The sequence below is a fragment of the Schistocerca cancellata genome, unplaced genomic scaffold (genome assembly GCF_023864275.1).
Source record: "Schistocerca cancellata isolate TAMUIC-IGC-003103 unplaced genomic scaffold, iqSchCanc2.1 HiC_scaffold_426, whole genome shotgun sequence".
Classification (NCBI taxonomy): Eukaryota; Metazoa; Arthropoda; class Insecta; order Orthoptera; family Acrididae; genus Schistocerca; species Schistocerca cancellata.
Genome location: NW_026046443.1, coordinates 2,504,724 through 2,576,812, shown reverse-complemented (window position 1 = coordinate 2,576,812; position 72,089 = coordinate 2,504,724).

Genomic DNA, 72,089 nt, shown 5'->3' with positions numbered 1-72,089 from the left:
CTATTGCTGTCTCGGGCACCTGATGGTCGTTCTCCTGTGAGTTTAGATTTTCGAATCCGACGCAAAACTGACATTTAATTCTAATTTTCCGTCCCTGCAAACGACAATAGAACACACAAATTGCGTCGCGATTCAATACATCGGTCATCAGTCGATTTGTCTCCAAAGGTCTATTGCTGCCTCGGGCATCTTATGGTCGTTCTCCTGTGAGTCTAGATTATCGAATCCGACGCAAAACTGATAGTTAATCGTAACGTTCAGGTCCTCCTAATGACGATGGAACACTAAAATTGCGTCGAGATTCAATTCATCGTCCTCCAGCCGACTTGTCTCCATGGGTCTATTGCTGCCTCGGGCACCTTATGGTCGTTCTCCTGTGAGTCTAGATTATCGAATCCGACGCAAACTGACTTTTAATTATAATTTTCCGACCCTGCTAAAGACGAAGGAACACACAAATTGCGCCGCGTTTCATTACATCCTCCTCCAGCCGACTTGTCTCTATGGGTCTATTGCTGCCTCGGTCACCTTATGTTCGTTCTCCTGTGAGTTGAGATTTTCGAATCCGACGCAAAACTGACTGTTAATTGTATCGTTCAGAGTCTCCTAATGACGATGGAACACTCAAATTGCGTCGAGATTCATAACATCGTCCTCCGGTCGACTTGTCTCCAAGAGGAAATTGATGCCTCTGTCACATTATTGTCCGTCTCCTGTGAGTCTAGATTTTCGAATCCGACGCTAAACTGATAATTAATTGTAACGTTCAGGGCCTCCTAATGACGATGGAACACTCAGCTTGCGTCGAGATTCAATACATCGTCCTCCAGCCGACTTGTCTCCAAAGGTCTATTGCTGCCTCAGGCATCTTATGGTCGTTCTCTTGTGAGTCTAGATTATCGAATCCGTCGCAAAACTGACATTTAATTGTAACGTTCCGATCCTGCTAACGACGAGGGAACACACAAATTGCGTCCCGATTCAATACATTGTCCTGCAGCCGACTTGTCCCCATGGGTCTATTGCTGCCTCGGTCACCTTATGTTCGTACTCCTGTGAGTCCAGATTTTCGAATCCGCCGCAAAATTGACTGTTAATTGTAACGTTCAGAGTCTCCTAATGACGGTGGAACATTCAAATTGTGTCGAGATTCATTACATCGTCCTCCGGCCGACTTGTCTCAAAAAGGAAATTGCTGCCTCGGGCACATTATTGTCCGTTCCTGTGAGTCTAGATTTTCGAATCCGACGCAAAACTGAAAGTTAATTGTAACGTTCAGGGCCTCCTAATCACGATGGAACACTCAAATTGCGTCGAGATTCAATACACCGTCCTCCAGATGAGTTGTCGCCAAGGGTCAATTGCTGCCTCGAGCACGATTAACTATCAGTTATGCGTCGGATTCGATAATCTAGACTCACAGGAGAACGACCATAAGGTGCCCGAGGCAGCAATAGACCCTTGGAGACAAGTCGACTGAAGACCGATGTATTGAATCGCGACGAAATTTGTGTGTTCCATCGTCTTTGGCAGGGTCGGAAAAATAGATTTAAATGTCAGTTTTGCGTCCGATTTGAAAATCTAGACTCACAGGAGATGGACCATAATTTGCCCGAGGCAGCAATTTCCTCTTGGAGTCAAGTCGGCCGTAGGACGATGTAACGAATCTCGTCGCAATTAGAGTGTTCCATCGTCATTAGGGGGCCCTGCACGTTACATTTAACTATTCGTTTTGCGTCGGATTCGATAATCTAGACTCAAAGGAGAACGACCATAAGGTGCCCGAGGCAGCAATAGACCCATGTACACAAGTCGGCTGGAGGACGATGTATTGAATCTCGACGCAATTTTAGTGTTCCATCGTCATTAGGAGGATCTGAACGTTACGATTAACTATCAGTTTTGCGTCGGATTCGATAATCTAGACTCACAGGAGAACGACCATAAGGTGCCGGAGGCAGCAATAGACCTTTGGAGACAAATCGACTGAAGAACGATGTATTGAATCGCGACGCAATTTCTGTATTCTATTGTCGTTAGCAGGGTCGGAAAATTAGCATTAAATGTCAGTTTTGCGTCGGATTCGAAAACCTAGACTCACAGGAGAACGACCATCAGGTGCCCGAGACAGCAATAGACCCTTGGTGACAAATCGGCTGGAGGAAGATGTATTGAATCTCGACGCAAATTGAGTGTTCCATCATTAGGAGGCCCTAAACGTTACAATTACCTATCAGTTTTGCGTCGGAGTCGGAAATCTAGACTCACAGGAAAACTACTACAAGGTGCCCGAGGCAACAATAGATCCTTGGAGACAAGTCGGCTGGAGGACGATGTTTTGAACCTCGACGCAATTTGAGTGTTCCAACGTCATTAGGCGGCCCTGAACGTTACAATTAACTATCAGTTATGCGTCGGATTCGAAAATCTAGACCCACAGGAGAACGACCATAAAAAGCTCGAGGCAGCAATAGACACTTGGAGACAAGTCGGCTGGAGGACGACGTATTCAATCTCGACGCAATTTGAGTGTTCCACCGTCATTACGACGCTCTGAACGTTACAATTAACAGTCAGTTTTGAGTCGGATTCGAAAATCTAGACTCAATGAAGAACGACCATAAGGTGCCCGAGGCAGGATTAAACCATTGGAGACAAGCCGGCTGGAGGACGATGTACTGAATCTCGACGCAATTTGAGTGTTCCACCGTCGTTAGGAGGCTCTGAACTATACAATTAACTGTCAGTTTTGCGTCGGATTCGAAAATCTGGACTCACAGGACAACGCACATAAGGTGACCGAGGCATCAATAGACCCACCGAGACAAGTCAGCTGGAGGAAGATGTATTGAATCGGGACGCAATTTGTGTGTTCCATCGTCGTTTGCAGGGTCGGAACGATAGAATTAAATGTCAGTTTTGCGTCGCATTCGAAAATCTACTCTCAGAGGAGAACGAACATAAGGTGCCTGAGGCAGCAATAGACCCTTGGAAACAAGTCGGCTGGAGGACGATGTATTGAATCTCGACGCAATTTGAGTGTTCCATCGTCATTAGGAGGCGCAGAACGTTACAATTAACTATCAGTTTTGCGTCGGATTCGATAATCTAGACTCACAGGAGATCGACCATAAGGTGCCCGAGGCAGCAAATGACCCTTGGAGACAAGTCGGCTGGAGGACGATGTATTGAATCTCGACGCAATTTGAGTGTTCCAGCGTCATTAGGAGGCCCAGAACGTTACAATTAACTATCAGTTTTGCGTCAGATTCGATAATCTAGACTCACAGGAGAACAACCATAAGGTGCCCGAGGCAGCAAATAACCCTTGGAGACAAGTCGGCAGGAGGACGATGTATTGAATGTCGACGGAATTTGAGTGTTCCATCGTCATTAGGAGGCCCTGAACGTTACAATTAACCATCAGTTTTGCGTCGGATTCGATAATGTAGACTCACTGGAGAACGACCATACGGTGCCTGAGGCAGCAATAGACCCTTGGAGACAAGTCGGCTGGAGGACGATGTATTGAATGTCGACGCAATTTGAGTGTCCCATCGTCATTAGGAGGCCCTGCACGTTACATTTAACTATTCGTTTTGCGTCGGATTCAATAATCTAGACTCAAAGGAGAACGATCATAAGGTGCCCGAGGCAGCAATAGACCCATGGAGACAAGTCGGCTGGAGGACGATGTATTGAATCTCGACGCAATTTTCGTCTTCCATCGTCATTAGGAGGACCAGAACGTTACGATTAACTATCAGTTTTGCGTCGGATTCGATAATCTAGACTCACTGGAGAACGACCATAAGGTGCCCGAGGCAGCAATAGACCCTTGGAGACAAGTCGGCTGGAGGACGATGTATTGAATGTCGACGCAATTTGAGTGTTCCATCGTCATTAGGAGGCCCTGAACGTTACAATTAACTATCAGTTTTGCGTCGGATTCGATAGCCTAGACTCACAGGAGAACGACCATAAGGTGCCTTAGGCAGCAATAGACCCTTGGAGACAAGTCGGCTGGAGGACGATGTATTGAATCTCGAGAAATTTGAGTGTTCCATCGTCATTAGGAGGCCCTGAACGTTACAATTAACCATCAGTTTTGCGTAGGATTCGATAATGTAGACTCACAGAAGAACGACCATAAGGTGCCCGAGGCAGCAATAGACCCATCAAGACAAGTCAGCTGGAGGAAGATGTATTGAATCGGGACGCAATTTGTGTGGTCCATCGTCGTTAACATTGTCGGAACGTTAGAATTAAATGTCAGTTTTGCGTCACATTCGAAAATCTAGTCTCACAGGAGAACGAACATAAGGTGACCGAGGCAGCAATAGACCCATGGAGACAAGACGGCTGGAGGACGATATATTGAATCGGGACGCAATTTGTGTGTTCCATCGTCGTTAGCTGCGTCGGAACGTTAGAATTACTTGTCAGTTTTGCGTCGCATTCAAAAATCTAGACTCACATGAGAACGACCATAAGGTGCCCGAGGCAGCAATAGACCCTTGGAGACAAGTCGGCTGGAGGAAGATGTATTAAATCTCGACGCAAATTGAGTGTTCCGTCATCAGGAGGCCCTGAACGATACAATTAACTATCAGTTTTGCGTCGGATTCGAAAATCTAGACTTACAAGAGAACGACTATAAGGTGCTCGAGGCAGCAATAGACGCTTGGCGACAAGTAGGCTGGAGGACGATGTATGGAATCTCGACGCAATATGAGTGTTCCATCGTGATTAAGAGGCCCTGAACGTAGCAATTAACTAACAGTTTTGCTTCGGATTCGAAAATCTAGACTCACAGGAGACGGACAATAATGTGCCCGAGACAGCAATTTTCTCTTGGAGACAAGGCGCCCGGAGGACGATGTAATGAATCTAGACACAATTTGAGTGTTCTATCGCCATTAGGAGGCCCTGAACGTTACAATTAACTATCAGTTTTGCGTCGGAGTCGAAAATCTAGACTCACAGGAGAACCAACATAAGGTGACCGTGGCAGTAATAGACCCATGGAGACAAGTCGGCTGGAGGACGATGTATTGAATCTCGACGCAAACTGAATGTTCCATCGTCGTTAGCAGGGTCGTAATGTTAGAATCAATTGTCAGTTTTGCGTCGCATTCGAAAAAGTAGTCTCACAGGAGAACGATCATTAGGTGCCTGAGGCAGCAATAGACCCATGGAGACAAGTCGGATGGAGGACGGTGTATTGAATGTCGACGCAATTTCAGTGTTCCATCGTCATTAGGAGGCCCTGAACGTTACAATTAACTATCAGTTTTGCGTCGGATTCGATAATCTAGACTCTCAGGAGACGGACAATTATGTGCCGAGGCAGCAATTTCCTCTTGGAGACAAGTCGGCCGGAGGACGATGTAATGAATCTCGACGTAATTTGAGTGTTCCACCGTCATTAGGAGGCCCTGGACGTTACAATTAACTATCAGCTTTGCGTCGGATTCGAAAATCTAGACTCACAGGAGAACGACCATGGGGTGCTCGAGGCAGCAATAGACCCTTGGAGACAAGTCGGTTGGAGGACGATGAATTGAATCTCGACGCAATTTGAGTGTTCCATCGTCATTAGGAGGCCCTGAACGTTACAATTAACTATCAGTTTTGCGTCGGATTCGATAATCTAGACTCACAGGAGAACGACCATAAGTTGCCTGAGACAGCAATAGACCCTTGGAGACTAGTCGGCTGGAGGACGATGTATTGAATCTCGACGCAAATTGAGTGTTCCATCGTCATTAGGGGGCCCTGAACGTTACAATTAACAGTCAGTTTTGCGTCGGATTCGAAGCTCTGAACTCACAGGAGAAAGAACATAAGGTGACCAAGGCAGCAATAGACCCATGGAAACAAGTCGACTGAAGGACGATGTATTGAATCGCGACGCAATTTGTGTGTTCCCTCGTCGTTAGCAGGGTCGGAAAATTAGAATTAAATGTCAGTTTTGCGTCGGATTCGATAATCTAGACTCACAGGAGAACGACCATAAGGTGCCCGAGGCACCAATATACCCTTGGAGACAAGTCGCCATGAGGATGATGTATTGAATCTCGACGCAAATTGAGTGTTCCATCGTCATAGGAGGCCCTGGACGTTACAATTAACTATCAGTTTTGGGTCGGTTTCGAAAATCTAGACTCACAGGAGAACGACCATGGGGTGCTCGAGGCAGCAATAGACCCTTGGAGACAAGTCGGCTGAAGGACGATGAATTGAACCTCGACGCAATTTGAGTGTTCCATCGTCATTAGGAGGCCCTGAACGTTACAATTAACTATCCGTTTTGCGTCGGATTCGATAATCTAGACTCACAGGAGATCAAACATAAGGTGTCCGAGGCAGCAAATGACCCTTGAAGACAAGTCGGCTGGAGGACGATGTATTGAATCTCGAAGCAATTTGAGTGTTCCGTCGTCATTAGGAAGCCCAAAACGTTACAATTAATTATCCGTTTTGCGTCAGATTCGATAATCTAGACTCACAGGAAAACGACAATAAGGTGCTTAACGAAGCAAATGACCCTTGGAGACAAGTCGGCTGGAGGACGATGTATTGAATCTCGACGCAATTTGAGTGTTCCATCGTCATTAGGATGCCCAGAACGTTACAATTAACTATCAGTTTTCCGTCAGATTCGATAATCTAGACTCACAGGAGAACGACAATAAGGTGCCCGAGGCAGCAATAGACCCTAGGAGACAAGTCGACTGGAGGACGACGTATTGAATCGCGACGCAATTTGTGTGTTCTATTGTCGTCAGCAGGGTCGGAAAATTAGAATTAAATGTAGGTTTGCGTCGGATTCGAAAATCTAGACTCACAGGAGAACGACCATAAAGTGCCCGAGGCAGCAATAGACCCTTGGAGACAAGTCGGCTGGAGGACGATGTATTGAATCTCGCCGCAAATTGAGTGTTCCTTCATTAGGAGGCCCTGAACGGTACAATTAACTATCAGTTTTGCGTCAGATTCGAAAACCTAGTATTACAGGAGAACGACCATAAGGTGCTCGAGGCAGCAATAGACCCTTGGCGACAAATCGACTGGTGGATGATATATTGAATCTCGACGCAATTTGAGTGTTCCACCGTCATTAGGAGGCCCTGTACGTTACAATTAACTATCAGTTTTGCGTCAGATTCGAAAATCTAGACTCACAGGAGAACGACCATAAGGTGCTCGAGGCAGCAATAGACCCTTGGAGACAAATCGGCTGGAGGACTATGTATAGAATCTCGACGCAATTTGAGTGTTCCATCGTCGTTAGCAGGGTCGGAAAATTAGAATTTAATGTGTGTTTTGTGTCGGATTCGAAAATCTAGACTCACAGGAGAACGACCATAAGGTGCCCGAGGCAGCAATAGACCCATGGAGACAAGTCAGCTGGAGGAAGAAGTATTGAATCAGGACGCAATTTGTGTGTTCCATCATCGTTAGCAGGGTCGGAACGTTAGAATTAAATGTCAGTTTTGCGTCGGATTCGAAAATTTAGACTCACAGGAGAACGAACATAAGGTGCCCGAGGCAACAATATGCCCTTGGAGACAAGTCGGCTGGAGGACGATGTATTGAATCTCGACGCAATTTGAATGTTCCACCGTCATTAGGAGACTCTGAACGTTACAATTAACGGTCAGTTCTGCGTCGGGTTCGAAAATCTGGACTCACAGGAGAACGGACATAAGGTGCCCGAGGCAGCAATAGGCCCTTGGAGTCAAGTCGGCTGGAGGACGATGTATTGAATCTCGACGCAAATTGAGTGTTCCATCGTCATTAGGAGGCCCTAACCGCTACAATTAACTATCAGTTTTGCGTAGGATTCGAAAATCTAGACTCACAGGAGAACGACCATAAGGTGCTCGAGGCAGCAATAGACCCATGGGAACAAGCCGACTGGAGGACGATGTATTGAATCTCGACGCAATTTGAGTGTTCCATCGACATTAGGAGGACCTGAACGTTACCATTAACTACCAGTTTTGCGTCGGATTCGAAAATCTAGACTCACAGGAGACGGACAATAATGTGCCCGAGGCAGCAATTTCCTTTTGGATACAAGCCGGCCGGAGGACGATGTAATGAATCTCGACGCAATTTGAGTGTTCCATCCTCATTAGAAGGCCCTAAACGTTACAAATTACTATCAGTTTTGCGTCGGATTCGATAATCTAAAGTCACAGGAGGTCGACCATAATGTGCCCGAGGCAGCATTAGACCCTTGGAGATTAGTCGACTGGAGAACGATGTATTGAATCGCGACGCAAAATGAGTGTTCCATCGTAATTAGGGGGCACTGAACGTTACAATAAACTATCAGTTTTGCGTCGGATTCGAAAATCTGGTCTCACACCAGAACGACCATAAGGTGACCGAGGCAGATATAGACCCTTGGAGGCAAGTCGGCTACAGGACACTGTATTGAGGGTCGACGCAATTTGAGAGTTCCACCGTCAATAGGAGGCCCGGAACGTTACAATTAACAGTAAGTTTTGCGTCGGATTCGAAAATCTGGACTAACAGGAGAACGAACATAAGGTGCCCGCGGCTGCAATAGACCCTTGGAGACAAGTCGGCTGGTTGACGATGAACTGAATCTCGACGCAATTTGAGTGTTCCACCGTCATTAGGCGGCCCTGAACGTTACAATTAACTATCAGTTTTGCGTCGGATTCGAAAATCTAGACCCACAGGAGAACGACCATAAGGTGCTCGAGGCAGCAATAGACCCTTGGAGACAAGTCGGCTGGTTGACGAAGAATTGAATCTCGACGCAATTTGAGTGTTCCACCGTCATTAGGAGGCTCTGAACGTTACAATTAACAGTCAATATTGCGGCGGATTCGAAAATCAGGTCTCACAGGAGAACGAACATAAGGTGACCGAGGCAGCAATAGACCCATCGAGACAAGTCGGTTGCTGTACGATGTTTAGAATTGGGACGCAATTTGTGTGTTCCATCGTCGTAAGCAGGGTCGGAACGTTACAATTAAATGTCAGTTTTGCGTCGCATTCGAAAATCTAGTCTCACAGGAGAACGATCATAAGGAGCCTGAGGAAGCAATAGACACTTGGAGACAAGTCGGCTGGAGGACGATGTGTTGAATGTCGACGCAATTTGAGTGTTCCGTCGTCGTTAGGAGGAGCTGAACGTTACAATTAACTATCACTTTTGCGTCGGATTCGATAATCTAGACTCACAGGAGAACGACCATAAGGTGTCTGAGGCAGCAATAGACCCTTGGAGACAACCGGCTAGAGGACGATGTACTGAATCTCCACGCAAATTGAGTGTTCCATCGTCATTAAGAGGCCCTGAACGTTACAATAAACTATCAGTTTTGCGTCGGATTCGAAAATCAGGACTCACAGCAGAACGACAATAAGGTGCACGAGGCAGCAATGCACCCCAAGAGACAAGTCGGCTGGAGGACGATGTATTGTGTCTCGACGCAAATTGAGTGTTCCATCGTCATTAGGAGGCTCTGATCGTTACAATTAACTATCAGTTATGCGTCGGATTCTAAAACCTGGACTCACAGGAGAACGAACATAGGGTGCCCGAGGCAGCAATAGACCCTTGGAGAGAAGTAGGCAGGAGGACGATGTTTTGAACCTCCACGCAAATTGAGTGTTCCGTCGTCATTAGGAAGCCCTTAACGTTACAATTAACTATCGGTTTTGCGTCGGATTCCAATATTTAGACTCACAGGAGACCGACCATAAGGTGCTAGAGGCAGCAATAGACCCTTGGAGACAAGTCGGCTGGAGGAAGATGTATGGAATCTCGACGCAATTTGAGTGTTCCATCGTCCTTAGGAGGCCCTGAACGTCACAATTAACTATCAGCTTTGCGTCGGATTCGATAACCTAGACTCACAGGAGATTGACCATAATGTGCCCGAGGCAGCAATAGACCCTTGGAGACAAGTCGGCTGGAGGATGATGTATGGAATCTCGACGCAATTTGAGTGTTCCATCGTCTTTAGGAGGCCCTGAACGTTACAATTAACTATCAGCTTTGCGTCGGATTCGATAACCTAGACTCACAGGAGATTGACCATAATGTGCCCGAGGCAGCAGTAGACTTTTGGAGACAAGTCGGCTGGAGGACGATGTATTGAATCTCGACGCAAAATGAGTGTTCCATCGTAATTAGGGGGCACTGAACGTTACAATAAACTATCAGCTTTGCGTCGGATTTGAAAATCTGGTATCACAGCAGAACGACCATAAGGTGACCGAGGCAGAAATAGACCCTTGGAGTCAAGTCGGCTACAGGACACTGTATTGAGGGTCGACGCAATTTGAGAGTTCCACCGTCAATAGGAGGCCCGGAACGTTACAATTAACAGTCAGTTTGGCGTCGGATTCGAAAATCTGGACTCACAGGATAAACAACATTAGGTGCCCGCGGCTGCAATAGACCCTTGGAGACAAGTCGGCTGGTTGACGATGAATTGAATCTCGACGCAATTTCAGTGTTCCACCGTCATTACGTGGCTCTGAACGTTACAATTAACAGTCAATTTTGCGGCGGATTGGAAAATTTGGTCTCACAGGAGAACGAACATAAGGTGACCGAGGCAGCAATAGACCCATCGAGACAAGTCGGTTGCTGGACGATGTATTGAATTGGGACGCAATTTGTGTGTTCCATTGTCGTAAGCAGGGTCGAATCGTTACAATTAAATGTCAGTTTTGCGTCGCATTCGAAAATCTAGTCTCACAGGAGAACGATCATAAGGTGCCTGAGGAAGCAACAGACACTTCGAGAAACGTCGGCTGGAGGACGATGTATTGAATGTTGACGCAATTTGAGTGTTCCGTCGTCGTTAGGAGGAGCTGAACGTTACAATTAACTATCACTTTTGCGTCGGATTCGATAATCTAGACTCACAAGAGAACGACCATAAGGTGTCTGAGGTAGCAATAGACCCTTGGAGACAACCGGCTAGAAGACGATGTACTGAATCTCCACGCTAATTGAGTGTTCCATCGTCATTAAGAGGCCCTGAACGTTACAAATTACTATCAGTTTTGCGTCGGAGTCGAAAACCTAGACTGACAGGAGAACGACCATGAGGTGCCCGAGGCAGCAATAGACCCTTGGAGACAAGTCGGCTGGAGGACGATGTATTGAATCGGGACGCATTTTGTGTGTTCCATCGTCTTTAGCAGGGTTGGAACGTTAGAATTAAATGTCAGTTTGGTGTCGCATTCGAAAATCTAGTCCCACAGGACAACGAACATAAGGTTCCTGTGGCTGCAATAGGCCCTTGGGGTCACGCCGGCTGGTGTACGATGTACTGAATCTCGTCGCATTTTGAGTGTTCCATCGTCATTAGGGGGCACTGAACGTTACAATTAACTATCAGCTTTGCGTCGGATTCGATAATCTAGACTCACAGGAGATCGACCATAATGTGCCCGAGGCAGCATTAGACCCTTGGAGATTAGTCGACTGGAGAACGATGTATTGAATCGCGACGCAAAATGAGTGTTCCATCGTAATTAGGGGGCACTGAACGTTACATATAACTATCAGTTTTGCGTCGGATTCGAAAATCTGGACTCACACGAGAACGAACATAAGGTGCCCGAGGCAGCAATAGACCCTTGGAGACAAGTCGGCAGGAGGAGTATGTATGGAATCTCGACGCAATTTGAGTGTTCCATCGTCTTTAGGAAGCCCTGAACGTCACAATTAACTATCAGCTTTGCGTCGGATTCGATAACCTAGACTCACAGGAGATTGACCATAATGTGCCCGAGGCAGCAGTAGACTTTTGGAGACAAGTCGGCTGGAGGACGATGTATTGAATCTCGACGCAAAATGAGTGTTCCATCGTAATTAGGGGGCACTGAACGTTACAATAAACTATCAGTTTTGCGTCGGATTCGAAAATCTGGTCTCACAGCAGAACGACCATAAGGTGACCGAGGCAGAAATAGACCCTTGGAGTCAAGTCGGCTACAGGACACTGTATTGAGGGTCGACGCAATTTGTGAGTTCCACCGTCAATAGGAGGCCCGGAACGTTACAATTAACAGTCAGTTTTGTGTTGGATTCGAAAATCTGGACTCACAGGAGAACGAACATAAGGTGCCCGCGGCTGCAACAGACCCTTGGAGACAAGTCGGCTGGTTGACGATGAATTGAATCTCGACGCAATTTGAGTGTTCCATCGTCATTAGGAGGCTCTGAACGTTACAATTAACTATCAGTTTTGTGTCGGATTCGAAAATCTGGTCTCTCAGCAGAACGAACATAAGGTGACCGAGGCAGCAATAGACCCATCGAGACAAGTCGATTGCTGGACGATGTATTGAATTGGGACGCAATTTGGGTGTGCCATCGTCGTAAGCAGGGTCGGAACGTTACAATTAAATGTCAGTTTTGCGTAGCATTCGAAAATCTAGTCTCACAGGAGAACGATCATAAGGTGCCTGAGGAAGCAATAGACACTTGGAGAAAAGTCGGCTGGAGGACGATGTATTGAATGTCGACGCAATTTGAGTGTTCCGTCGTCGTTAGGAGGAGCTGAACGTTACAATTAACTATCACTTTTGCGTCGGATTCGATAATCTAGACTCACAGAAGAACGACCATTAGGTGTCTGAGGCAGCAATAGACCCTTGGAGACAACCGGCTAGAGGACGATGTACTGAATCTCCACGCAAATTGAGTGTTCCATCGTCATAAAGAGGCCCTGAACGTTACAATTAACTATCAGTTTTGCGTCGGATTCGAAAATCAGGACTCACAGGAGAACGACCATAAGGTGCTCGAGGCAGCAATACACCCCAAGAGACAAGTCGGCTGGAGGACGATGTACTGAATCTCGACGCAAAATGAGTGTTCCATCGGCATTAGGAGGCTCTGATCGTTACAATTAACTATCAGTTATGCGTCGGATTCTAAAACCTGGACTCACAGGAGAACGAACATAAGGTACCCGAGGCAGCAATAGACCCTTGGAGAGAAGTAGGCTGGAGGACGATGTTTTGAACCTCCTCGCAAATTGAGTGTTCCGTCGTCATTAGGAAGCACTGAACGTTACAATTAACTATCGCTTTTGCGTCGGATTCGAAAATTTAGACTCACAGGAGACCAACCGTAAGGTGATAGAGGCAGCAATAGACCCTTGGGAACAAGTCGACAGGCGGTCTATGATTTGAATCTCGACGCAATTTGAGTGTTCCATCATCATTAGCAGGCTCTGAACGTTACAATTAACTATCAGTTTTCGTCGGATTCGAAAATCTAGACTCACAGGCGACAGACAATAATGTGCCCGAAGCAGCAAATTCCTCTTCGAGACAAGTCGGCCGGAGGACGATGTAATGAATCTCGACGCAATTTGTGTGTTCCATCGTCATTAGGAGGCCCTGAACGTTGCAAATTACTATCAGTTTTGCGTCGGATTCGAATATCTGTACTCACAGGTGAACGAACATAAGGTGACCGATGCAGCAATAGACCCATGGAGACAAGTCGGCTGGAGGACAATGTATTGAATCAGGACGCAATTTGTGTTCTCCATCGTCTCTAGCAGGGTCGGAACGTTAGAATTAAATGTCACTTTTGCGTCGCATTCGAAAATATATCATCACATGAGAACGAACATAAAGTGCCTGAGGCAGCAATAACCATTGGAGACAAGTCGGCTGGAGGAATATGTATTGAATCACGACGCAATTCGAGTGTTCCATCGTCATTATGAGGACCTGAACGTTACAATTAACAATCAGTTTTGCGTCCAATTCGATAATCTAGACTCACAGGAGAACGACAATAAGGTGCCCGAGGAAGCAATAGACCCTTGGAGACAAGTCGGCTGGAGGACGAAATATTGAATCTCGACGGAATTTGAGAGTTCCACCATCATTAGGAGTCTCTGAACGTTACAATTAACTATCGGTTTTTGTCCGAATCGATAATCTAGACTTAAAGGTGTACGACCATAAGGTGCCCGAGGTAGCAATAGACCCTTAGAGGCAAGTCGGCTGGAGGACGCTATATTGATTCTCGACGCATGTTGAGTGTTCCACCGTCATTAAGAGGCTCAGAACGTTACAATTAATGGCCAGTTCTGCGTCGGGATCGAAAATCTGGACTCACAGGAGAACGATCATAAGGTGTCCGAGGCAGCAATAGACCCTTGCAGACCAGTCGGCTGGAGGACGATGTATTGAATCTCGACGCAAATTGAGTATTCAATCGTCATTAGGAGGCTTGAACGTTACAATTATCAGCTTTGCGTCGGATTCGATAATCTAGACTCACAGGAGATCGACCATAATGTGCCCGAGGCAGCATTACACCCTTGGATATTAGTCGACTGGAGGACGATGTAATGAATCGCGACGCAAAATGAGTGTTCCATCGTAATTAGGGGGCACTGAACGTTACAATTAACTATCAGTTTTTCGTCGGATTCGATAATCTGGTCTCACAGCAGAACGACCATAGGGTACCGAGGCAGAAATAGACCCTTGGAGTCAAGTCGGCTAGAGGACACTGTATTGAGTGTCGACGCAATTTGAGAGTTCCGCCGTCAATAGGAGGCGCGGAACGTTACAATTAACAGTCAGTTTTGCGTCGGATTCGAAAATCTGGATTCACAGGAGAACGAACATAAGGTGCCCTCGGCTGCAATAGACCCTTGGAGACAAGTCGGCTGGAGGACGATGTATTGAATCTCGACGCAAATTGAGTGTTCAATCGTGATTAGGAGGCTTGAACGTTACAATTAACTATCAGCTTTGCGTCGGATTCGATAATCTAGACTCACATGAGAACGACCATAAGGTGCCCCAGGCAGCAACAGACCGTTGGAGGCAAGTCGGCTGGAGGACAATGTACTGAATCTCGACGCAATTTGAGTGTTCCATCGTCATTAGGAGGCCTTGAACGTTACAATTAACTATCAGTTTTGCGACCGATTCGATAACCTAGACTCACAGGAGAACGACCATAACGTGCCCGAGGCACCAATAGACCGTTGGAGACAAGTCGGCTGGAGGTCGATGTATTGAATCTCGACGCAATTTGAGTGTCCCACTGTCATTAGGAGGCTCTGAACGTTACAATTTACTATCAGTATTGCGTCGGATTCGAAAATCTAGACTCACAGGTGTATGACCATAAGGTGCCCAAGGCAGCATTAGACCCTTGGAGATTAGTCGCCTGGAGGACGATGTATTGAATCGCGACGCAATTTGTGTGTCCCATCGTCGATAGCAGGATCGGAAAATTAGAATTAAGTGTCAGTTTTGCGTCGGATTCGAAAACCTAGACTCACAGGAGATCGACCATCATGTTCCCGAGGCAGCAATAGGCCCATGGAGACAAGTCGGATGGAGGACGATGTATTGAATCTCGACGCAAAATGAGTGTATCTTCGTAATTAGGTGGCACTGAACGTTACAATTAAATATCAGTTTTGCGTCGGATTCGAAAATCAGGACTCACAGGAGAACGACCATAAGGTGACCTAGGCAGCAATAGACCCTTGGAGTCAAGTCGGCTAGAGGACGCTGTATTGAGTCTCGACGCAGTTTGAGAGTTCCACCGTCAATAGGAGACTCTGAACGTTACCATTAACTGTCAGTTTTGCGTCGGATTCGAAAATCTGTACTCACAATAGAACGAACTTAAGGTGCCCGAGGCAGCAATAGACCCTTATAGACAAGTCGGCTGGAGGACGATGTATTGAATCTCGACGCAATTTGAGTGTTCCATCGTCATGAGGAGGCCCTGAACGTTACAATTGACTATCTGTTTTGCGTCGGATTCGAAAATCTAGACTCACAGGAGATCGACCATAAGCTGCCAGAGGCAGCAATAGACCCTTGGAGACAAGTCGGCTCGAGGACGATGTATTGAATCTCGACGAAATTTGAGTGTTCCATCGTCATTAGGAGGCCATGAACGTTACAATTAAATGTCAGTCTTGTCTCAGATTTGAAAATCTGGACTCACAGGAGAACGAACATAAGGTGCCCGAGGCAGCAATAGACACTTAGAGGCTAGCCGGCTGGAGGACGATGTATTGAATCTCGACGAAATTTGAGTGTTCTATCGTCATTAGGAGGCTCTGAACGTTTCAATTAACAGTCTGTTTTGCGTCGGATTCGAAAATCTGAACTCACAGGAGAACGAACATAAGGTGCCCGAGGCAGCAATAGACCCTTGGAGACAAGTCGGCTGGTGGACGATGTAATGAATCTCGACGAAATTTCAGTGTTCCATCGTCTTTAGGAGGCCCTGAACGTTACAATTAACTATCAGTTTTGCGTCGGATTCTATAATCAAGACCCACAGGCGGTCGACTATAAGGTGCCCGAGGCAGCAATAGACACTTGGAGACAATTCGGCTGGAGGACGTTGTATTGAATCTCGACGCAATTTGAGTGTTCCATCGTCACTAGGAGGCCCTGAACGTTACAATTAACTGTCAGTTTTGCGTCGGATTCGAAAATCTGTACTCACAGGAGAACGAACTTAAGGTCCCCGAGGCAGCAATAGACCCTTATAGACAAGTCGGCTGGAGGACGATGTATTGAATCTCGACGAAATTTGAGTGTTCCATCGTCATTAGGAGGCCATGAACGTTACAATTAAATGTCAGTCTTGTCTCAGATTTGAAAATCTGGACTCACAGGAGAACGAACATAAGGTGCCCGAGGCAGCAATAGACACTTGGAGGCAAGCCGGCTGGAGGACGATGTATTGAATCTCGACGAAATTTGAGTGTTCCACCGTCATTAGGAGGCTCTGAACGTTACAATTAACTATCGGTTTAGGGTCGGATTCGAAAAACTGGACTCACAAGAGAACGAAAATAAGGTGACCTAGGCACCAATATACCCATGGAGACAAGTAGGCTGGAGGACGATGTATTGCATCGGGACGCATTTTGTGTGTTCCATGGTTTTTAACAGGGTTGGAACGTTAGAATTAAATTTCAGTTTTGGGTCGCATTCGAAAATCTAGTCACGCAGGACAACGAACATAAGGTTCCTGTGGCAGCAATAGACCCTTGGAGACACGCCGGCTGGTGTACGATGTACTGAATCTTGACGCATTTTGAGTGTTCCATCGTCATTAGGAGGCCCTGAACGTTACAATAAACTATCAGTTTTTGGTCCGATTAGATAATCTTGACTTACACGAGAACGACTTTTAGGTGCCCGAGGCAGCAATAGACCCTTGGAGACAAGTCGGCTAGAGGACGATGTATTGAATCTCGACGCAATTTGAGTGTTCCATAGTCATTAGGAGGCCCTGAACGTTACAATTAACTATCAGTTTTGCGTCCGACTTGATAATCTAGACTCACAGGAGAACGACCATTAGGTGCCCAAGGCAGCAATAGGCACTTGTAGACAAGTCGGCTGGAGGACGATGTATTGAATCTCGACGCATTTTGAGTGTTACATCGTCATTAGGAGGCCCTGATCGTTACAATTAACTAACAGCTTTGCGTCCAATTCGATAATCTAGAATCACAGGAGAACGACCATAAGGTGCCCGTGGCAGCAATAGCCCCTTGGAGACAAGTCGGCTGCAGGACGATGTATTGAATCTCGACGCAAATTGAGTGTTCCGTCGTCATTAGGAGGTCCTGAGCGTTACAATTAACTATCAGTTTTGCGTCGGATTCGAAAATCTAGACTCACAGGAGAACGACCATAAGGTGCTCGAGGCAGCAATAGACCTTTGGAGACAAGTCGGCTGGAGGATGATGTACGGAATCTCGACGCAATTTGAGTGTTCAAGCGTCATTAGGTGGCCCAGAACGTTACAATTAACTATCAGCTTTGCGTCGGATTCGATAATCAAGACTCAAAGGCGGTCGACCATAAAGTGCCCGAGGCAGCAATAGACACTTGGAGACAAATCGGCTGGAGGACGTTGTATTGAATCTCGACGCAATTTTAGTGTTCCATCGTCATTAGGAGGCCCTGAACGTTGCAATTAACTATCAGCTTTGCGTCCGATTCGATAATGTAGACTCACAGGAGAACAACCATTAGGTGCCCAAGGCAGCAATAGGCACTTGTAGACAAGTCGGCTGGAGGACGATGTATTGAATCTCGACGCATTATGAGTGTTCCATCGTCATTAGGAGGCCCTGAACATTACAATTAACTATCAGTTTTGCGTCGGATTCGAAAATCTAGACTCACAGGAGAACGACCATAAGGTGCTCGAGGCAGCAATAGACCCTTGGAGACAAGTCGGCTGGAGGATGATGTATTGAATCTCGACGCAATTTGAGTGTTCCATCGTCATTAGGTGGCCCTGAACGTTACAATTAACTATCAGCTTTGCGTCGGATTCGATAATCATGACTCACAGGCGGTCGACCATAGGGTGCCCGAGGCAGCAATAGACACTTGGAGACAAGTCGGCTGGAGGACGTTGTATTGAATCTCGACGCAATTTGAGTGTTCCATCGTCAGTAGGAGGCCCTAAACGTTACAATTAACTATCAGATTTGCGTCCGATTCGTAAATCTAGACTCACAGGAGACGGACCATAAGGTGGCCGAGGCAGCAATAGACTCTTCGAGACAGGTCGGCTGGAGGACGATATATTGAATCGGGAGGCAATTTCTGTGTTCCATCGTCGTTAGCAGGGTCGGAACGTTAGAATTAAATGTCGGTTTTCCGTCGCATTCGAATATCTAGTCTCACAGGAGAACGAACATAAGGTGTCTGAGGAGCAATAGACCATTGGAGACAAGTCGGCTGGAGTATAATGTATTGAATCTCGACGATATTTTGGTGTTACATCGTCATTATAAGGCCCTGAACGTTACAATTAACTATCAGTTTTGCGTCGGATTCGAAAATCTAGACTCACAGGAGAACGACCATAAGGTGCCCCAGGCAGCAACAGACCGTTGGAGGCAAGTCGGCTGGAGGACAATGTACTGAATCTCGACGCAATTTGAGTGTTCCATCGTCATTAGGAGGCCTTGAACGTTACAATTAACTATCAGTTTTGCGACCGATTCGATAACCTAGACTCACAGGAGAACGACCATAACGTGCCCGAGGCACCAATAGACCGTTGGAGACAAGTCGGCTGGAGGTCGATGTATTGAATCTCGACGCAATTTGAGTGTCCCACTGTCATTAGGAGGCTCTGAACGTTACAATTTACTATCAGTATTGCGTCGGATTCGAAAATCTAGACTCACAGGTGTATGACCATAAGGTGCCCAAGGCAGCATTAGACCCTTGGAGATTAGTCGCCTGGAGGACGATGTATTGAATCGCGACGCAATTTGTGTGTCCCATCGTCGATAGCAGGATCGGAAAATTAGAATTAAGTGTCAGTTTTGCGTCGGATTCGAAAACCTAGACTCACAGGAGATCGACCATCATGTTCCCGAGGCAGCAATAGGCCCATGGAGACAAGTCGGATGGAGGACGATGTATTGAATCTCGACGCAAAATGAGTGTATCTTCGTAATTAGGTGGCACTGAACGTTACAATTAAATATCAGTTTTGCGTCGGATTCGAAAATCAGGACTCACAGGAGAACGACCATAAGGTGACCTAGGCAGCAATAGACCCTTGGAGTCAAGTCGGCTAGAGGACGCTGTATTGAGTCTCGACGCAGTTTGAGAGTTCCACCGTCAATAGGAGACTCTGAACGTTACCATTAACTGTCAGTTTTGCGTCGGATTCGAAAATCTGTACTCACAATAGAACGAACTTAAGGTGCCCGAGGCAGCAATAGACCCTTATAGACAAGTCGGCTGGAGGACGATGTATTGAATCTCGACGAAATTTGAGTGTTCCATCGTCATGAGGAGGCCCTGAACGTTACAATTGACTATCTGTTTTGCGTCGGATTCGAAAATCTAGACTCACAGGAGATCGACCATAAGCTGCCAGAGGCAGCAATAGACCCTTGGAGACAAGTCGGCTCGAGGACGATGTATTGAATCTCGACGAAATTTGAGTGTTCCATCGTCATTAGGAGGCCATGAACGTTACAATTAAATGTCAGTCTTGTCTCAGATTTGAAAATCTGGACTCACAGGAGAACGAACATAAGGTGCCCGAGGCAGCAATAGACACTTAGAGGCTAGCCGGCTGGAGGACGATGTATTGAATCTCGACGAAATTTGAGTGTTCTATCGTCATTAGGAGGCCATGAACGTTAGAATTAACCATCAGTTTTGCGTCGGATCCGAAAATCTAGTCTCACAGGGGAACGACAATAAGGTGGCCGAGGCAGCAATAGACCCTTGGAGACAAGTCGGCTGGAGGACGATGTGTTGAATCTCGACGCAATTTGAATGTTCCACCGTCATTAGGAGACTCTGAACGTTACAATTAACGGTCAGTTTTACATCGGATTCGAAATTCTGGACTCACAGGAGAACGAACATAAGGTGCCCGAGGCAGCAATAGACACTTGGAGACAAGTCGGCTGGAGGACGATGTGTTGAATCTCGACGCAAATTGACTGTTCCAACGTCATTCGGAGGCCCTGAACGTTACAATTAACTACCAGTTTTACATCGGATTCGAAAATTAGACTCACAGGAGAAAGACCATAAGCTGCTCGAGGCAGCAATAGACACTTGGAGACAAGTCGGCTCGAGGACGATGTATTGAATCTCGACGAAATTTGAGTGTTCCACCGTCATTAGGGGGCCCTGAACGTTACAATTAACAGTCAGTTTTGCGTCGGATACGAAAATCTAGACTCACAGGAGAACGAAAATAAGGTCCCCGAGGCAGCAATTGACCCTTGGAGACAAGTCGGCTGGAGGACGATATATTGAATCTCGACGCAATTTGAGTGTTCCATCGTCATTAGGAGGCGCTGAACATTACAATTAACTATCAGTTTTGCGTCGGATTCGATAATCCAGACTCACAGGAGATCGACCATAAGGTGCCCGAGGCAGCAATAGACCCTTGGAGACAAGTCGGCTGGAGGACGTTGCATTGAATCTCGACGCAATTTGAGTGTTCCATCGTAATTAGGAGGCCCTGAACGTTACAATTAACTATCAGTTTTGCGTCCGATTCGATAATCTAGACTCACAGGAGAACCACCATTAGGTGCCCAAGGCAGCAATAGGACCTTGGAGACAAGTCGGCTGGAGGACGATGTATTGAATCTCGACGCAATTTGAGTGTCCATCGTCAGTAGGAGATCCTGAAGGTTACAATTAACTATCAGTATTGCGTCCGATTCGAAAATCTAGACTCACAGGAGACGGACCATAATGTTCCCGAGGCAGCAATAGACCCTAGGAGACAAGTAGGCTGGAGGACGATATATTGAATCGGGACGCAATTTCTGTATTCCATCGTCGTTAGCAGGGTCGGAACGTTAGAATTAAATGTCAGTTTTGCGTCGCATTCGAATAACTAGACTCACAGGAGAACGAACATAAGGTGTCTGAGGGAGCAATAGAGTATTGGAGACAAGTCGGCTGCAGTACGATGTATTGAATCTCGACGCAAATTGAGTGTTCCACCGTCATTAGTGGGCCCTGAACGTTACAATTAACTATCAGCTTTCCGTCGGATTCGAAAATGTAGACTCACAGGAAACGGACCATAAGGCGCACGAGGCAGCAATAGACCCATGGAGACAAGTTGGCTGGAGGACGATGTTTTGAATCTCGACGCAATTTGACTGTTCCACCGTCATTAGGAGGCTCTGAACGTTACAATTATCAGTTAGTTTTGCGTCGGATTCGAAAATCTGGACTCACATGAGAACGAACATTAGGTGCCCGAGGCAGCAATAGACCCATGGAGACAAGTCGGCTGGATGACGATGTATTGTATCGGGACGCAATTTGCGTGTTCCATCGTCTTTAGCAGGGCGGGAACGTTAGAATTAAATGTCAGTCTTGCGTCGCGTTCGAAAATCTAATCTCACAGGGGAACGAACATAAGATGCCTGATGCAGCAATAGACCATTGGAGACAAGTCTGCTGGAGGACGATGTATTGAATCTCGACGCAAATTGAGTGTTCCATCGTCATTAGGAGGCCCTGAACGTTGCAATTAACTATCAGTTTAGCGTCGGATTCGGATATCTAGACTCGTAGGAGAACGGCCATAAATTGCCGGAGGCAGCAATAGACCCTTGGAGACAAGTCAGATGGAGGACGATGTATTGAATCTCGACGCAATTTGAGTGTTCCACCGTCATTAGGAGGCTCTGAACGTTTCAATTAACAGTCTGTTTTGCGTCGGATTCGAAAATCTGAACTCACAGGAGAACGAACATAAGGTGCCCGAGGCAGCAATAGACCCTTGGAGACAAGTCGGCTGGTGGACGATGTAATGAATCTCGACGAAATTTCAGTGTTCCATCGTCTTTAGGAGGCCCTGAACGTTACAATTAACTATCAGTTTTGCGTCGGATTCGATAATCAAGACCCACAGGCGGTCGACTATAAGGTGCCCGAGGCAGCAATAGACACTTGGAGACAATTCGGCTGGAGGACGTTGTATTGAATCTCGACGCAATTTGAGTGTTCCATCGTCACTAGGAGGCCCTGAACGTTACAATTAACTGTCAGTTTTGCGTCGGATTCGAAAATCTGTACTCACAGGAGAACGAACTTAAGGTCCCCGAGGCAGCAATAGACCCTTATAGACAAGTCGGCTGGAGGACGATGTATTGAATCTCGACGCAATTTGAGTGTTCCATCGTCATAAGGAGGCCCTGAACGTTACAATTGACTATCTGTTTTGCGTCGGATTCGAAAATCTAGACTCACAGGAGATCGACCATAAGCTGCCAGAGGCAGCAATAGACCCTTGGAGACAAGTCGGCTCGAGGACGATGTATTGAATCTCGACGAAATTTGAGTGTTCCATCGTCATTAGGAGGCCATGAACGTTACAATTAAATGTCAGTCTTGTCTCAGATTTGAAAATCTGGACTCACAGGAGAACGAACATAAGGTGCCCGAGGCAGCAATAGACACTTGGAGGCAAGCCGGCTGGAGGACGATGTATTGAATCTCGACGAAATTTGAGTGTTCCACCGTCATTAGGAGGCTCTGAACGTTACAATTAACTATCGGTTTAGGGTCGGATTCGAAAAACTGGACTCACAAGAGAACGAAAATAAGGTGACCTAGGCACCAATATACCCATGGAGACAAGTAGGCTGGAGGACGATGTATTGCATCGGGACGCATTTTGCATGGTTTTTAACAGGGTTGGAACGTTAGAAATAAATTTCAGTTTTGGGTCGCATTCGAAAATCTAGTCACGCAGGACAACGAACATAAGGTTCCTGTGGCAGCAATAGACCCTTGGAGACACGCCGGCTGGTGTACGATGTACTGAATCTTGACGCATTTTGAGTGTTCCATCGTCATTAGGAGGCCCTGAACGTTACAATAAACTATCAGTTTTTGGTCCGATTAGATAATCTTGACTTACACGAGAACGACTTTTAGGTGCCCGAGGCAGCAATAGACCCTTGGAGACAAGTCGGCTAGAGGACGATGTATTGAATCTCGACGCAATTTGAGTGTTCCATAGTCATTAGGAGGCCCTGAACGTTACAATTAACTATCAGTTTTGCGTCCGACTTGATAATCTAGACTCACAGGAGAACGACCATTAGGTGCCCAAGGCAGCAATAGGCACTTGTAGACAAGTCGGCTGGAGGACGATGTATTGAATCTCGACGCATTTTGAGTGTTACATCGTCATTAGGAGGCCCTGATCGTTACAATTAACTAACAGCTTTGCGTCCAATTCGATAATCTAGAATCACAGGAGAACGACCATAAGGTGCCCGTGGCAGCAATAGCCCCTTGGAGACAAGTCGGCTGCAGGACGATGTATTGAATCTCGACGCAAATTGAGTGTTCCGTCGTCATTAGGAGGTCCTGAGCGTTACAATTAACTATCAGTTTTGCGTCGGATTCGAAAATCTAGACTCACAGGAGAACGACCATAAGGTGCTCGAGGCAGCAATAGACCTTTGGAGACAAGTCGGCTGGAGGATGATGTACGGAATCTCGACGCAATTTGAGTGTTCAAGCGTCATTAGGTGGCCCAGAACGTTACAATTAACTATCAGCTTTGCGTCGGATTCGATAATCAAGACTCAAAGGCGGTCGACCATAAAGTGCCCGAGGCAGCAATAGACACTTGGAGACAAATTGGCTGGAGGACGTTGTATTGAATCTCGACGCAATTTTAGTGTTCCATCATCATTAGGAGGCCCTGAACGTTGCAATTAACTATCAGCTTTGCGTCCGATTCGATAATGTAGACTCACAGGAGAACAACCATTAGGTGCCCAAGGCAGCAATAGGCACTTGTAGACAAGTCGGCTGGAGGACGATGTATTGAATCTCGACGCATTATGAGTGTTCCATCGTCATTAGGAGGCCCTGAACATTACAATTAACTATCAGTTTTGCGTCGGATTCGAAAATCTAGACTCACAGGAGAACGACCATAAGGTGCTCGAGGCAGCAATAGACCCTTGGAGACAAGTCGGCTGGAGGATGATGTATTGAATCTCGACGCAATTTGAGTGTTCCATCGTCATTAGGTGGCCCTGAACGTTACAATTAACTATCAGCTTTGCGTCGGATTCGATAATCATGACTCACAGGCGGTCGACCATAGGGTGCCCGAGGCAGCAATAGACACTTGGAGACAAGTCGGCTGGAGGACGTTGTATTGAATCTCGACGCAATTTGAGTGTTCCATCGTCAGTAGGAGGCCCTAAACGTTACAATTAACTATCAGATTTGCGTCCGATTCGTAAATCTAGACTCACAGGAGACGGACCATAAGGTGGCCGAGGCAGCAATAGACTCTTCGAGACAGGTCGGCTGGAGGACGATATATTGAATCGGGAGGCAATTTCTGTGTTCCATCGTCGTTAGCAGGGTCGGAACGTTAGAATTAAATGTCGGTTTTCCGTCGCATTCGAATATCTAGTCTCACAGGAGAACGAACATAAGGTGTCTGAGGAGCAATAGACCATTGGAGACAAGTCGGCTGGAGTATAATGTATTGAATCTCGACGATATTTTAGTGTTACATCGTCATTATAGGGCCCTGAACGTTACAATTAACTATCAGTTTTGCGTCGGATTCGAAAATCTAGACTCACAGGAGAACGACCATAAGGTGCCCGAGGCAGCAATAGACCCTTCGAGACAAATCGGCTGCAGGACGATGTATTGAAACTCGACGCAGATTGAGTGTTCCATCGTCATTAGGAGGCCCTGAACGTTTCAATTAACTATCAGTTTTGCGTCCGATTCGAAAATCTAGACTCACAGGAGACGGACCATAAGGTGACCGAGGCAGCAATAGACCCTTGGAGACAAGTCGGCTGAAGGACGATGAATTGAATCTCGACGCAATTTGAGTGTTCCATCGTCATTAGGAGGGCCTGAACGTTACAATTGACTATCAGTTTTGCGTCCGATTTGAAAATCTAGACTCACAGGAGAACGACCTAAAGCTGCCCGAAGCAGCAATAGACCATTGGAGACGAGTCGGCTGAAGGACGATGTATTGAAACTCGACTCAGATTGAGTATTCCATCGTCATTAGGAGGCCCTGAACGTTACAATTAACTATCAGTTTTGCTTCGGATTCGAAAATCTAGACTCACAGGAGAACGACCATAGGGTGCTCGAGGCAGCAATACACCCTTGGAGACAAGTCGTCCTGATGGACGATGAATTGAATCTCGACGCAATTTGAGTGTTCTATCGTCATTAGGAGGGCCTGAACGTTACAATTAACTATCAGTTTTGCGTCCGATTTGAAAATCTAGACTCACAGGAGAACGACCTAAAGCTGCCCGAAGCAGCATTAGACCATTGGAGACGAGTCGGCTGATGGACGATGTATTGAATCTCGCCGCAATTTGAGTGTTCCATTGTCATTAGGAGGCCCTGAACGTTGTAATTAACTATCAGTTTTGTGGGGGATTCGATAATGTAGACTCACAGGAGAACGACCATAAGGTGCCCGAGGAAGCAATAGACGCTTAAAGACAAGTCGACTGAAAGACGATGTATTGAATCACGACGATATTTGGGTGTTCCATCGTCATTATGAGGCCCTGAACGTTACAATTAACTATCAGTTTTGCGTCGAATTAGAAAATTTAGACTCACAGGAGAACGACTATAAGGTGCCCGAGGCAGCAATAGACCCTTGGAGAAAAGTCGGTGGAAGACGATGTATTGAAACTCGACGCAAATTGAGTGTTCCATCGTCATTAGGAGGCTCTGAACTTTACAATTAATAGTCAGTTTTGCGTCGTATTCGAAAATCTGAACTCACAGGACAACGAATATAGGGTGACCGAGGCACCAATAGCCCAATAGCTGTGTGTTCCATCGTCGTTAGCAGGGTCGGAGGGTTAGAATTAATGTAAGTTTTGCGTCGAATTCGAAAATGTAGTCCCACAGGAGAACGACCATAAGGTGCCATAAGCAACCATAGACCCTTGGAGACAAATCGACTGGAGGCCGATGTATTGAATCGCGACGCAATTTGTGTGTTCCATCGTCGTTAACAGGGTCGAAAAATTAGAATTAAATGTCAGTTTTGCGTCGGATTCGAAAATCTAGACTCACACGACAATGATCATAAGGTGCACGTGGCTGCAATAGACACTTGGAGACAAGTCAGCTGGAGGACGATGTATTGAATCACGACGCAATTTTTGTGTTCCATCGTCGTTAGCAGGGTCGGAAAATTAGAATTAAATGTCAGTTATGCGTCGGATTCGAAACTCTAGACTCACACGAGAACGACCATAAGGTGACCGAGGCAGCATTCGACACTTGGAGACAATCGGCTTGAGGACGATGTATTGAATCTCGACACAATTTGAGTGTTCCATCATCATTAGGATAGCCTGAACGGTACAATTAACTATCAGTTTTGCGTCCGATTGGAAAATCTGGACTCACAGGAGACGGACCACAATGTACCCGATGCAGCAATTTCATCTTGGAGACAAGTCGGCCGGAGGACGATGTATTGAATCTCGAAGCAATTTGAGTGTTCCATCGTCATTACGAGGCCCTGAACGTTACAATTAACTATAAGTTTGCCGTCGGATTCGAAAATCTAGACTCACAGGAGAACGACCATAGGGTGCTCGAGGCAGCAATACACCCTTGGAGACAAGTCGTCCTGATGGACGATGAATTGAATCTCGACGCAATTTGAGTGTTCTATCGTCATTAGGAGGGCCTGAACGTTACAATTAACTATCAGTTTTGCGTCCGATTTGAAAATCTAGACTCACAGGAGAACGACCTAAAGCTGCCCGAAGCAGCATTAGACCATTGGAGACGAGTCGGCTGATGGACGATGTATTGAATCTCGCCGCAATTTGAGTGTTCCATTGTCATTAGGAGGCCCTGAACGTTGTAATTAACTATCAGTTTTGTGGGGGATTCGATAATGTAGACTCACAGGAGAACGACCATAAGGTGCCCGAGGAAGCAATAGACGCTTAAAGACAAGTCGACTGAAAGACGATGTATTGAATCACGACGATATTTGGGTGTTCCATCGTCATTATGAGGCCCTGAACGTTACAATTAACTATCAGTTTTGCGTCGAATTAGAAAATATAGACTCACAGGAGAACGACTATAAGGTGCCCGAGGCAGCAATAGACCCTTGGAGAAAAGTCGGTGGAAGACGATGTATTGAAACTCGACGCAAATTGAGTGTTCCATCGTCATTAGGAGGCTCTGAACTTTACAATTAATAGTCAGTTTTGCGTCGTATTCGAAAATCTGAACTCACAGGACAACGAATATTAGGTGACCGAGGCACCAATAGCCCAATAGCTGTGTGTTCCATCGTCGTTAGCAGGGTCGGAGGGTTAGAATTAATGTAAGTTTTGCGTCGAATTCGAAAATGTAGTCCCACAGGAGAACGACCATAAGGTGCCATAAGCAACCATAGACCCTTGGAGACAAATCGACTGGAGGACGATGTATTGAATCGCGACGCAATTTGTGTGTTCCATCGTCGTTAGCAGGGTCGAAAAATTAGAATTAAATGTCAGTTTTGCGTCGGATTCGAAAATCTAGACTCACACGACAATGATCATAAGGTGCACGTGGCTGCAATAGACACTTGGAGACAAGTCAGCTGGAGGACGATGTATTGAATCACGACGCAATTTTTGTGTTCCATCGTCGTTAGCAGGGTCGGAAAATTAGAATTAAATGTCAGTTATGCGTCGGATTCGAAACTCTAGACTCACACGAGAACGACCATAAGGTGACCGAGGCAGCATTCGACACTTGGAGACAATCGGCTTGAGGACGATGTATTGAATCTCGACACAATTTGAGTGTTCCATCATCATTAGGATGGCCTGAACGGTACAATTAACTATCAGTTTTGCGTCCGATTCGAAAATCTGGACTCACAGGAGACGGACCACAATGTACCCGATGCAGCAATTTCATCTTGGAGACAAGTCGGCCGGAGGACGATGTATTGAATCTCGAAGCAATTTGAGTGTTCCATCGTCATTACGAGGCCCTGAATGTTACAATTAACTATAAGTTTGCCGTCGGATGCGAAAATCTAGACTCACAGGAGAACGACCATAAGGTGCCCGAAGCAGCAATTGACCCTTGGAGACAAGTCGGCTGCAGGACGATGTATTGAATCTCGACGCAATTTGAGTGTTCCACCGTCATTAGGAGGCTCTGAACGTTACAATTAACAGTCAGTTTTGCGTCGGATTCGAAAATCTGGACTCACAGGAGAACGAACATAAGGTGACCGAGGCAACAATAGACCCATGGAGAGAAGTCGGCTGGGGTCGATGTATTGAATCGGGACGCAATTTGTGTGTTCCATCGTCGTTATTGGGGTCGGAACGTTAGAATTAAATGTCAGATTCGCGTCGCATTCGAAAATCTAGTCTCACAGGAGAACGAACATAAGGTGCCTGAGGCAGCAATAGACCACTGGACACAAGTCGGCTGGAGGACGATGTATTGAATCGGGACGCAATTTGAGTGTTCCATCGTCATTAGGAGGCCCTGAAAGTTGCAATTAACTATCAGATTTGCGTCGGATTCGATAACATAGACTCACAGGAGAACGACCATAAGGTGCCCGAGGCAGCAATAGACCCTTCGAGACAAGTCGGCTGGAGGACGGCGTATTGAGTCTCTACGCAATATGAGTGTTCCATCGTCATTAGGAGGCCCTGAACGTTACAATTAACTATCAGTTTTGCGTCGGATTCGAAAATCTAGACTCACAGGAGAACGAGCATAAGGTGCTCGAGGCAGCAATAGACCCTTGGAGACAAGTCGGCTGGGGGACGATGTATTGAATCTCGACGCAATTTGAGTGTTCCATCGTCATTAGGAGGCCCTGAACGTTAGGATTAACTATCAGTTTTGCGTCCGATTCGAAAATCTAGACTCACAGGAGACGGACCATAATGTGCCCGAGGCAGCAATTTCCTCTTGGAGACATGTCGAAAGGAGGACGATGTACTGAATCTCGACGCAATTTGAGTGTTCCATCGTCATTAGGAGGCCCTGACTGTTACAATTAACTATCAGTTTTGCGTCGGATTCGAAAATCTAGACTCACAGGAGAACGACCATAAGGAACCCTAGGCAGCAATAGACCCTTGGAGGCAAGTCGGCAGGAGTACGACGTATTGAATCTCGACGCAATTTTAGTGTTCCACCGTCATTAGGAGGTTCTGAACGTTACAATTAACAGTCGGTTTTGAGTCGGATTCGAAAATATAGACTCAATGAAGAACGACTATAAGGTGCCCGAGGCAGGATTAAACCATTGGAGACAAGCCGGCTGGAGGACGATGTATTGAATCTCGACGCAATTTGAGGGTTCCACCGTCGTTCGGAGGCTCTGAACTTTACAATTAATAGTCAGTTTTGCGTCGTATTCGAAAATCTGAACTCACAGGACAACGAACATAGGGTGACCGAGGCACCAATAGCCCCATGGAGACAAGTCGGCTGGAGGACGAAGTATTGAATCTGGACGCAATCTGTGTGTTCCATCGTCGTTAGCAGGGTCAGAAAGTTAGAATTAATGTAAGTTTTGCGTCGAATTCGAAAATGTAGTCCCACAGGAGAACGACCATAAGGAGCCATAAGCAACCATAGACCCTTGGAGACAAATCGACTGGAGGACGATGTATTGAATCGCGACGCAATTTGTGTGTTCCATCGTCGTTAGCAGGGTCGAAAAATTAGAATTAAATGTCAGTTTTGCGTCGGATTCGAAAATCTAGACTCACACGACAATGATCATAAGGTGCACGTGGCTGCAATAGACACTTGGAGACAAGTCAGCTGGAGGACGATGTATTGAATCACGACGCAATTTTTGTGTTCCATCGTCGTTAGCAGGGTCGGAAAATTAGAATTAAATGTCAGTTATGCGTCGGATTCGAAACTCTAGACTCACACGAGAACGACCATAAGGTGCCCGAGGCAGCAATAGACCCTTCGAGACAAGTCGGCTGGAGGACGGCGTATTGAGTCTCTACGCAATATGAGTGTTCCATCGTCATTAGGAGGCCCTGAACGTTACAATTAACTATCAGTTTTGCGTCGGATTCGAAAATCTAGACTCACAGGAGAACGAGCATAAGGTGCTCGAGGCAGCAATAGACCCTTGGAGACAAGTCGGCTGGGGGACGATGTATTGAATCTCGACGCAATTTGAGTGTTCCATCGTCATTAGGAGGCCCTGAACGTTAGGATTAACTATCAGTTTTGCGTCCGATTCGAAAATCTAGACTCACAGGAGACGGACCATAATGTGCCCGAGGCAGCAATTTCCTCTTGGAGACATGTCGAACGGAGGACGATGTACTGAATCTCGACGCAATTTGAGTGTTCCATCGTCATTAGGAGGCCCTGAGCGTTACAATTAACTATCAGTTTTGCGTCGGATTCGAAAATCTAGACTCACAGGAGAACGACCATAAGGAACCCTAGGCAGCAATAGACCCATGGAGGCAAGTCGGCTGGAGTACGATGTATTGAATCTCGACGCAATTTGACTGTTCCACCGTCATTAGGAGGTTCTGAACGTTACAATTAACAGTCAGTTTTGAGTCGGATTCGAAAATCTAGACTCAATGAAGAACGACCATAAGGTGCCCGAGGCAGGATTAAACCATTGGAGACAAGCCGGCTGGAGGACGATGTATTGAATCTCGACGCAATTTGAGGGTTCTACCGTCGTTAGGAGGCTCTGAACTTTACAATTAATAGTCAGTTTTGCGTCGTATTCGAAAATCTGAACTCACAGGACAACGAACATAGGGTGACCGAGGCACCAATAGCCCCATGGAGACAAGTCGGCTGGAGGACGAAGTATTGAATCTGGACGCAATCTGTGTGTTCCATCGTCGTTAGCAGGGTCAGAATGTTAGAATTAATGTAAGTTTTGCGTCGAATTCGAAAATGTAGTCCCACAGGAGAACGACCATAAGGTGCCATAAGCAACCATAGACCCTTGGAGACAAATCGACTGGAGGACGATGTATTGAATGTCGACGCAATTTGAGTGTTCCATCGTCATTAGGAGCCCCTGAACGTTACAATTAACAATCAGTTTTGCGTCGGATTCGAATATCTAGTCTCACAGGAGAACGATCATAAGGTGCCTGAGGCAGCAATAGACCATTGGAGACAAGTCGGCTGGAGGACGATGTATTGAATCTCGACGCAATTAGAGTGTTGCATCGTCATTAGGAGGCCCTGAAAGTTACAATTAACTATCAGATTTGCGTTGGATTCGATAATCTAGACTCACAGGAGAACGTCCATAAGGTGCCCGAGGCAGCAATAGACCCTTCGAGACAAGTCGGCTGGAGGACGATGTATTGAATCTCGACGCAATTTGAGTGTTCCATCGTCATTAGGATGGCCTGAACGGTACAATTAACTATCAGTTTTGCGTCCGATTCGAAAATCTGGACTCACAGGAGACGGACCACAATGTACCCGATGCAGCAGTTTCATCTTGGAGACAAGTCGGACGGAGGACGATGTATTGAATCTCGAAGCAATTTCAGTGTTCCACCGTCATTAAGAGGCTCTGAACGTAACAATTAACAGTCAGTTTTGCGTCGGATTCGAAAATCTGGACTCACAGGAGAACGAACATAAGGTGACCAAGGCAACAATAGACCCATGGAGAGAAGTCGGCTGGGGTCGATGTATTGAATCGGGACGCAATTAGTGTGTTCCATCGGCGTTATTAGGGTCGGAACGTTAGAATTAAATGTCAGATTTGCGTCGCATTCGAAAATCTAGTCTCACAGGAGAACGAACATAAGGTGCCTGAGGCAGCAATAGACCACTGGACACAAGTCGGCTGGAGGACGATGTATTGAATCGGGACGCAATTTGAGTGTTCCATCGTCATTAGGAGGCCCTGAAAGTTGCAATTAACTATCAGATTTGCGTCGGATTCGATAACCTAGACTCACAGGAGAACGACCATAACGTGCCCGAGGCAGCAATAGACCCTTCGAGACAAGTCGGCTGGAGGACGGCGTATTGAATCTCTACGCAATATGAGTGTTCCATCGTCATTAGGAGGCCCCGAACGTTACAATTAACTATCAGTTTTGCGTCGGATTCGAAAATCTAGACTCACAGGAGAACGAGCATAAGGTGCTCGAGGCAGCAATAGACCCTTGGAGACAAGTCGGCTGGGGGACGATGTATCGAGTCTCGACGCAATTTGAGTGTTCCATCGTCATTAGGAGGCCCTGAACGTTAGGATTAACTATCAGTTTTGCGTCAGATTCGAAAATCTAGACTCACAGGAGACGGACCATAATGTGCCCGAGCCAGCAATTTCCTCTTGGAGACATGTCGAACGGAGGACGATGTACTGAATCTCGACGCAACTTGAGTGTTCCATCGTCATTAGGAGGCCCTGAACGTTACAATTAACTATCAGTTTTGCGTCGGATTCGAAAATCTAGACTCACAGGAGAACGACCATAAGGAACCCTAGGCAGCAATAGACCCTTGGAGGCAAGTCGGCTGGAGTACGATGTATTGAATCTCGACGGAATTTGAGTGTTCCACCGTCATTAGGAGGTTCTGAACGTTACAATTAACAGTCATTTCTGCGTCGTATTCGAAAATCTGGACTCACAGGAGCACGAACATAAGGTGACCGAGGCAGCAATAGGCCCATGGAGACAAGTCGGCTGGAGGACGATGTATTGAATTGGATCGCAATTTGTGTGTTCCATCGTCGTTAGCAGGGTCGGAAAATTTCAATTAAGTGTCAGTTTTGGCAAGTCGGCTGGAGTACGATGTATTGAATCCCGACGGAATTTGAGTGTTCCACCGTCATTAGGAGGCCCTGAACGTTACAACTAACTGTCAGTTTTGCTTCGGATTCGAAAATCTAAACTCACAGGAGAACGAACAAGAGATGACCGAGGCAGCAATATACCCATCGAGACAAGTCGGCTGGAGGACGATGTATTGAATCGGGATGCAATTAGTGTGTTCCATCGTCGTTAGCAGGGTCGGAACGTTAGAATTAAATGTCATTTTTGCGTCGCATTCAAATATCTAGTCTCACAGGAGAACGTACATAAGGTGCCTGAGGCAGCAATAGACCATTGGAGACAAGTCGTCTGGAGGACGATGTATTAAATTTTGACGCAATTAGAGTGTTCCGTCGTCATTAGGAGGCCCTGAAAGTTACAATTAACTATCAGATTTGCGTTGGATTCGATAATCTAGACTTACAGGAGAACGACCATAAGGTGCCCGAGGCAGCAATAGACCCTTCGAGACAAGTCGGCTGGAGAACGATGTATTGAATCTCGACGCAATTTGTGTGTTCCATCGTCATTAGGAGTCCCTGAACAATACAATTGACTATCAGTTTTGCGTCCGATTCGAAAACCTGGACTCACAGGAGACGGACCACAATGTACCCGAGGCAGCAATTTCATCTTGGAGACAAGTCGGCCGGAGGACGATGTATTGAATCTCGACGCAATTTGAGTGCTCCACCGTCATTAGGAGGCTCTGAACGTTACAATTAACAGTTTTGCGTCGGATTCGAAAATCTGGACTCACAGGAGAACGAACATAAGGTGACCGAGGCAACAATAGACCCATGGAGAGAAGTCGGCTGGGGATGATGTAATGAATCGGGACGCAATTAGTGTGTTCCATCGTCGTTAGCAGGGTCGGAACGTTAGAATTAAATGTCATTTTTGCGTCGCATTCGAATATCTAGTCTCACAGGAGAACGATCATAAGGTGCCTGAGGCAGCAATAGACCATTGGAGACAAGTCGGCTGGAGGACGATGTATTGAACCTCGACGCAATTAGAGTGTTGCATCGTCATTAGGAGGCCCTGAAAGTTACAATTAACTATCAGATTTGCGTTGGATTCGATAATCTAGACTCACAGGAGAACGTCCATAAGGTGCCCGAGGCAGCAATAGACCCTTCGAGACAAGTCGGCTGGAGGACGATGTATTAAATCTCGACGCAATTTGAATGTTCCATCGTCAATAGGAGGCCCTGAACGGTACAATTAACTATCAGTTTTGCGTCCGATTCGATAAACTAGACTCACGGGAGAACGACCATAAGGTGTCTGAGGCAGCAATAGACCCTTGCAGACAAATCGGCTGGAGTACGATGTATTGAATCGCGACGCAATTTGTGTGTTCCACCGTCGTAAGCAGGGTCGGAAAATTAGAATTAAATGTCAGTTTTGCGTCGGATTCGAAAATCTAGATTCACAGGAGAACGAACATATGGTGACCGAAGCAAGAACAGACCCAGGGAGACAAGTCGGCTGGCGACGATGTATTGAATCGGGACGCAATTTGTGTGTTACATCGTCGTTAGCAGGGTCGGAACGTTAGAATTAAATGTCAGTTTTGCGTCGGATTTGAAAATCTAGACTCACAGGAGAACGACCATACGGAGCCCGGAGCAGCAATAGACCCTTGAGGACAATTCGGCTGGAGGACGATGTATTGAATCTCGATGCAATTTGAGTGTTCCTCCGTCATTAGGAGGCTCTGAACGTTACGATTAAACGTCAGTTTTGCGTCGGATGCGAAAATCTGGACTCAAAGGAGAACGAACATAAGTTGACCGAGGCAGCAATAGACCCATGGAGACAAGTCGGCTGGAGGACGATGTATTGAATCGGAACGCAATTTGTGTGTTCCATCGTCGTTATCCGGGTCGAAAAACTAGAATTAAGTGTCAGTTTTGCGTCTTATTCGAAAATCTAGACTCACAGAGCGACCAAAAGGTGCCCAAGGCAGCAATAGTCCCTTGGAGACATGACGGCTCGAGGACGATGTATTGAATCTCGACCCAAATTGTGTGTTCCACCGTCATTAGGAGGCTCTGAACGTTACGATTAAACGTCAGTTTGGCGTCGGATGCGAAAATCTGGACTCAAAGGAGAACGAACATAAGTTGACCGAGGCAGCAATAGACCCATGGAGACAAGTCGGCTGGAGGACGATGTATTGAATCGGAACGCAATTTGTGTGTTCCATCGTCGTTATCAGGTTCGGAAAACTAGAATTAAGTGTCAGTTTTGCGTCTTATTCGAAAATCTAGACTCACAGAGCGACCAAAAGGTGCCCATGGCAGCAATAGTCCCTTGGAGACATGTCGGCTCGAGGACGATGTATTGAATCTCGACCCAAATTGTGTGTTCCACCGTCATTAGGAGGCTCTGAACGTTACAATTAACAGACAGTTTTGCGTCGGATTCGAAAATCTGGACTCACAGGAGAACGAACATAAGGTGACCAAGGCAGCAATAGACCCATGGAGACAAGTCGGCTGGAGGACGATGTATTGAATCGGAACTCAATTTGTGTGTTCCATCGTCGTTATCAGGGTCGGAAAACTAGAATTAAGTGTCAGTTTTGCGTCTTATTCGAAAATCTAGACTCACAGAGCGACCAAAAGGTGCCCAAGGCAGCAATAGTCCCTTGGAGACATGTCGGCTCGAGGACGATGTATTGAATCTCGACCCAAATTGTGTGTTCCACGGTCATTAGGAGGCTCTGAACGTTACAATTAACAGACAGTTTTGCGTCGGATTCGAAAATCTGGACTCACAGGAGAACGAACATAAGGTGACCAAGGCAGCAATAGACCCATGGAGACAAGTCGTCTCGAGGACGATGTATTAAATCGGTACGCAATTTGTGTGTTCCATCGTCGTTAGCAGGGACGGAACGTTAGAATTAAATGTCAGTTTTGCGTCGCATTCGAAAATCTAGTCTCACAACAGAATGAACATAAGGTGCCTGGGGCAGCAATAGACCATTGGAGACATCTCGGCTGGAGGACGATGTATTGAATCTCGACGCAATTTGAGTGTTCCATCGTCAGTAGGAGGCCCTGAACGGTACAATTGACTATCAGTTTTGCGTCGGATTCTTTATTCTAGACTCACTGGAGAACGTTTATAAGGTGCCCGTGGCAGCAATAGACCCTTGCAGACAAGTCGACTGGAGGACGATGTATTGAATCTAGACGCAATTTGAGTGTTCCATCGTCATTAGGAAGCCCTGAACGTTACAATTAATTATCAGTTTTGCGTCGGATTCGATAATCTAGACTCACAGGAGAACGACAATAAGGTGCCTGAGGCAGCAATAGACGCTTGGAGACAAGTCGGCTGGAGGAAGATGTATTGAATCTAGACGCAAATTTAGTGTTCCATCGTCATTAGGAGGCCTTGTACGTTACAATTATCTTTCAGTTATGCGTCGGATTCGATAATCTAGACTCACAGGAGAACGACAATAAGGTGCCCGATGCAGCAATAGACCCATGGAGACAAGTCGACTGGAGGACGATGTATTGAATCGGGACGCAATTTGTGTGTTCCATCGTCGTTAGCAGGGTCGGAAAATGAGAATTAAATGTCAGTTTTGCGTCGGATTCGAAAATCTAGACTCATAGGAGAACGACCAAAAGGTGCCCGAGGCAGCAATAGACCCTTGGAGGCAAGTCGGGTGGAGGACTATCTATTGAATCTCGACGCAATTTGAGTGTTACATCGTCATTAGGAGGCCCTGAACGTTACAATTAACTATCAGTTTTGCGTCCGATTCGAAAATCTAGACTCACAGGAGACGGACAATAATGTGCCCGAGGCAGCAATAGTCCCTTGGAGACAAGTAAGCTGGAGGACGATGTATTCTTCGGGACGCAATTTGTGTGTTCCATCGTCGATAGCAGGGTGGGAACGTTAGAATTAAATGTCAGTTTTGCGTCGCATTCGAAAATCTAGTCTCACAGGAGAACGAACATAAGGTGCCTGAGGCAGCAATAGACCATTGGAGACAAGTAAGCTGGAGGACGATGTATTGAATCTCGACGCAATTTGAGTGTTCCATCGTCATTAGGAGGCCCTGAACGATACAATTAACTATCAGTTTTGCGTCGGATTCGATAATCTAGTCTCACAGGTGAACGACCATTAGGTGCCCGAGGCAGCAATAGACCCTTGGGGACAAGTCGGCTGGAGGACGATGTATTGAATCTCGACGCAATTTGAGTGTTCCATCGTCATTAGGAGGCACTGAACGTTACAATTAACTATCAGTTTTGCGTCCGATTCGAAAATCTGGACTCACAGGAGAACGAACATATGGTGACCGAAGCAAGAACAGACCCAGGGAGACAAGTCGGCTGGCGACGATGTATTGAATCGGGACGCAATTTGTGTGTTACATCGTCGTTAGCAGGGTCGGAACGTTAGAATTAAATGTCAGTTTTGCGTCGGATTTGAAAATCTAGACTCACAGGAGAACGACCATACGGAGCCCGGAGCAGCAATAGACCCTTGAGGACAATTCGGCTGGAGGACGATGTATTGAATCTCGATGCAATTTGAGTGTTCCTCCGTCATTAGGAGGCTCTGAACGTTACGATTAAACGTCAGTTTGGCGTCGGATGCGAAAATCTGGACTCAAAGGAGAACGAACATAAGTTGACCGAGGCAGCAATAGACCCATGGAGACAAGTCGGCTGGAGGACGATGTATTGAATCGGAACGCAATTTGTGTGTTCCATCGTCGTTATCAGGGTCGGAAAACTAGAATTAAGTGTCAGTTTTGCGTCTTATTCGAAAATCTAGACTCACAGAGCGACCAAAAGGTGCCCAAGGCAGCAATAGTCCCTTGGAGACATGTCGGCTCGAGGACGATGTATTGAATCTCGACCCAAATTGTGTGTTCCACCGTCATTAGGAGGCTCTGAACGTTACAATTAACAGACAGTTTTGCGTCGGATTCGAAAATCTGGACTCACAGGAGAACGAACATAAGGTGACCAAGGCAGCAATAGACCCATGGAGACAAGTCGTCTCGAGGACGATGTATTAAATCGGGACGCAATTTGTGTGTTCCATCGTCGTTAGCAGGGACGGAACGTTAGAATTAAATGTCAGTTTTGCGTCGCATTCGAAAATCTAGTCTCACAACAGAATGAACATAAGGTGCCTGGGGCAGCAATAGACCATTGGAGACATCTCGGCTGGAGGACGATGTATTGAATCTCGACGCAATTTGAGTGTTCCATCGTCAGTAGGAGGCCCTGAACGGTACAATTGACTATCAGTTTTGCGTCGGATTCTTTAATCTAGACTCACAGGAGAACGTTTATAAGGTGCCCGTGGCAGCAATAGACCCTTGCAGACAAGTCGGCTGGAGGACGATGTATTGAATCTAGACGCAATTTGAGTGTTCCATCGTCATTAGGAAGCCCTGAACGTTACAATTAATTATCAGTTTTGCGTCGGATTCGATAATCTAGACTCACAGGAGAACGACAATAAGGTGCCTGAGGCAGCAATAGACGCTTGGAGACAAGTCGGCTGGAGGAAGATGTATTGAATCTAGACGCAAATTTAGTGTTCCATCGTCATTAGGAGACCTTGTACGTTACAATTATCTATCAGTTATGCGTCGGATTCGATAATCTAGACTCACAGGAGAACGACAATAAGGTGCCCGATGCAGCAATAGACCCATGGAGACAAGACGGCTGGATGACGATGTATTGAATCTCGACCCAATTTGAGTGTTCCATCGTCATTAGGAGGCCCTGAACGTTACAATTAACTATCAGTTTTGCGTCCGATTCGAAAATCTAGATTCACAGGGGATCGACCATTAGGTGCTCGAGGCAGCAATAGACCCTGGAGACAAGTCGGCTGGGGGACGATGTATTGAATCTCGACGCAATTTGAGTGTTCCATCGTCATTAGGTGGCCCTGAATGTTAGAATTAACTATCAGTTTTGCGTCCGATTCGAAAATCTAGACTCACAGGAGACGGACTGTAATGTGCCCGAGGCAGCAATTTCCTCTTGGAGACATGTCGAACGGAGGACGATGTAATGAATCTCGACGCAATTTGAGTGTTCCATCGTCATTAGGAGGCCCTAAACGTTACAATTAACTATCAGTTTTGCGTCGGATTCGAAAATCTAGACTCACAGAAGAACGACCATAAGGAGCCCGAGGCGGCAATAAACCCTTGGAAACAAGTCGGCTGGATTACGATGTATTGAATCTCGACGCTAATTTGAGTGTTCCACCGTCATTAGGAGGTTCTGAACGTTACAATTAACAGTCATTTTTGCGTCTGATTCGAAAATCTGGACTCACAGGAGAACGACCATTAGGTGCTCGAGGCAGCAATAGACCCTTGGAGTCAAGTCAGCTGGAGGACCATGTATTGCATCTCGACGCAATTTGAGTGTTCCATCGTCAGTAGGGGGCCCTGAACGTCCCAATTAACTATCAGTTTAGCGTCGGATTCGAAAATCTAGACTCACAGGAGAACGACCATAAGTTGCCCGAGGCAGCAATAGGCCCTTGGAGACAAGTCGGATGGAGGACGATGTATAGAATCTCGACGCAATTTGAGTGTTCCACCGTCATTAGGAAGCTCTAAACGTTTCAATTAACAGTCTGTTTTGCGTCGGATTCGAAAATCTGGACTCACAGGAGAACGAACATAAGGTGCCCGAGGCAGCAATAGACCCTTGGAGACTAGTCGGTTGGAGGACGATGTATTGAATCTCGACGAAATTTCAGTGTTCCATCGTCATTAGGAGGCCCTGAACGTTACAATTAACTATCAGTTTTACGTCGGATTCTATAATCAAGACTCACAGGCGGTCGACCATAAGGTGCCCGAGGCAGCAATAGACACTTGGAGACAAGTCGGCTGGAGGACGTTGTATTGAATCTCGACGCAATTTGAGTGTTCCATCGTCATTAGGATTCGCTGAACGTTGCAATTAAATATCAGCTTTGCGTCCGATTCCCTAATGTAGATTCACAGGAGAACGAACATAAGGTGCCCGAGGCAGCTATATACCCTTGGCGACAAGTCCACTATAGGACGATGTATTGAATCTCGACGCAATTAGAGTGTTCCATCGTCATTAGGAGTCCCTGAACGTTGCAATTAACTATCAGTTTTGCGTCCGATTCGATAATCTAGCCTTACAGGAGAACGACCATAAGGTGCCCGAGGCAGCAATAGACCCTTAGGGACAATTCGGCTGGAGGACGATGTATTGCATCTCGACGCAATTTCAGTGTTCCATCGTCATTAGGAGGCCCTTAACGTTACAATTAACTATCAGTTTTGCGTCGGATTCGATAACTTAGACTGACAGGAGAACGACCATAAGGTGCCCGAGGCAGCAATAGACCCTTGGAGGCTAGTCGGTTGGAGGACGATGAATTGAATCTCGACGCAGATTGAGTGTTCCATCGTCATTAGGAGGGCCTGAACGTTTCAATAAACTATCAGTTTTGCGTCCGATTCGAAAATCTACTCACAGGAGACGGACCATAAGGTGCCCGAGGCAGCAATAGACCCTTGGAGACAAGTCGGCTGAAGGACGATGAATTGAATCTCGACGCAATTTGAGTGTTCCATCGTCATTAGGAGGGCCTGAACGTTACAATTAACTATCAGTTTTGCGTCCGATTTGAAAATCTAGACTCACAGGAGAACGACCTAAAGCTGCCCGAAGCAGCAATAGACCATTGGAGACGAGTCGGCTGAAGGACGATGTATTGAAACTCGACGCAGATTGAGTGTTCCATCGTCATTTGGAGGCCCTGAACGTTTCAATTAACTATCAGTTTTGCTTCGGATTCGAAAATCTAGACTCACAGGAGAACGACCATAAGGTGCTCGAGGCAGCAATACACCCTTGGAGACAAGTCGGCTGAAGGACGATGAATTGAATCTCGACGCAATTTGAGTGTTCCATCGTCATTAGGAGGGCTGAACGTTACAATTAACTATCAGTTTTGCGTCCGATTTGAAAATCTAGACTCACAGGAGAACGACCTAAAGCTGCCCGAAGCAGCAATAGACCATTGGAGACGAGTCGGCTGAAGGACGATGTATTGAATCTCGACGCAAGTTGAGTGTTCCATCGTCATTAGGAGGCCCTGAACGTTATAATTAACTATCAGTTTTGTGGGGGTTTCGATAATCTAGACTCACAGGAGAACGACCATAAGGTGCCCGAGGAAGCAATAGACGCTTAAAGACAAGTCGACTGGAAGACGATGTATGGAATCGCGACGCAATTTGTGTCTTCCATCGTCGTTAGCAGGGTCTGAAAGTTAGAATTAAATGTCAGTTTTGCGTCGGATTCGAAAATCTAGACTCACAGCAGAACGAATATAAGGTGCCTGAGGCAGCATTACACCATTGGAGACAAGTCGGCTGGATGACGATGTATTGAATCTCGACGATATTTGGGTGTTCCATCGTCATTATGAGGCCCTGAACGTTACAATTAACTATCAGTTTTGCGTCGAATTAGAAAATTTAGACACGCAGGAGAACGACTATAAGGTGCCCGAGGCAGCAATAGACCCTTGGAGACAAGTCGGCTGGAGGACGATGTATTGAAACTCGACGCAAATTGAGTGTTCCATCGTCATTAGGAGGCTCTGAACTTTACAATTAATAGTCAGTTTTGCGTCGTATTCGAAAATCTGAACTCACAGGACAACGAACATAGGGTGACCGAGGCAGCAATAGCCCCATGGAGACAAGTCGGCTGCAGGACGATGTATTGAATGTGGACGCAATCTGTGTGTTCCATCGTCGTTAGCAGGGTCGGAAAGTTAGAATTAATGTAAGTTTTGCGTCGAATTCGAAAATCTAGACTCACACGACAATGAGCATAAGGTGCACGTGGCAGCAATAGACACTTGGAGACAAGTCAGCTGGAGGACGATGTATTGAATCACGACGCAATTTTTGTGTTCCATCGTCGTTAGCAGGGTCGGAAAATTAGAATTAAATGTCAGTTAAGCGTCGGATTCGAAATTCTAGACTCACAGGATAGCGACCATTAGGTGCCCGAGGCAGCAATAGACCCATCGAGACAAGTCGATTGCTGGACGATGTATTGAATTGGGGCGCAATTTGGGTGTTCCATCGTCGTAAGCAGGGTCGGAACGTTACAATTAAATGTCAGTTTTGCGTCGCATTCGAATATCTAGTCTCACAGGATAGCGACCATTAGGTGCCCGAGGCAGCAATAGACCCTTCGAGACAAGTCGGCTGGAGGACGATGTATTGAATCTCGACGTAATTTGAGTGTCCCATCGTCATTAGGAGGCCCTGAACGTTACAATTAACTCTCAGTTTTGCGTCCGATTCGATAATCTAGACTCACAGGAGAACGACCATAAGGTGCCCGAGGCAGCAATAGACCCTTGGAGACAATTCGGCTGGAGGACGATGTATTGAATCTCGACGCAATTTGTGTGTTCCATCGTCATTAGGACGCCCCGAACGTTACAATTAACTATCAGTTTTGCGTCGGATTCGATAATCTGGACTCACAGGAGAACGATCATAAGGTGCCCGAGGCAGCAATAGACCCTTGGAGACAAGCGAGCTATTGGACGATGTATAGAATCACGACGCAAATTGGGTGTTCCATTGTCGTCAGCAGGGTCGGAAAATTAGAATTAAATGTCAGTTTTGCGTCGGATTCGAAAATCTTTACTCACAGGAGAACGACCATAAGGTGCCCGAGGCAGCAATCGACCCTTCGAGACAATCGGCTTGAGGACGATGTATTGAATCTCGACGCAATTTGTGTGTTCCATCGTCATTAGGAGGCCCTGAACGTTACAATTAACTATCAGTTTTGCGTCCGATTCGAAAATCTAGACTCACAGGAGAACGAGCATAAGGTGCTCGAGGCAGCAATAGACCCTTGGAGACAAATTGGCTGGGGGACGATGTATTGAATCTCGACGCAATTTGAGTGTTCCATCGTCATTAAGAGGCCCTGAACGTTACAATTAACAGTCATTTTTGCGTCGGACTCGAAAATCTGGACTCACAGGATCACGAACATAAGGTGACCGAGGCAGCAATAGGCCCATGGAGTGAAGTCAGCTGGCGTCGATGTATTGAATCGGGACACAACTTGTGTGTTCCATCGTCGTTATTATGGTCGGAACGTTAGAATTAAATGTCAGATTTGCGTCGCATTCAAAAATCTAGTCTCACAAGAGAACGAACATAAGGTGCCTGAGGCAGCTATAGACCACTGGAGACAAGTCGGCTGGAGGACGATGTATTGAATCGGGACGCCATTTGAGTGTTCCATCGTCATTAGGAGGCCCTGAAAGTTGCTTTTAACTAACAGATTTGCGTCGGATTCGATAATCTAGACTCACAGGAGAACGACCATAAGGTGCCCGAGGCAGCAATAGACCCTTCGAGACAAGTCGGCTGGAGGACGTTGTATTGAATCTCGACGCAATTTGAGTGTTCCATCGTCGTTAGGAGGCCCTAAACATTACAATTAACTATCAGTTTTGCGTCCGATTCGAACATCTAGATCACAGGAGAACGACCATAAGGTGCCGAGGCAGCATTAGACCCTTGGAGACAAGTCGGCTGGAAGACGGCGTATTGAATCTGTACGCAATTTGAGTTTTCCTCGTCATTAGGAGGCCCTGAATGTTACAATTAACTAACAGTTTTGCGTCCGATTCGATAACCTAGACTCACGGCAGAACGACCATAAGGTGTCCGAGGCAGCAATAGACCCTTGCAGACAAGTCGGCTGGAGGACGATGTATTGAATCTCGACGCAATTTGAGTGTTCAACCGTCATTAGGAGGCTCTGAACGTTACAATTAACTATCAGTTTTGTGTCGGATGCAATAATCTAGTCTCACAGGATAACTACCATTAGGTGCCCGAGGCAGCAATAGACCCTTGGAGACAAGTCGGCTGGAGGACGATGTATTGAATCTCGACGCAATTTGTGTGTTCCATCGTCATTAGGAGGCCCCGAACGTTACAATTAACTATCAGTTTTGCGTAGGATTCGATAATCTGGACTCACAGGAGAACGACCATAAGGTGCCCGAGGCAGCAATAGACCCTTGGAGACAAGTCGACTGGAGGACGATGTATTGAATCGGGACGCAATTTGTGTGTTCCATCGTCGTTAGCAGGGTCGGAAAATGAGAATTAAATGTCAGTTTTGCGTCGGATTCGAAAATCTAGACTCACAGGAGAACGACCATACGGAGCCCGAGGCAGCAATAGACACTTGAGGATAATTCGGCTGGAGGACGATGTATTGAATCTCGACGCAATTTGAGTGTTCCTCCGTCATTAGGAGGCTCTGAACGTTACGATTAAACGTCAGTTTTGCGTCGGATGCGAAAATCTGGACTCACAGGAGAACGAACATAAGGTGACCGAGGCAGCAATAGACCCATGGAGACAAGTCGTCTCGAGGACGATGTATTAAATCAGGACGCAATTTTTGTGTTCCATCGTCGTTAGCAGGGACGGAACGTTAGAATTAAATGTCAGTTTTGCGTCGCATTCGAAAATCTAGTCTCACAACAGAATGAACATAAGGTGCCTGGGGCAGCAATAGACCATTGGAGACAACTCGGATGGAGGACGATGTATTGAATCTAGACGCAATTTGAGTGTTCCATCGTCAGTAGGAGGTCCTGAACGTTACAATTGACTATCAGTTTAGCCTCGGATTCTTTAATCTAGACTCACAGGAGAACGTTTATAAGGTGCCCGTGGCAGCAATAGACCCTTGGAGACAAGTCGGCTGGAGGACGATGTATTGAATCTAGACGCAATTTGAGTGTTCCATCGTCATTAGGAAGCCCTGAACGTTACAATTAACTATCAGTTTTGCGTCGGATTCGATAATCTAGACTCACAGGAGAACGACAATAAGGTGCCCGAGGCAGCAATAGACGCTTGGAGACAAGACGGCTGGAGGAAGATGTATTGAATCTCGACGCAAATTTAGTGTTCCATCGTCATTAGAAGGCCTTGAAAGTTACAATTATCTATCAGTTTTGCGTCGGATTCGATAATATAGACTCACAGGAGAACGACAATAAGGTGCCCGATGCAGCAGTAGACCCTTGGAGACAAGACGGCTGGATGACGATGTATTGAATCTCGACCCAATTTGAGTGTTCCATCGTCATTAGGAGGCCCTGAACGTTACAATTAACTATCAGTTTTGCGTCCGATTCGAAAATCTAGATTCACAGGAGAACGACCATTAGGTGCTTAAGGCAGCAATAGACCCTTGGAGACAAGTCGGCTGGGGCACGATGTATTGAATCTCGACGCAATTTGAGTGTTCCATCGTTATTAGGTGGCCCTGAATGTTAGAATTAACTACCAGTTTTGCGTCCGATTCGAAAATCTAGACTCACAGGAGATCGGACCATAATGTGCCCGAGGCAGCAATTTCCTCTTGGAGACATGTCGAACGGAGGACGATGTAATGAATCTTGACGCAATTTGAGTGTTCCATCGTCATTAGGAGGCCCTAAACGTTACAATTAACTATCAGTTTTGCGTCGGATTCGAAAATCTAGACTCACAGAAGAACGACCTTAAGGAGCCCGAGGCGGCAATAAACCCTTGGAGACAAGTCGGCTGGATTACGATGTATTGAATCTCGACGCTAATTTGAGTGTTCCACCGTCATTAGGAGGTTCTGAACGTTACAATTAACAGTCATTTTTGCGTCGGATTCGAAAATCTGGACTCACAGGAGCACGAACATAAGGTGACCGAGGCAGCAATAGGCCCATGGAGACAAGTCGGCTGGAGGACGATGTATTGAATCGTAACGCAATTTGTGTGTTCCATCGTCGTTAGGAGGGTCGGAAAATTACAATTAAGTGTCAGTTTTCCGTCTGATTCGAAAATCTAGACTCACAAAAGAACGACCATAAGGTGCCCGAGGCAGCAATAGACCATAGGAGACAAGTCGGCCTAAGGACGATGTATTGAATTGGAACGCAATTTGTGTGTTCCATCGTCGTTAGCAGGGTCGGAAATTTTGAAATAAGTGTCAGTTTTCCGTCGGATTCGAAAATCTAGACTCACAGGAGAACGACCATAAGGTGCCAGAGGCAGCAATAGACCCTTGGAGACATATCGGCTGGAGGACGGCGTATTGAATCCCGACGTATTTTGAGTATTCCATCGTCATTAGGAGGCCCTGAACGTTACAATTAACTATCAGTTTTGTGTCCGATTCGATAATCTAGACTCACAGGAGAACGACCATAAGGTGCCCGAGGTAGCAATAGATCCTTGGAGACAAGTCGGCTGGAGGACGATGTATAAAATCTCGACGCAATTTGGGTGTTCCATCGTCATTAGGAGGCCCTGAACGTTGCAATTAACTATCAGTTTTGAGTCGGATTCGATAATTCAGACTCACAGGAGAACGACCAGAAGGTGCCAGAGGCAGCAATAGACCCTTGGAGACAAGTCGGCTGGAGGACGATGTATGGAATCTCGACGCAATTTGAGTGTTCCATCGTCAATAGGAGGTCCTGAACGATACAATTAACTATCAGTTTTGCGTCCGATTCGATAATCTAGACTCACAGGAGAACGACCATAAGGTGCCCGAGGCAGCAATAGAAACTTGGAGACAAGTCGGCTGGAGGACGATGTAATGAATCTCGACGCAATTTGAGCGTTCCATCGTCATTAGGAGGCCCTGAACGTTACAATTAACTATCAGTTTTGCGTCGGATTCGAAAATCTAGCCTCACAGAAGAACGACCATAAGGAGCCCGAGGCTGCAATAAACCCTTGGAGACAAGTCGGCTGGATTACGATGTATTGAATCTCGACGCAATTTGAGTGTTCCACCGTCATTAGGAGGTTCTGAACGTTACAATTAACAGTCATTTTTGCGTCGGATTCGAAAATCTGGACTCACAGGAGCACGAACATAAGGTGACCGACGCAGCAATAGGCCCATGGAGACAAGTCGGCTGGAGGACGATGTATTGAATCGGAACGCAATTTGTGTGTTCCATCGTCGTTAGTAGGGTCGGAAAATTACAATTAAGTAACAGTTTTCCGTCGGATTCGAAAATCTAGACTCACAAAAGACCGACCATAAGGTGCCCGAGGCAGCAATAGACCATTGGAGACAAGTCGGCTGCAAAACGATGTATTGAATCTCGACGTATTTTGAGTGTTCCATCGTCATTAGGAAGCCCAGAACGCTACAATTAACTATGAGTTTTGTGTCCGATTCGAAAATCTAGACTCACTGGAGACCGACCATAAGGTGCCCGAGGCAGCAATAGACCCTTGGAGACAAATCGGCCGGAGGACGATGTATTGTGTCTCGACGCAATTTGAGTGTTCCACCGTCTTTCGGAGGCTCTGAACATTACAATTAACAGTCAGTTTTGCGTCGGATTCGAAAATCTGGACTCACAAGAGAACGAACATTAGGTGACCGATGCAACAACAGACCCATGGAGACAAGTCGGCTGGGGACGATGTATTGAATCGGGACGCAATTTGTGTGTTACATCGTCGTTAGCAGAGTGGAACGTTAGAATTAAATGACAGTTTTGCGTCGCATTCGAAAATCTAGTCTCACAGGAGAGCGAACATAAGGTGCCTGAGGCAGCAATTGACCATTGGAGACAAGTCGGCTGGAAGACGATGTATTGAATCTCGACGCAATTTGAGTGTTCCATCGTCAATAGGAGGCCCTGAACGTTACAATTAACTATCAGATTTGCGTCCGATTTGATAATCTAGACTCACAGGAGAACGACCATAAGGTGCCCGAGGCAGCAACAGACACTTGGAGACAAGTCGGCTGGAGGACGATGTGTTGAATCTCGACGTAATTTGAGTGTTCCATCGTCATTAGGAGGCCCTTAACGTTACAATTAACTATCAGTTTTGCGTCCGATTCGAAAATATAGACTCACAGGAGAAGGACCATAATGTGCCCGAGGCAGCAAATTCCTCTTGGTGACAAGTCGGCCGTAGGACGATGTAATGAAACTCGACGCAATTTGAGTGTTCCATCGTCATTAGGAGGCCCTGAACGTTACAATTAACTATCAGTTTTGCGTCGGATTCGAAAATCTAGACTCACAGGAGAACGACCATAAGGAGCCCGAGGCAGCAATACACCCTTGGAGACAAGTCGGCTGGAGGACGATGTATTGAATCTCGACGGAATTTGAATGTTCCACCGTCATTAGGAGGCTCTGAACGTTACAATTAACAGTCAGTTATGCGTCGGATTCGAGAATCTGGACTCACAGGAGAACGAACATAAGGTGACAGCGGCAGCAATAGACCCATGGAGACATATCGGCTGGAGGACGATGTATTGAATCCCGACGTATTTTGAGTATTCCATCGTCATTAGGAGGCCCTGAACGTTACAATTAACTATCAGTTTTATGTCCGATTCGATAATCTAGACTCACAGGAGAACGACCATAAGGTGCCTGAGGTAGCAATAGACCCATGGAGACAAGTCGTCTGGAGGACCATGTATTGAATCTCGACGCAATTTGAGTGTTCCATCGTCATTAGGAGGACCTGAACCTTGCAATTAACTATCAGTTTTGAGTCGGATTCGATAATCTAGACTCACAGTAGCACGAACATAAGGTGACAGCGGCAGCAATAAGCCCATGGAGACAAGTCGGCTGGAGGACGATGTATTGAATCCCGACGCTATTTGAGTGTTCCATCGCCATTAGGAAGCCCAGAACGTTACAATTAACTAGGAGAACGACCATAAGGTGACCGAGGCAGCAATAGACCCTTGGAGACAAATCGGCCGGAGGAATATGTATTGAGTCTCGAAGCAATTTGAGTGTTCCACCGTCATTAGGTGGCTCTGAACGTTACAATTAACAGTCAGTTTTGCGTCGGATTTGAAAATCTGGACTCACAGGAGAACGAACATTAGGTGACCGATGCAACAACAGACCCATGGAGACAAGTCGGCTGGGGACGATGTATTGAATCGGGACGCAATTTGTGTGTTACATCGTCGTTAGCAGGGTCGGAACGTTAGAATTAAAGAACAGTTTTGCGTCGCATTCGAAAATCTAGTCTCACAGGAGAACGAACATAAGGTGTCTGAGGCAGCAATAGACCATTGGAGACAAGTCGGCTGGAGGACGATGTATTGAATCTCGACGCAATTTGAATGTTCCATCGTCAAAAGGAGGTCCTGAACGATACAATTAACTATCAGTTTTGCGTCCGATTCGATAATCTAGACTCACAGGAGAACGACCATAAGGTGCCCGAGGCAGCAATAGACTCTTGGAGACAAGTCGGCTGGAGGACGATGTATTGAATCTCGACGCAATTTGAGTGTTCCATCGTCATTAGGAGGCCCTTAACGTTACAATTAACTATCAGTTTTGCGTCCCATTCGAAAATCTAGACTCACAGGAGAACGACCATAAGGTGCCCGAGGTAGCAATAGACCCAAGGAGACAAGTCGGCTGGAGGACCATGTATTGAATCTCGACGCAATTTGAGTGTTCCATCGTCATTAGGAGGCCCTGAACGTTGCAATTAACTATCAGTTTTGAGTTGGATTCGATAACCTAGACTCACAGGAGCACGAACATAAGGAGCCCGAGGCAGCAATAAACCCTTGAAGACAAGTCGGCTGGAAAACGATGTATTGAATCTCGACGCAATTTTAATGTTCCACCGTCATTAGGACGCTCTGAACGTTACAATTAACTATTAGTTTTGCGTCGGTTTTGAAAATCTAGACTCACTGGAGAACGACCATACGGAGCCAGAGGCAGCAATAGACCCTTGAGGACAATTCGGCTGGAGGACGAAGTGTTGAATCTCGACGCAATTTGAGATTTCCACGGTCATTAGGAGGCTCTGAACGTTACAATTAAAAGTCAGTTTTGCGTCGGATTCGAAAATCTGGACTCACAGGAGAACGAACATAAGGTGGCCGATGCAACAACAGACCCATGGAGACAAGTCGTCTGGGGACGATGTATTGAATCTCGACGTATTTTGAGTGTTCCATCGTCATTAGGAAGCCCAGAACGTTACAATTAACTATGAGTTTTGTGTCCGATTCGAAAATCTAGACTCACAGGAGAAAGACCATAAGGTGCCCAAGGCAGCAATAGACCCTTGGAGACAAATCGGCCGGAGGAAGATGTATTGAGTCTCGACACAATTTGAGTGTTCCACCGTCAGTAGGAGGCTCTGAACGTTACAATTAAAAGTCAGTTTTGCGTCGGATTCGAAAATCTGGACTCACAGGAGAACGAACATAAGGTGACCGATGCAACAACAGACCCATGGAGACAAGTCGGCTGGGGACGATGTATTGATTCGGGACGCAATTTGTGTGTTACATCGTCGTTAGCAGGGTCGGAACGTTAGAATTAAATGTCAGTTTTGCGTCGCATACGAAAATCTAGTCTCACAGGAGAACGAACATAAGGTGCCTGAGGCAGCAATAGACCATTGGAGACAAGTCGGCTGGAGGACGATGTATTGAATCTCGACGCAATTCGAGTGTTCCATCGTCATTAGGAGACCCTGAACGTTACAATTAACTATCAGTTCTGCGTCCGATACGATAATCTAGATTCACAGGAGAGTGACCATAAGGTGCCCGAGGCAGCAATAGACCCTTGGAGACATGTCGGCTGGGGGACGATGTATTGAATCTCGACGCAATTTGGGTGTTCCATCGTCATTAGGAGGCCCTGAACGTTACAATTAACTATCAGGTTTGCGTTAGATTCTTTAATCTAGACTCACAGGAGAACGACCATAAGGAGCCCGAGGTAGCAATAGAACCTTGGAGACAGGTCGGCTGGAGGACGATGTATTGAATCTCGACGCAATTTGAGTGTTCCATTGTCATTTGGAGGCGCTGAACGTTACAATTAACTATCAGTTTTGCGTCGGATTCGATAATCTAGACTCACAGGAGAACGACAATAAAGTGCCCGATGCAGCAATAGACCCTTGGAGACAAGTCGCCTGGAGGACGATGTATTGAATCTCGACCCAATTAAGTGTTCCATCGTCATTAGGAGGCCCTGAACGTTACAATTAACTATCAGTTTTGCGTCGGATTCGAAAATCTAGACTCACAGGAGAACGACCATAAGGAGCCCGAGGCAGCAATAGACCCTTGGACACAAGTCGGCTGGAGTGCGATGTATTGAATCTCGACGCAATTTGAGTGTTCCACTGTCATTAGGAGGTTCTGAACGTTACAATTAACAGTCATTTTTGTGTCGGACTCGAAAATCTGGACTCACAGGAGCACGAACATAAGGTGACCGAGGTAGCAATAGGCCCATGGAGACAAGTCGGCTGGAGAACGATGTATTGAATCGGAACGCAATTTGTGTGTTCCATCGTCGTTATCAGGGTCGGAAAATTACAGTTAAGTGTCAGTTTTCCGTCGGATTCGAAAATCTAGACTCAAAGGAGAACGACCATAAGGTGCCCGAGGCAGCAATAGACCATTGGAGACAAGTCGGCTGGAGGACGATGTATTGAATCTCGACGAATTTTCAGTGTTCCATCGTCATTAGGAGGTCCTGAACGTTACAATTAGCTATCAGTATTGCGTCCTATTCGAAAATCTAGACTCACAGGAGACAGACCATAATGTGCCTGAGGCAGCAATTTCATCTTGGAGACAAGTCGGCCGGAGGACGATCTAATGAATCTCGATGCAATTTGAGTGTTCCATCGTCATTAGGAGGCCCTGAACGTCATAATTAACTATCAGTTTTGCGTCGGATTCGAAAATCTAGACTCACAGGAGAACGACCATAAGGAGCCAGAGACAGCAATGGACCCTTATAGACAAGTCGGATGGAGGACGATGTATTGAATCTCGACGCAATTTGAGTCTGCCACCGTCATTAGGAGGCTATGAAAGTTACAATTAACAGTCAGTTTTGCGTCGGATCGAAAATCTGGACTCAAAGGAGAACGAACATAAGGTGACCGAGGCAGCAGTATACCCATGGAGACAATTCGGCTGGAGGACGATGTATTGAATCGGAACGCAATTTGTGTGTTCCATCGTCGTTAGCAGGGTCGTAAAATTAGAATTAAGTGTCAGTTTTGCGTCGGATTCGAAAATCTAGGCTCACAGGAGAACGACCATAAGGTGACGAAGCAGCAATAGACCCTTGGAGACAAGTCGGCTGGAGGACGATGTATTGAATCTCGACGCAATTTGAGTGTTCCACCGTCATTAGGAGGCTCTGAACGTTATAATTAACAGTCAGTTTAGCGTCGGATTCGAAAATCTGGACTCACAGGAGAACGAAAATAAGGTGACCGGGGCAGCAATAGACTCATGGAGACAAATCGGCTGGAGGACGATGTATTGAATCGGGACGCAATTTGTGTGTTCCATCGTCGTTAGCAGGGTCGGAACGTTAGAATTAAATGTCTGTTTTGCGTCGCATTCGAAAATCAAGTCTCACAACAGAACGAATATAAGGTGCCTGGGGCAGCATTATACCATTGGAGACAAGTCGGGCTGGAGGACGATGTATTGAATCTCGACGCAATTTGAGTGTTCCATCGTCATTAGGAGGCCCTGAACGTTACAATTAACTATCAGTTATGCGTCCGATTCAATAATCTAGACTCACAGGTGAACGACCATTAGGTGCCCGAGGCAGCAATAGGCCCTTGGAGACAAATCGCCTGGAGGACGATGTATTGTATCTCGACGCAATTTGAGTGTTCCATCGTCATTAGAAGGCCCTGAACGTTACAATTAACTATCAGTTTTGCGTCGGATTCGATAATCTTGACTCAAAGGAGAACGACCATAAGCTGCCCGAGGCAGCAATACGCCTTTGGAGATAAGTCGACTGGAGGACGATGTATTGATTCGGGACGTAATTTGTGAGTTCCATCGTCGTTAGCAGGGCCCGAACGTTAGAATTAAATGTCACCTTTGCATCGCATTTGAAAATCTAGTCTCACAGGAGAACGAACATAAGGTTCCAGGGGCACAATAGACAATTGGAGACAAGTCGGCTGGAGGACGATTTATTGAATCTCGACGCAATTTGATTGTTCCATCGTCATTAGGAGGCCCTGAACGTTACAATTAACTATCACTTTTGCGTCGGATTCGATAATGTAGTCTCACAGGACAACGACCATTAGGTGCACGAGGCAGCAATAAACCCTTGGACACAAGTCGGCTGGAGGACGATGTATTGAATCTCGCCGCAATTTGATTGTTCCATCGTCATTAGGACGCCCTGAACGTTACAATTAATTATCAGTTCTGCGTCCCATTTGATAATCTAGACTCACAGGAGAATGACCATAAGGTGCCCGAGGCAGCAATAGACCCTTGGAGACAAGTCGGCTGGGGGACGATGTATTGAATCTCGACGCAATTTGGGTGTTCCATCGTCATTAGGAGGCCCTGAACGTTACAATTAACTATCAGTTTTGCGTCCGATTCGAAAATCTAGACTCACAGGAGACGGACCATAATGTGCCCGAGGCACAAATTTCCTCTTGGTGACAAGTCGGCCGGAGGACGATGTAATAAAACTCGACGCAATTTGAGTGTTCCATCGTCAGTAGGAGGCCCTGAACGTTACAATTAACTATCAGTTTTGCGTCGGATTTGAAAATCTAGACTCACAGGAGAACGACCATACGGAGCCCGAGGAAGCAATAGACCCATGAGGACAATTCGGCTGGAGGACGATGTATTGAATCTCGACGCAATTTGATTGTTCCACCGTCATATGGAGGCTCTGAACGTTACGATTAAAAGTCAGTTTTGCGTCGGATTCGAAAATCTGGACTCACAGGAGAACGAGCATAAGGTGCCCGAGGCAGCAATACACCCTTGGAGACAAGTCGGCTCGAGGACGATGTATTGAATCTCGACCCAAATTGTGTGTTCCACCGTCATTTGGAGGCTTTGAACGTTACAATTAACAGTCAGTTTTGCGTTGGATAAGAAAATCTGGACTCACAGGAGAACGAACATTAGGTGACCAAGGCAGCAATAGACCCATGGAGACAAGACGGCTGGAGGACTATGTATTGAATCGGGACGCAATTTGTGTCTTCCATCGTCGTTAGCAGGGACGGAACGTTAGAAATAAATGTCAGTTTTGCGTCGAATTCGAAAATCTAGTCTCACAACAGAATGAACATAAGGTGCCTGGGGCGGCAATAGACCATTGGAGACAACTCGGCTGGAGGACGATGTATTGAATCTCGACGCAATTTGAGTGTTCCATCGTCAGTAGGAGGCCCTGAACGTTACAATTAACTAACAGGTTTGCGTTAGATTCTTTAATCTAGACTCACAGGAGAACGACCATAAGGTGCCCGAGGTAGCAATAGAACCTTGGAGACAGGTCGGCTGGAGGACGATGTATTGAATCTCGACGCAATTTGAGTGTTCCATCGTCATTAGGAGGCCCTGAACGTTACAATTAACTATCAGTTTTGCGTCCTATTCGAAAATCTAGTCTCACAGGAGAACGACAATAAGGTGCCCGAGGCAGCAATAGATGCTTGGAGACAAGTCCGCCGGAGGAAGATGTATTGAATCTCGACGCAAATTTAGTGTTCCATCGTCATTAGGAGGCCCTGAACGTTACAATTAACTATCAGTTTTGCGTCGGATTCGATAATCTAGACTCACAGGAGAACGACAATAAGGTGCCCGATGCAGCAATAGACCCTTGGAGACAAGTCGGCTGGAGGACGATGTATTGAATCTCGACCCAATTTGAGTGTTCCATCGTCATTAGGAGGCCCTGAACGTTACAATTAACTATCAGTTTTGCTCCGGATTCGAAAATCTAGACTCACAGGAGAACGAGCATAAGGTGCTCGAGGCAGCAATAGACCCTTGGAGACAAATCGGCTGGGGGACGATGTATTGAATCTCGACGCAATTTGAGTGTTCCATCGTCATTAAGAGGCCCTGAACGTTACAATTAACAGTCATTTTTGCGTCGGACTCGAAAATCTGGACTCACAGGAGCACGAACATAAGGTGACCGAGGCAGCAATAGGCCCATGGAGACAAGTCGGCTGGAGAACGATGTATTGAATCGGAACGCAATTTGTGTGTTCCATCGTCGTTAGCAGGGTCGGAAAATTACAATTAAGTGTCAGTTTTCCGTGGGATTCGAAAATCTAGACTCACAGCAGAACGACCATTAGGTGCCCGAGGCAGCAATAGACCATTGTAGACAAGTCGGCTGGAGGACGATGTATTGAATCTCGACGTATTTTGAGTGTTCCATCGTCATTAGGAAGCCCAGAACATTACAATTAACTATGAGTTTTGTGTCCGATTCGATAATCTTGACTCACAGGAGGACGACCATAAGGTGCCCGAGGTAGCAATAGACCCTTGGAGACAAGTCGGCTGGACGACGATGTATTGAATCTCGACGCAATTTGAGTATTCCATCGTCATTAGGAGGCCCTGATCGTTACAATTATCTATCAGTTTTGCGTCCTATTCGAAAATCTAGACTCACAGGAGACGGACCATAATGTGCCTGAGGCAGCAATTTCATCTAGGAGACAAGTCGGCCGGAGGACGTTGTAATGAATCTCGACGCAATTTAGTGTTCCATCGACATTAGGAGTCCCTGAACGTTCAATTAACTATCAGTTTTGCGTCGGATTCGAAAATCTAGACTCACAGGACAACGACCATAAGGAGCCCGAGGCAGCAATGGACCCTTGGAGACAAGTCGGCAGGAGGACGATGTATTGAATCTTGACGCAATTTGAGTCTGCCACCGTCATTAGGAGGCGCTGAACGTTACAATTAACAGTTAGTTTTGCGTCGGATTCGAAAATCTGGACTCACAGGTGAACGAACATAAGGTGACCGAGGCAGCAGTAGACCCATGGAGACAATTCGGCTGGAGGACGATGTATTGAATCGGAACGCAACTTGTGTGTCCCATCGTCGTTAGCAGGTTTGTAAAATTAGAATTAAGTGTCAGTTTTGCGTCGGATTCGTAAATCTAGGCTCACAGGAGAACGACCATAAGGTGACGAGGCAGCAATAGACCCTTGGAGACAAGTCGGCTGGAGGACGATGTATTGAATCTCGACGCAATTTGAGTGTTCCACCGTCATTAGGAGGCTCTGAACGTTATAATTAACAGTCAGTTTAGCGTCGGATTCGAAAATCTGGACTCACAGGAGAACGAAAATACGGTGACCGGGGCAGCAATAGACTCAAGGACACAAATCGGCTGGAGGACGATGTATTGAATCGGGACGCGATTTGTGTGTTCCATCGTCGTTAGCAGGGTCGGAACGTTAGAATTAAATGTCAGTTTTGCGTCGCATTCGAAAATCAAGTCTCACAACAGAACGAATTTAAGGTGCCTGGGGCAGCAATAGACCATTGGAGACAAGTCGGGCTGGAGGACGATGTATTGAATCTCGACGCAATTTGAGTGTTCCATCGTCATTAGGAGGCACTGAACGTTACAATTACCTATCAGTTATGCGTCCGATTCAATAATCTAAACTCACAGGTGAACGACCATAAGGTGCCCGAGGCAGCAATAGACCCTTGGAGACAAATCGGCTGGAGGACGATGTATTGAATCTCGACGCAATTTGAGTGTTCCATTGTCATTAGGAGGCCCTGAACGTTACAATTAACTATCAGTTTTGCGTCGGATTCGATAATCTTGACTCAAAGGAGAACGACCATAAGCTGCCCGAGGCAGCAATACGCCCTTGGAGATAAGTCGACTGGAGGACGATGTATTGATTCGGGACGCAATTTGTGAGTTCCATTGTCGTTAGCAGGGTCCGAACGTTAGAATTAAATGTCACCTTTGCATCGCATTTGAAAATCTAGTCTCACAGGAGAACGAACATAAGGTTCCTGGGGCAGCAATAGACCATTGGAGACAAGTCGGCTGGAGGACGATGTATTGAACCTCGACGCAATTTGAGTGTTCCATCGTCAGTAGGAGGACCTGAACGTTACAATTAACTATCAGTTTTGCGTCGGATTCGATAATGTAGACTCACAGGAGAGCGATTTTAAGGTGCCCGAGGCAGCAATAGACCCTTGGAGACATGTCGCCTGGAGGACGATGTATTGAATCTCGACGCAATTTGAGTGTTCCATCGCCATTAGGATGCCCTGAACGTTACAATTAACTATCAGTTATGCGTCCGATTCGATAATCTAGACTCACAGGAGAACTACCATAAGGTGCCCGAGGCAGCAATATATCAGTTATGCGTCCGATTCGATAATCTAGACTCACAGGAGAACGACCATAAAGTGCCCGAGGCAGCAATAGACCCTTGGAGACATATAGGCTGGAGGACGATGTATTGAATCCCGACGCAATTTGAGTGTTCCATCGTCATTAAGAGGCCCAGAACGTTACAATGAACTATCAGTTTTGCGTCGGTTTCGATAATCTAGACTCACTGGAGAACGACCATAAGGTGCCCGAGACAGCAATAGGCCCTTGGAGATAAGTCGACTGGAGGACGATATATAGATTCGGGACGCAATTTGAGTGTTCCATCGTCATTAGGAGGCCCTGAGCGTTACATCTAACTATCATTTTTGAGTCGATATTCTAGACTCACAGGAGAACGACCATAAGGCGCCCGAGGCAGCAATAGACCCTTGGAGACAAGTCCGCTGGAGGACGATGTATTGAATCACGACGCAAACTTAGTATTCCATCGTCATTAGGAGGCCCTGAACGTTATAATTAACTATCAGTTTGTCGTCCGATTCGATAATCTAGACTCACAGTGAAACGACCATAAGGTGCTCGAGGCAGCAATAGGCCCATGGAGACAAGTCGGCTGGACGACGATGTATTGAAGCGCAACGCATTTGTGTGTTCCATCGTCGTTAGCAGGGTCGGAAAATTACAATTAAGTGTCAGTTTTCCGTGGGATTCGAAAATCTAGACTCACAGGAGAACGACCACTAGGTGCCCGAGGCAGCAATAGACCATTGGAGCCAAGTCGGCTGGAGGACGATGTATTGAATCTCGACGTATTTTGAGTGTTCCATCGTCATTAGGAAGCCCAGAACATTACAATTAACTATGACTTTTGTGTCCGATTCGATAATCTTGACTCACGAGAGGACGACCATAAGGTGCCCGAGGTAGCAATAGACCCTTGGAGACAAGTCGGCTGGAGGACGATGTATTGAATCTCGACGCAATTTGAGTGTTCCATCGTCATTAGGAGGCCCTGAACGTTAGAACTGACTATCAGTTTTGCGTCGGATTCGATAATCTAGACTCACAGGAGAACGACCATAATGTGCCATAGGCAGCAATAGACCCATGGAGACAAGTCGGCTGGATGACGATGTATTGAATCTCGACGCAATTTGAGTGTTCCATCGTCATTAGGAGGCCCTGAACGTTACAATTAACTATCAGTTTTGCGTCCTATTCGAAAATCTAGACTCACAGGAGACGGATCATAATGTGCCTGAGGCAGCAATTTCATCTTGGAGACAAGTCGGCCGGAGGACGATGTAATGAATCTCGAAGCAATTTAGTGTTCCATCGACATTAGGAGTCCCTGAACGTTACAATTAACTATCAGTTTTGCGTCGGAATCGAAAATCTAGACTCACACGCCAACGACCATAAGGAGCCCGAGGCAGCAATGGACCCTTGGAGACAAGTCGGCTGGAGGACGATGTATTGAATCTCGACGCAATTTCAGTGTGCCACCGTCATTAGGAGGCTCTGAACGTTACAATTAACAGTTAGTTTTGCGTCGGATTCGAAAATCTGCACTCACAGGAGAACGAACATAAGGTGACCGAGGCAGCAGTAGACCCATGGAGACAATTCGGCTGGAGGACGATGTATTAAATCGGGCGCAATTTGTGTGTTCCATCGTCGTTAGCAGGGTCATAAAATTAGAATAAAGTGTCAGTTTTGCGTCGGATTCGAAAATCTAGGCTCACAGGAGAACGACCATGAGGTGACGAGGCAGCAATAGACCCTTGGAGACAAGTCGGCTGGAGGACGATCTATTGAATCTCGACGCAATTTGAGTGTCCCACCGTCATTAGGAGGCTCTGAACGTTACAATTAACAGTCAGTCTAGCGTCGGATTCGAAAATCTGGACTCACAGGAGAACGAAAATAAGGTGACCGAGGCAGCAATAGACCCATGGAGACAAGTCGGCTGGAGGACGATGTATTGAATCTCGACGCAATTTGAGTCTTCCATCGTCATTAGAGGCCCTGAACGTTACAATTAACTATCAGTTTTGCGTCGGATTCGATAATGTAGACTCACAGGAGAGCGATTATAAGGTGCCCGAGGCAGCAATAGACCCTTGGAGACAGGTCGCCTGGAGGACGATGTATTGAATCTCGACGCAATTTGAGTGTTCCATCGCCATTAGGATGCCCTGAACGTTACAATTAACTATCAGTTATGGGTCCGATTCGATAATCTAGACTCACAGGAGAACTACCATAAGGTGCCCGAGGCAGCAATATAGCAGTTATGCGTCCGATTCGATAATCTAGACTCACAGGAGAACGACCATAAAGTGCCCGAGGCAGCAATAGACCCTTGGAGGCATATAGGCTGGAGGACGTTGTATTGAATCTCGACGCAATTTGAGTCTTCCATCGTCATTAAGAGGCCCTGAACGTTACAATGAACTATCAGTTTTGCGTCGGTTTCGATAATCTAGACTCACAGGAGAACGACCATAAGGTGCCCGAGAGAGCAATAGGCCCTTGGAGATAAGTCGACTGGAGGACGAAATATTGATTCGGGACACAATTTGAGTGTTCCATCGTCATTAGGAGGCCCTGAACGTTACAATTAACTATCATTTTTGCGTCGATATTCTAGACTCACAGGAGAACGACCATAAGGCGCCCGAGGCAGCAATAGACCCTTGGAGGCATATAGGCTGGAGGACGATGTATTGAATCTCGACGCAATTTGAGTCTTCCATCGTCATTAAGAGGCCCTGAACGTTACAATGAACTATCAGTTTTGCGTCGGTTTCGATAATCTAGACTCACAGGAGAACGACCATAAGGTGCCCGAGACACCAATAGGCCCTTGGAGATAAGTCGACTGGAGGACGAAATATTGATTCGGGACACAATTTGAGTGTTCCATCGTCATTAGGAGGCCCTGAACGTTACAATTAACTATCATTTTTGCGTCGATATTCTAGACTCACAGGAGAACGACCATAAGGCGCCCGAGGCAGCAATAGACCCTAGGAGACAAGTCCGCTGGAGGACGATGTATTGAATCACGACGCAAATTTAGTATTCCATCGTCATTAGGAGGCCCTGAACGTTACAATTAACTATCAGTTTGTCGTCCGATTCGATAATCTAGACTCACAGTGAAACGACCATAAGGTGCTCGAGGCAGCAATAGGCCCATGGCGACAAGTCGGCTGGAGGACGATGTATTGAATCGCAACGCAATTTGTGTTTTCCATCGTCGTTAGCAGGGTCGGAAAATTACAATTAAGTGTCAGTTTTCCGTGGGATTCGAAAATCTAGACTCACAGGAGAACGACCATTAGGTGCCCGAGGCAGCAATAGACCATTGGAGACAAGTCGGCTGGAGGACGATGTATTGAATCTCGACGTATTTTGAGTGTTCCATCGTCATTAGGAAGCCCAGAACATTACAATTAACTATGAGTTATGTGTCCGATTCGATAATCTTGACTCACAGGAGGACGACCATAAGGTGCCCGAGGTAGCAATAGACCCTTGGAGACAAGTCGGCTGGAGGACGATGTATTGAATCTCGACGCAATTTGAGTGTTCCATCGTCATTAGGAGGCCCTGAACGTTAGAACTGACTATCAGTTTTGCGTCGGATTCGATAATCTAGACTCACAGGAGAACGACCATAATGTTCCCGAGGCAGCAATAGACCCTTGGAGACAAGTCGGCTGGACGACGATGTATTGAATCTCGACGCAATTTGAGTGTTCCATCGTCATTAGGAGGCCCTGAACGTTACAATTAACTATCAGTTTTGCGTCCTATTCGTAAATCTAGACTCACAGGAGACGGACCATAATGTGCCTGAGGCAGCAATTTCATCTTGGAGACAAGTCGGCCGGAGGACGATGTAATGAATCTCGAAGCCATTTAGTGTTCCATCGACATTAGGAGTCCCTGAACGTTACAATTAACTATCAGTTTTGCGTCGGATTCGAAAATCTAGACTCACAGGACAACGACCATAAGGAGCCCGAGGCAGCAATGGACCCTTGGAGACAAGTCGGCTGGAGGACGATGTATTGAATCTCGACGCAATTTGAGTGTGCCACCGTCATTAGGAGGCTTTGAACATTACAATTAACAGTTAGTTTTGCGTCGGATTCGAAAATCTGGACTCACAGGAGAACGAACATAAGGTGACCGAGGCAGCAGTAGACCCATGGAGACAATTCGGCTGGAGGACGATGTATTGAATCGGAACGCAATTTGTGTGTTCCATCGTCGTTAGCAGGGTCGTAAAATTAGAATAAAGTGTCAGTTTTGCGTCGGATTCGAAAATCTAGGCTCACAGGAGAACGACCATGAGGTGACGAGGCAGCATTAGAGCCTTGGAGACAAGTCGGCTGGAGGACGATGTATTGAATCTCGACGCAATTTGAGTGTCCCACCGTCATTAGGAGGCTCTGAACGTTACAATTAACAGTCAGTCTAGCGTCGGATTCGAAAATCTGGACTCACAGGAGAACGAAAATAAGGTGACCGAGGCAGCAATAGACCCATGGAGACAAGTCGGCTGGAGGGCGATGTATTGAATCGGGACGCAATTTGTGTGTTCCATCGTCGTTAGCATGGTCGGAATGTTAGAATTGAATGTCAGTTTTGCGTCGCATTCGAAAATCTAGTCTCACAACAGAACGAATATAAGGTGCCTGGGGCAGCAATAGACCATTGGAGACAAGTCCGCTGGAGGACGATGTATTGAATCTCGACGCAATTTGAGTGTTCCAACGTCAGTAGGAGGCCCTGAACGTTACAATTAACTATCAGTTTTGCGTCGGATTCGATTATCTACACTCACAGGAGAACGATTATAAGGTGCCCGAGGCAGCAATAGACCCTTGGAGACAAATCGCCTGGAGGACGATGTATTGAATCTCGACGCAATTTGAGTGTTCCATCGTCATTAGGAGGCCCTGAACGTTACAATTAACTATCAGTTATGCGTCCGATTCGATAATCTAGACTCACAGGAGAACGACCATAAGGTGCCCGAGGCAGCAATAGACCCTTGGAGACAAATCGGCTGGAGGACGTTGTATTGAATCTCGACGCAATTTGTGTGTTCCATCGTCGTTAGGAGGACCTGAACGTTACAATCAACTATCAGTTTTGCGTCGGATTCGATAATTTAGACTCACAGGAGAACGACCATAAGGTGCCCGAGGCAGCAATAGGCCCTTGGAGATAAGTCGACAGGAGGACGATGTATTGATTCGGGACGCAATTTGTGACTTCCATCGTCGTTAGCAGGATCGGAACGTCAGGATTAAATGTCACTTTTGCGTCGCATTTGAAAATCTAGTCTCACAGGAGAACGAACATAAGGTGCCTGAGGCAGCAATAGACCATTGGAGACAAGTCGGCTGGAGGACGATGTATTGAATCTCGACGCAATTTGAGTGTTCCATCGTCATTAGGAGGCTCTGAACGTTACAATTAACAGTCAGTTTTGCGTCCGATTCGAAAATCTAAACTCACAGGAGACGGACCATAATGTGCCAGAGGCAGCAGTTTCCTCTTGGAGTCAAGTCGGCTGGAGGACGATGTATTGAATCTCGACGCAATTTGAGTGTTCCACCGTCATTAGGAGGCTCTGAACGTTACAATTAACAGTCAGTTTTGTGTCGTATTCGAAAATCTGGACTCACAGGAGAACGAAAATAAGGTGACCGAGGCAGCAATAGACCCATGGAGACAAGTCGGCTGGAGGACGATGTATTGAATCGGAACGCAATTTGTGTGTTCCATCGTCGTTAGCAGGGTCGTAAAATTAGAATTAAGTGTCAGTTTTGCGTCGGATTCGAAAATCTAGGCTCACAGGAGAACGACCATGAGGTGACGAGGCAGCAATAGACCCTTGGAGACAAGTCGACTAAAGGACGATGTATTGAATCGCGACGCAATTTGTGTGTTCCGCCGTCGTTAGCAGGGTCGGAAAATTAGAATTAAATGTCAGTTTCGCGTCGGATTCCAAAATCTAGACTCACAGAAGAACGACCATAAGGTGCCCTGGGCAGCAACAGCCACTTGGACACAAGTTGGCCCCCCTGCGGGTTCGGGGGTTAGAATAGGCCCGCGGTATTCCTGCCTGTCGTAAGAGGCGACTAAAAGGAGTCTCATATGTTTCGGCCTTATGTGATGGTCCCCTCTCGGGTTTGACCTCCATCTTTCTAAATTATTCCGAAGAGCGAGCCAATTGGGGAAGGGCGCTTTACATGGTGCACTGTATCCGTCGTGCAATTAGACCTTTAGCCGTCTTTCTCGTCGTTGCAATGGTGTCCCGCTCGTTTTCGATGTCTTGGGCGATTACCACACTGCACTCTGCAGTGTTTCTTTTAACTGCGACGACGACCTTGGCCATTTTTGCACCTAAGATCCAGCACGGTAGCCAGTCCGTTGTGGTGGGGCCGCCATGTACCCTCTTGGTTGTAGCCCCCTGACAACACAGGGATCGCTCTACTGATGCCTGCGCCGTTCACTCCCCACGTATGCCAAGGAGTAGATGCCCATCTCCCTGGGGCATCAGGACTCCCGGCAATGGACATCCTGCCAGGTGGCTATTGCTGCGGCTGGGTGGCGCCCGTGGGGAGGGCCCTTGGTCGGAGTAGGTGGCATCAGGGCGGATGACCCGCAATGAAGCGTGGTACATCATCTCTCGCTGGTGGGCCACCACCAGCAGTCTCTAAGCGATCGAGGTCTAACCTCAACGGCAGGAAATACGATCCACGATCATTTCCCTCCCTGGCCACTCCATGGGAGGAACGTATGGCAAAAGAAGGCAGTGGAGACTATTCACCCCGGTTCCTTGTGTGTACGCGAGTTGATGGGGAATCGTTTATGTCAACCAAGCCCCAGTTTTTTGTGGAGCATTTAGAGGACAAGTTCGGGGAGGTGGAGGGCTTGTCCAAGATGCGCTCTGGTTCTGTGCTCATCAAAACGGCATCCTCTGCCCAGTCACGGAGGCTGCTCAATTGTGACAAGTTGGGGGATGTTTCAGTTAACATCACGCCGCATAAGAGTCTGAACATTGTCCAGGGTATTATATTCCACAGGGATCTTCTTCTGCAGTCCGACGATGAATTACGGGCCAACCTCGAACGACGAGGTGTTCACTTCGTCCGGCGCGTCCATCGGGGTCCGAGGGATAATCAGGTAGCCACCGGTGCCTTCATCTTGGCCTTTGAGGGTGATGTCTTACCCGAAAAGGTTAAGGTGATGGTTTACCGTTGTGATGTGAAGCCATATATCCCTCCTCCGATGCGGTGTTTTAAATGCTGGAAGTTCGGGCACATGTCATCTCGCTGTACTTCCAGCATCACGTGTCGGGATTGTGGACGTCCTTCGCATCCTGATACTCCATGTGCCCCGCCTCCTATCTATGTTAACTGCGGAGAACACCATTCCCCCTGCTCGCCGGACTGTAGGATCTTCCAGAAAGAAAGGAAGATAATGGAATATAAGACCCTGGACCGCCTGTCCTACACCGAGGCAAGGCGGAAATTTGAGCGGCTACATCCTGTGCCAATGCCAACTAGTTATGCCGCTGCTGCAACACCAGTTCGATCTCAGCTCGGTCAGCATTCACCGGCCCCCTTGGTTGTGGGGGGCACTTCACTCCCTGTTGCTCCTGCTCCATCTACTTCAGGAGCAACACCACCCCAACCACTGGGGACATCTGTTCCCCCTTCACAGCCGGAGAAGCGTGAGCCTTCTTCGGCTCCTCTCGCTCGGAAGGGGTCCCTTGGGGCCCTCCCATCCCAGGCTTTGCCCAGTGCCAAAGCGGACACCCGCAAGTTTGTCAAACAACCACCGGTCGCTGGTCGTAGGGCGTCACGGTCGTCTTCAGTCCCAGAGACTGACCCAGTGAGGCCCTCCCAGCCAGAACCACCTAAGGCTCAGCGCGCAAAGCAGTCGAAGTAAAAGGCTCCCAAGCATCCTGAAATTGCGGTGGCACCTGTCCCACCGCACCCTTCTCCCTCTGCGTCCGAAGATGAGGTGGAGATCCTGGCGTCCGCTGAGGACATGGATCTCGCCAGTCCCTCGGATGCAATAGATAGCTGTTGTCCAGGTGGTGACTCAGTAGCAGCAGGGGCCCCGGAGGCGTAATCTGCCTCCCCAGTCCCTTCACGCCTTTCCCATCCATGGCTAATACCATCCTCCAGTGGAACTGCAGCGGTTTTTTCCGCCATATAGCTGAGCTCCGCCAACTTCTCAGCCGTCATCCTTTCCTTTGCATTGCTCTGCAGGAAACTTGGTTTCCAGCAATGCGAACCCCCGCCCTCCGTGGCTATCGGGGTTATTTTAAGAACCGAGCAGCTTATGAAAGGGTGTCTGGTGGCGTCTGCATCTATGTCCTTAACTCTCTTCACAGCGAGTTTGTACCTCTACAAACAGCTTTAGAGGCTGTTGCTGTTCGGGTGTGGACGCCACAGGCTATCACCGTCTGCAGTATTTACCTTCCACCTGATGGTGTTGTCGCACAGCATGTCCTGGCTGCTCTGATAGCCGAACTGCCGCCACCTTTTTTGCTGCTGGGTGATTTCAATGCCCACAACCCTCTATGGGGTGGGACTGTCTCCGATGTTCGCGGTCGGGCCGTGGAGCATGTGTTGGCTCAGCTCGACCTTAGCCTCTTGAACACTGGTGCTCCCACGCATTTCAGTGTGGCCCATGGCTCGTTCTCGGCCATCGATCTCTCTATTTGCAGCCCTGGCCTTGTCCCATCCCTCCACTGGAGAGTGCACCCTGACCTGTGTGGTAGTGACCATTTTCCCATCTATTTGTCACTGCCCCAGTGTCATTCTTCTGGGCGCTTGCCCCGCTGGGCTCTCCACAGGGCTGACTGGCCAGCTTTTACTTCCGCTGCAACCATTGAGTCTCCCCCACAGGGTGACATTGACGAGGTGGTTCGTGTTTTAACCACGTCCATCATTTCAGCGGCCGAGGCTTCCATCCCCCGTTCTTCTGGCCTCCCTTGGAGGAAGGCTGTCCCCTGGTGGTCGCCGGAGATTGCTGAGGCTATTCGCGACCGTAGGCGGGCTCTCCATCGTCATAGGCGGCACCCGTCTCTGGAGACCCTCATCGCCTTTAAGAGGCTCCGTGCCTTCGCCCGCCGTCTTATTGCACGGCGTAAGCAGGAGTGATGGGAGCGGTATGTTTCCTCCTTGGGCTCCCGTGTTTCCCCCTCGCTCGTGTGGTCCCGGATACGGCGGATTTATGGACACCAGACCCCTATGGGTGTCCCTGGGATCTCTTTGGACGGCGCTGTGTGCACGGACGCTGCCGCCATTGCTGAACACCTTGCTGCGCACTTCGCTACGAGCTCTGCGACTGCAACTTATCCCCCCGCCTTTCGCTCTCTCAAGGAGCGGGCCGAGCAGACGCCATTATCGTTCCACACGCGTCGTTCTGAAACTTACAATGCTCCTTTCAGCGAGAGGGAATTCCTCGCTGCCCTCGCCGATTGCCCTGATACAGCACCAGGACCGGACTGCATCCACGCACAGATGCTGAAGCATCTCTCCAGGGACTGCCAGAGACACATTCTCGCGATATTTAATCGCATTTGGAGCGAAGGCGTGTTCCCGTCGCAATGGCGAGAGGGTGTTATTGTCCCCATCTTGAAGCCCGGTGCGGACCCACTGGCGGTGGACAGCTATCGTCCCATTACCCTCACCAACGTTTTGTGCAAATTGCTCGAACGTATGGTGGGGCGGCGTTTGTGTTGGGTCCTTGAGTCGCGCGGTCTCCTCGCTCCATCCCAGGGTGGCTTCCGTCGGGGCCGGTCTGCAGTGGACAATTTGGTGCGGCTGGAATCTGCTGTCCGTATGGCCTTTGCCCGACGTCAGCATCTCGTTGCTGTGTTTTTCGATCTGCGGAAGGCGTATGACACCACATGGAGGCATCACATCCTCGCCACATTGCATGAGTGGGGTCTTCGTGGTCGGCTCCCGGCTTTTCTTCAAAGCTTTTTATTGCGCCGCTCTTTCTGGGTGCAAGTCGGTGCCACCTCTAGTTCCTCTTACATACAGGAAAATGGGGTCCCGCAGGGCTCGGTGTTGAGCGTCTCCTTATTTTTAGTGGCCATTAATGATCTGGCTGCAGCAGTGGGGTCGTCGGTGTCTCCTTCTTTGTATGCCGACGACTTCTGCATCTCATCTAGCTCCACGACTACGGGAGTCGCCGAACGCAGGCTGCAAGTCGCCGTTCGCAAGGCAGCATCATGGGCTCTGACTCACGGTTTTCAGTTCTCTGCACCCAAGACTCGAGTTATGCACTTCTGCAGGCGTCGGACGGTCCACCCTCATCCTGAACTTTACCTCGACGGCCACCTGCTTGAAGTGGTGGACACTTGCCGCTTCTTGGGACTCGTGTTTGATGCCCGACTCACATGGGTTTCTCATGTTACTCAGCTGAAGCAAAAATGCTGGCGGCACCTCAACGCCCTCCGCTGCCTTAGCCACACGTCTTGGGGTGCAGATCGCTGCACGCTGCTGCGGTTGTACAGGGCCCTTGTGCAGTCCCGGCTTGATTCTGGGAGCCTGGCCTATGGGTCTGCGTCCCCCTCAGTGTTGAAGTTGTTAGACCCCATACACCACTGTGGGGTTCGGCTTGCAACTGGCGCTTTTCGCACCAGCCCCGTGGATAGTCTACTGGTGGAGGCCGGGGTTCCCCCGCTGCAGATTCGCCGCCATCGTCTGCTCGCCGACTATGCTGTCCACGTACATTGCTCGCCAGATCATCCCAATCGTCGCCTGCTTTTCCCTGCCATGGTCCTTCATCTGCCCGAACGGCGACCTAGGTCTGGGCTTTCCGTCGCTGTCCGTGTCCAGTCCCTGCTGTCCGAACTGGGGTCATTCCCTCTTCTGCCTCCCTTCCGGGTCTGTACACCTACGCCTCCCTGGTGTTTGTCCCGGCCGTCCGTCCGTCTGGATTTGGCACAGGGACCTAAGGACTCGGTTCCGCCTGTGGCCCTCCGTCGCCGTTTTCTTGCGCTCCTCGAATCATTTCCGGGCTGTGAGCCTGTCTACACTGATGGTTCCCTGGTTGATGGTCGCACTGCCTACGCTTTCGCTCACGCTGCCCATGTTGAGCAACGCTCCTTGCCGGCTGGCTGCAGTGTTTTTACTGCAGAGCTGGTGGCCATCTTGCGCGCTCTTGAGCATATGCGTTTCTGCTCAGGTAGGTCCGTCGTCATCTGCAGTGACTCCCTGAGCAGCCTTCAGGCCATCGACCGCTGCTATCCCTCCTCTCCTCTGGTGTCCTCCATTCAGGAGACTGTTTCCGCCATTGCCCGTTCTGGTCGTTCGGTGGTCCTGGTTTGGACGCCCGGTCATGTTGGCATCCCAGGGAACGAACGTGTAGACAGGCTGGCCAAAGGGGCGATCGACGCCCCGGCTTTGGAGGTCGGCCTTACGGCTCGCGACCAGCAGATGGTGTTGCGCCGTAAGCTGATTGGGGTGTGGGCTGCTGAGTGGCGTGGCATGACAGCCCCGAATAAACTGCGGGCTGTCAAGGGGACGACCGATGTGTGGCGTTCCTCCCTGCGGGCTTCTCGCAGGGACTCGGTAGTCCTGTGTCGGCTGCGCATCGGCCATACATACCTGACGCACGGCCATCTGTTGCGTCAGGAGGATCCCCCCTTGTGTCGGTGTGGGTCCCGGCTGACGGTCGGCCACATTTTGCTGGAGTGTCCTCGACTGCGCACACTCCGGCAATCTTTTAATCTCCCGGGCACTTTGGCTTTGGTTTTATCTGACGATGCCTCCATGGCTGCTGACGTTTTAAATTTTATCCGTGGTAGTCAGTTTTATGGTTCGATTTAGGGAGGTCCTGCACCTTTCCCTTTCTGTGTCTTTTGTCCTTGTGTCTGTTGCTGTTCTGGTGTGCCGTGAGATCGTTGACTCTTTCCCTTTTTTGTTGTCGTGGTCAGTCAACCAGTCTCCGGCCATCTTCTTCTCTTCTATTTCTTTCTGTCTGGTGTTCGTCCGTACTCTTCTTTTCTGTAGTGTTCGTTGCCTCATTTGTGTTCTTTAGCACCTGGGGGGGGGGGGGCAGTCTCCTTCCCCATGGGGTTTTATCTGCTCTGCGACTTTGTCTCGCTTGTTTTTGGAATGAGGGACTGGTGACCTTCGCTGTTTAGTCCCCCTTAAACATCCCAACAACCACCACCACCACCACACAAGTTGGCTGGAGGACAAAGTATTAAATCTCGACGCAAATTGAGTGTTCCATTGTCATTAGGAGGCCCTGAACGTTACAATTCACTATCAGTTTTTCGTCGGATTCGAAAATCTAGACTCACAGGAGAACGACCATAAGTTGCTCGAGCCAGCAATAGACCCTTGGAGACAAGTCGGCTGGAGGACGATGAATTGCATCTCGACGCAATTTGAGTGTTCCATCGTCATTAGCAGGCCGTAAACGTTGCAATTAACTATCAGTTTTGCGTCCGATTCGAAAATCTAGACTCCAGGAGACGGACCATAATGTGCCCGAGGCAGCAATTTCCTCTTGGAGACAAGTCGGCCGGAGGACGATGTAATGAATCTCGACGCAATTTGAGTGTTCCATCGTCATTAGGAGGCACTGAACGTTACAATTAACTATCAGTTTTGCGTCCGATTCGAAAATCTAGACTTACACGAGAACTACCATAGGGTGCCCAAGGCAGCAATAGACCCTTGTAGACAAGTCAGCTGGAGGACAATGTATTGAATCTCGACGCAATTTGAGCGTTCCACCGTCATTAGGAGGCACTGAAGGTTACAATTAACTCTTAGTTTTGCGTCGGATTCGAAAAGCTGGACTCACAGGAGAACGAACATAAGGTGACCGAGGTAGCAATAGACCCATGGAGACAAGTCGGCTGGAGGACGATGTATTGAATCGGGACGCAATTTGTTTGTTCCATCGTCGTTAGCAGGGTCGGAACGTTAGAATTAAATGTCAGTTTTGCGTCGCATTCGAAAATCTAGTCTCACAGGAGAACGACCATAAGGTGCCCCAGGCAGCAATAGACCCTTGGAGACATGTCGGCTGGGGGACGATGTATTGAATCTCGACGCAATTTGAGTGCTCCATCGTCATTAGGAGGCCCCGAACGTTACAATTAACTATCAGTTTTGCGTCGGATTCGATAATCTAGACTCACAGGAGAACGACCATAAGGTGCCCGAGGCAGCAACAGACCCTTGGAGGCAAGTCGGCTGGAGGACGACGTATTGAATCTCGACGCAAATTAAGTGTTCCATCGTCCTTAGGAGGCCATGAACGGTACAATTAACTATCAGTTTTGCGTCGGATTCAAAAATCTAGACTCACAGGAGAACGACCATAAGATGCACGAGGCAGCAATAGACCCTTGGAGACAAGTCGGCTGGAGGACGATGTATTGAATCTAGTCGCAATTTGAGTGTTTCATCGTCATTAAAAGGCCCTGAATGTTAGAATTAACTATCAGTTTTGCGTCCGATTCGGAAATCTAGACTCTCACGAGAACGATCATAGGGTACCCGAGGCACTAATAGACCCTTGGAGACAAGTCGGCTGGAGGACGATGTATTGAATCGGGACGCAATTTGAGTGTTCCATCGTCAGAAGGAGACTCTGAACGTTGCAATTAACAGTCAGTTTTGCATCGGATTCTAAAATCTGGACTCACAGGAGAACGAACATAAGGTGACCGAGGCAGCAATAGACCCATGGAGACAAGTACGCTGGAGGACGATGTATTGAATCGGGACGCAATTTGTGTATTTCCACGTAGTTAGTAGGGTAGGAACGTTAGAATTAAATGTCAGTTTTTCGTCGCATTCGAAAATCTAGTCTCACAGGAGAACGAACATGCGGTGCCTGAGACAGCAATAGACCATTGGAGACAAGTCGGCTGGAAGACGATGTATTGAAGTTTGACGCAATTTGAGTGTTCCATCGTCATTAGGAGGCACAGAACGTTACAATTAACTATCAGTTTTGCGTCCGATTCGATAATCTAGAGTCACAGGAGAACGACCATAAGGTGCCCGAGGCAGCAATAGACACTTGGAGACAAGTCGGCTGGTGGACGATGTATTGAATCTCGACGCAGTTTGAGTGTTCCATCGTCATTAGGAGGCCCTGAACGTTACAATTAACTATCAGTTTTGCGTCCGAATCGATAATCTAGACTCACAGGAGAACGACCATAAGGTGCCCGAGGCAGCTATAGACACTTGGAGACAAGTCGGCTGGAGGACGATGTATTGAATCTCG